The sequence below is a fragment of the Symsagittifera roscoffensis genome, chromosome 5 (genome assembly GCF_963678635.1).
Source record: "Symsagittifera roscoffensis chromosome 5, txSymRosc1.1, whole genome shotgun sequence".
Lineage (NCBI taxonomy): Eukaryota > Metazoa > Xenacoelomorpha > Acoela > Convolutidae > Symsagittifera > Symsagittifera roscoffensis.
Window position 1 is genome coordinate 28,715,682 of NC_087066.1, and position 72,089 is coordinate 28,787,770.

At 34.6% G+C, this 72,089-nt stretch overlaps 2 protein-coding genes across 3 annotated transcripts in view; both read right to left on the bottom strand.

Annotated features, from left to right (window-relative positions):
* Positions 1–17,935: 17,935 nt before the first annotated feature.
* On the bottom strand, positions 17,936–56,201 carry LOC134846687 (kinesin heavy chain-like). Its single transcript, XM_063864073.1, has 22 exons — positions 56,035–56,201; positions 42,755–42,950; positions 30,584–30,784; positions 30,171–30,287; positions 29,625–29,780; positions 29,155–29,299; positions 28,879–28,946; positions 28,505–28,657; positions 27,976–28,164; positions 27,714–27,797; positions 27,299–27,470; positions 27,012–27,017; positions 26,124–26,257; positions 23,383–23,499; positions 22,565–22,792; positions 21,884–22,162; positions 21,376–21,556; positions 20,798–21,012; positions 20,266–20,386; positions 19,445–19,917; positions 18,409–18,531; positions 17,936–18,073 (listed from the first exon to the last, which is right to left on the bottom strand). The coding sequence occupies exons 1-22, from the start codon at positions 56,199–56,201 to the stop codon at positions 17,936–17,938; spliced, it is 3,663 nt and encodes a 1,220-aa protein (XP_063720143.1).
* A 9,392-nt stretch (positions 56,202–65,593) lies between these two features.
* The window catches only part of LOC134846351 (uncharacterized), a 7,734-nt gene continuing 1,238 nt past the window's right edge, over positions 65,594–72,089 (bottom strand). The window contains exons 2-5 of one of the 2 annotated variants that reach the window (XM_063863668.1): positions 68,803–69,015; positions 67,786–67,985; positions 67,024–67,035; positions 66,489–66,586 (exon numbers count right to left, since the gene is read on the bottom strand). In XM_063863668.1, coding sequence (XP_063719738.1) covers positions 67,024–67,035; positions 67,786–67,985; positions 68,803–69,015 — 425 coding nt within the window. In that variant the 3' untranslated portion in view covers positions 66,489–66,586. Of the gene's footprint in view, positions 66,587–67,023; positions 67,036–67,785; positions 67,986–68,802; positions 69,016–72,089 lie in introns of both variants that reach the window. The other variant, XM_063863667.1, reaches the window with a different exon arrangement.

Genomic DNA, 72,089 nt, shown 5'->3' on the forward strand with positions numbered 1-72,089 from the left:
CCGTATCCTCAAAACAAACCAAACTTAATTCAAAATCAACTAATTGAAGTAAAAGTTTTGCAAAGTTTTTATTAAAATAACATAACTGAAAACTTAGTATCCCTCAAGTTTATTTAAAAGAATCAAAAATTTTCTACAATAATTCAAAATCTCATGAAGGTTTGCCTGAGATACATATTGTTTTTTTTGTCGTCGATGAATAGGTTCCTCTCTAGCAGTCCAGTGGTGTCACATTACTTTCCAATTCCATAAATACAATCCAGGACAATTTATCTTGGATTTTTAAAATGTTTCACTTTTAACAAGGTTAAGCCACGATTCTCTGGAGACAGTTAAATTTACGGTTCACTTTTACTTTCTGAAGCAATTTGTTGTCAAGCAAATGGCTTTTACTTCAAATTAACCTTCAAAGTTCTCTAAACCTCCAATCCCAAAGCACCTATGCTAATTCAGATTGAATAAGAAATTGATGTTATAGCCTAATCCCCCAAAGATAAATGTATAACATTTCGCAAGAACCAGTTCACTGTCTCAGTCTAACTCGTCTTATTCTGTACAACCCAATGACAGTTATGAAACAATCAAGCTAATATTCCACTGAATTAAGACCTACAACTTTAAATTTTAGCATCATCCTTTTGATATAACGAATTTCAGACAATCAAAGAGGACAAAAACTAGAAAAAGCTAGATAATTGTCGTTTTAGGGAAGATCATGCAGTTTAGTTTCAACAAAATTTGAAATCAAAACTATTTTTAGGATAACAGAAACGAAAACAAAAGTTGAAAGCAGAGTGCAACGATCACATTCATAAACAGCAAATTTAGAAACACCAACTGGAGTTACAGATTCTTCAACCACGTTCTGATGCAGAAACAAACAAACCGACAGAACTAAAAAAAATAGACATTTTTCTGTTTGAAATGCAGTTCAAAATCATATATGATTTACCTACCTTTTAAACATATATATTAAAAAACACTGTTGCAACAGCACCTCTAAGACCTACAACAAGAATAATTTAAAACGATTTTAACGACTTTGAGCAAAACGACTTTATTAATTTTGAAAAATTTCCAAACAAAGTTTAAAAAAGAGGAAAACTACAAATCATAGGTTGCTCACAATAAATTTTTTTTGTACCCCGAAGTCAGCCCAAAAAACAGCAGATGAAACAAAAAGACATTCATAAAACCAATACCTACTGTATTTATGTCGGTTAAAACATTCACACAGAAATATAACAGTTAAACATAACAATTTAATAAAAGAAGACATAAAAAAACAAGAGTGCTCATATGAGGGCGAAGCCCTGAATGTTCCGACTGCCTTTTAAGGTTTATGGAGCAGCAGTAATAACATTTAAATAGTGAAATGAAATTTTTTTTTCTAAAATTTGAATTTTTTTTTTGAAAACAATCCCCCCACACGCCATATAAAGTACAAAAAGATAGATTTCGTTCCTTGTAACAAATCAATTATGGCAAATAAGCTTCGTTCAACAAATATGGAACGATTTATAAGACGGAATAAATCTCCGCATAGGCGTTAATAGCGCGAATTATATCGCGCGTTAATTGTCCCAAATTGGTCAAAATGGCCAAAATGGCAATCTTTAAACCCTCATAACTTTGCGAAAAATGATCACAGGTGAAATATCTTTTCAAATTTAAGTTTAGGACAACAATACATTTTGAATGATATAAAAAAATAATTCCGTCTAAAATGGCTAGTTAAAAAGTCGAAATTTGTCTGAAGAAAAAAAACCCACCCCGAGCACAAATATTCCGTTACTTTCGTATCGAAAGTCGGAACAATAACTATAACTTTCAATTTGACGAAATAGAAAAAAAAATCGTACTTGTAACAAAGGTATACAACATTCGAATAAATTGAAACTAAACCAAAATTCACAAGTGAAATTTTTAGAATCGTTTTAAACCAAACGCAACTATTAGACTAAAAAGAAACCTAACACCTCTCTGTCTCTCCAATGGAACAATCAGTTCACAGTTCAGTACAATATAAAATACACATTTATCAGAAAAAAAATTGTACTAGAAAAATATTTCACGAAAGACAAACCAAATCCTTTGGAAAGTGTTACTGTGCTACAATATTGATTTTCTCTACAGATAATTGTTCCGACTTTCGATACGAAAGTAACGGAATATTTGTGCTCGGGGTGGGTTTTTTTTTCTTCAGACAAATTTTGACTTTTTAACTAGCCATTGTTGACGGAATTTTTTTTATATCATTCAAAAGGTCTTGTTGTCCTGAGCTTAAATTTGAAAAAAATATTTCACCTGTGATCAATTTTCGTAAAGTTATGGGGGTTTAAAGATTGCCATTTTGGCCAATTTGGGACAATAAACGCGCGATAAATTTCGCGCTATTACCGCGTAAGCGGAGATTTAAGCCGTCTTAGAAATCGTTTCAAGTTGGTTGAAAGACGCTTATTTGCCATAATTGATTTGTTACAATAGCGAAATCTATTCTTTTGTCCTTTATATGTCGTGTGGGGGGATGATTTCATAAAAAAATTTCAAATTTTATGATTTTTCTTTTTTTCATTTTATTTTATAACATTTTTTTATTAATGTTACTACTGCTCCATAAACCTTAAAAGGCAGTCGGAACATTCAGGTCTTCGCCCTGATACGAGCAGTCTTGTTTTATTTGGATGAGACAGACAATTTATCTGCACTTAGGGAATTCCATGAAAAGTGTATGACTAGCAGTTTTTCATTTATGAAAATTGTATGGCTAGCTCTTTTGGTCAATCGAAATTTTCCAGTGCAGTTATTTGATTTTCTTTTCTGACCAATTACAACAAGACTGCTCGTATCAGGGCGAAGCCCTGAATGTTCCGACTGCCTTTTAAGGTTTATGGAGCAGCAATAATAACTTAAAAAATTTAATGAAATAAAATAAAATGAAGTTTTTTTTTCAAAAATTTGAAATTTTTTATGAAATTCATCTTCCCACACGCCCAGAGCTCAAATTTGAAAAGATATTTCAACTGTGATTTTTTTAAATAAAGTTACGGGGGTTTAAAGATTGCCATTTTGGCCAATTTGGGACAATTAACGTGCGATATATTTCGCGCTATTAACGGGTAAGCGGAGAGTTAATCCGTCTTAAAAATCAGTCCAAATTGGTTAAAAGAAGCTTCATTGCCATAATTGGTTTGTTACAAGGAGCGAAATCTATCCTTTTGTACTTTATATGGCGTGTGGGGGTTGATTTTCATTAATAAAATTTCACATTTTAGAAGAAAAAAAAATTTTGTTTTTTTTTTCATTGAATTTTTAAATGTTTTTACTGCTCCATAAACCTTAAAATGCAGTCGGAACATTCAGGACTTCGCCCTGATACGAGCAGTCTTGTTTACATTTTAAGCAAGCGCAAGACTAAATTGTAGATTTTACTGTAGAGCAAAATTGTTTTCATACGAAACGGTTTTCAATTGAAACGGAAAACAGTTAAAGTTACGAACTACATTTTTTCTACAGAATTTACAATACCACTGATACACAATTCTGTACTTCAAACCCACCGAGCAACACTAATCTAATCACTAAAATATAAAAAAAACACCCGAAACCAATTGGAACAATATAGTTTAACCCACACTCTAATTTCACAACGGCAGAGCTTACAACATGAGAATCACATTTAAATAAATGCAAGAAAAGACAAGAGATTAATTTTGCCTTGTAAAATTTACACAAAATCCAAAATTCAAATTTACAAGGATAGCCGGTTACTGTGCAAGTAGCTCAAAACGTTCCGACCAGTCTCAGAAAATACAAAGGTGTTATCTCAAATTGGCATATTTTTTTTCTGCATGTTGAAAAATAAAACTTAGGCATAGTTCAAAGTCATAGTAAAAAACTATAGTCAAATGGGAAACAGTTATGAAAGAAAAATGAATAGAAAACAAAAAATGATCTTTTTTCTTAAATTTTTTTCAAAATTTTTTTTAATTTTTCAATCATTTGATTCCCAAAATGGCGCCAAAAACCTCCAAAAACTACCTTTGATTCTGTAAAACTAAGTTATTGCGGCTTAAATAAGTTTAATAAGCTATTGCTTTCACTGAGTACCTTACTAATTAGCTCGACATTATACCAAAAATCAAAATTTCAAACCGGTTTTTCTCGACACCATAAAAAATTTTTTCAAACTTTCAAAAGTCGTTCGAATCACAACTGAAAAGGTTTTAATATGATATATCACTCAATTCTGTCCGAACAAAATTTTTTAGGCATCCTCAATAAATTAATGTTCTTACAAAAATGAACTCATCAAAAGAATGCAAGGTTTTTGTTCCTTTTCCCCCACCTGCATTACGAGGCCAAACTGTGCATTCTCTGCATTTTAAGCGGAATCAGCAACAGGCCAAAATCAGATTTGTCGCCGAATTCGCAAAATTGCTACTTTTCTTTGATCTTCTATGCTGTTTTGGATTCCACAAACAAATAGCTAAATCATTGTACCGCTCAAAATCGCTCGAAAAGTAGGTGAATTTGCTTAATCCGCAATTGTATTTGAGGAATCCAGAACAGTTTGTGGAATCCATAAACAATGATAAAACATTTGTATCGTTAAATTGAGCAGTTGCGGAATCCGCAACTGTAAGTGGAATCCGCAAATTGTAAGTGGAATCCGCAAATTGTAAGTGGAATCCGCATTTTGTTTGCGGATTCCCTTTACTTATATTTTTATGTGTATTAGCCCTTAAAGTTATATCTTTTAAATACATGATTTGATTTCACCAGAATAAATTTTACTAGATTAGAATTTACCAGAATAGATCAGTGTTTGGGATTAATGGAATCCCAATTACTGACCATTATTTGGGATCGATGAAGTCCCAAATACTGAACTAATTCAACGATTTGCTATGCGGTGGGTTTCTCATCACTCTCAACCTAATGACTCCAAATAATGGATATATTCCATGTTTATTCCACATTATTACAGTTTTTGGGATTTCAATTTTGACCAGTATTTGGGATCGATGGAATCCCAAATACTGACCTAATTTGGCGATTTGCTGTGAGTTGTGTTTCCATACACTCTCAACCCAATGACAACAATTACTGCATTTAATCGGCGTTATGCTTCCAAAATCAGTATTTGGGATTGACGCAATCCCAAATACTGACCTAATTTGTCGATATGCTGTGTGTTCCGTACACTCTCAACTCAATGACTCCAAATATTGAAATTGTTCGGTGTTGTGGTTCCAAAATACTAAAAGATGACATCCACCGATTTAGGTAACCAATGTTTCAAGACTTGTTTGTGGATTCCGCTGACAATTGTTAGGTCTTTCATTTTAAATTCCGCATTGCGAGAGATAAGAATTCCAGCTCAGCTTTTAATTGTTCATATGCAAGTTGAGTATTGAACAAAATTTGGAAACCACTTACAGTTTGCGGAATCCACTTATATTTGCGGATTCCGCTTAAATTTTGCGGAATCCACTTACAGTTGCGGAATCCAGAGCAACTAGCTATATTTGATTGTTGCGGAATCCGCAACAAAACAAATGTGCCGACAAAATTTACGTTAAAGGTATTTCTATGCGGAATCCACTTATATTTTGGAACAAAAATTAAGACTTGTCTCTGGAAATCAGGAACATACAGACACAAAATTGTGCTCCTTCCAGTGCACAGTTTGGCCTCGTAATGTGCAAATTTAACATGTAAATTTGTTGACAACATTGTCCGATTGCTATGAAAATTTACATACAGACTAATAAGGCCACGACAAACATATTTAACTCAACCTCGTAAAACCACTCATTACACTAATATACTGAAGGTCGTTTGAGGTTGGGGAAAAGGAAAAAGAACCGAATGTAAAACGCACAACAAAATCCAAATGCTAAAAACGTGAAGACCAAATAAGCGACAAAACTTCTGTTTCTAACCAGATAAAACTTGTAGCTACCAAAGGAATCATACACAAAAAATTTAAAGCACTCCAATGCCTCAAATGATGACAAAATATTGCTTCAATTACCAAAAAACGCCCAAAAGTTGCATGACAATCAAAATGGAAAAAAATTTAGAAAAGAGAAAAAAAATGGATGACAATCAAAAGTTTTGAATAAAAAACGCACAATCTTTTTTAATTTGGAATATGGCGCAATGTCAACTGTTTTAAGTTCAGCAAAAAATTGAATAACATCAAAATGTTAGATAATGAAATGACTAATATTAAACAAATTCCGGAAGAAATTAAATGCAATTACCATAAAGCTTGCAGCAGCAGAAAGTTATTGGACCACAAATACAAATCATACGCACCTACCAACGATAATGGATCCATTACAAATGATCAAATTAGTGAAAAATGATATTTTAAACGCAACATTATCAACTTTTTTTCTAATTTGAATATCAAAATCTTTAAATAATTAAAAGTGGTGCAAAAATATGGTTTTAAGTTCAACCAAAAAAAAAATAAAGAAATACGCAAAAAAGTTTTATAAATTTTTTATTTGCAGACTTGTCTAACAATATAAGTTGAAAACCTCAAACGCATAGAGTTGTTTTATTGTTCAAAATATTTTGATTGTATTGGATTACAAAAACGAATTGAACTTGCATCTGTAGAAAATATACTTTATAGTCCTTTGACTTTTATGTTCAAAGCTGACAAGACTGCTCGTATCAGGGCGAAGCCCTGAATGTTCCGACTGCCTTTTAAGGTTTATGGAGCAGTAATAACCTTAAAAAGTTCAATGAAATAAAACAAAATGAATACTTTTTTTTTCAAAAATTTGAAATTTTCTTAATGAAAATCATCCCCCCACACGCCATGTAAAGTACGAAAAGATAGATTTCGCTCCCTGTAACAAACCAATTATGGCAAATAAGCTTCTTTAACCAATTTGGAACGATTTCTAAGACGGATTAACTCTCCGCTTAGGCGTTAATAGCGCGAAATATATCGCGCGTTAATTGTCCCAAATTGGCCAAAGTGGCAAACTTTAAACCCCGTAACTTTACGAAAAATGATCACAAATATCTTTTCATATTTCAGCTCAAGAAAACAAGACCTTTCGAATGATATAAAAAAAATTCCGTCAAAAAAGACTTGTTAAAAAGTCGAAATTTGTCTGAAGAAAAAAAAACCCACCCCGAGCATAAATATTCCGTTACTTTCGTATCGAAAGTCGGAACAATAACTTGGTTTTATCCAAGTTGAGATAAATTGGAAATCTCTACCTATTGCATAGTGGAGCATTTTTTATAGGCAAGTTTTGCCGCTGGTCATTCTACTTCTTAGTTCTCCTAATGTACTTTAGGAGAAAAGTGATTTATCTTTTCTTCCTTTTTTGGACCCGACAGTGCCTTTTTAGGACCCGGCAGCTGTTTTACGCAAAAATGGTTAACGTGTTGGTTGTTAACCAAGCTGTTTTGTCTAGCAAAGTCCATTGATGAGTTAAAGCTAAATAATTTTTGTTATTAACGGAGTTAACCACTTTTCATACAAAGAAGCTTCAGTGGTTTTTTGTCTATTTGATGAAAATGAACAGGATTGGGCTAAAAATTGATTCCAGAGGAAATCACTGGTTCTAATTTAAGTTAGAGTTTGTAAAGTTTTGTAACAGCAGACTGATAAAGAGTGACACTATATAAACTCAATAGTTGAACATTAAGCTTATAGTTTTATTAACATTAAGCGTTTTTTTTTCGATAGGGATGTTTTCACTTCTTCTAATAAAAGCTGTTTTTGACTATGTTTCATCTTGTTATTGAGAATGTGGAAAGTCACTACAAAACAACTAGCGCATCAAAAACATTACGTGATAAATTTTTTTTACCAGAGAACAAACAGAATTGAAATTGGTTTGTAGTTTCAAAAATTAGCAATTTTTGTATCTTTCTTGATTCATTGATCAAAGTTTAATATTTTTGTGAAATTTTTAAACAACTGGGATAAGTCTTTAATTTCAGACAGCCATCAAAAATCTATGCTAGAGAATATGGAAGTATCGTTTTTTAAAAAGAACAGTGTTGATACCATTGCAGTCTGAGCTAGCTATTATTATTATTGTTTAATAGATTTGTTGACGTGAATGCTTTTTGTTGTCAACTTTTTTAGAAACCATCATAACGATAATGGACAAGAACAGCACCAAAAAAGGCAAATTAGTCATCAACTCATTCAGCATTTCTCAGAAGAGAAAATTTTGGGATTTCTCATTTACAGTCAGATTTCATTTCTTGTTTCGAAAAAACGTTCATTCTACATTTGAACTCAAGAGTCAATTTGTTTAATAAGACTGTCGATTATTCCATCTTTTTCGGGGTTTTCAGCATATATTCTCTGATTTCCGACAGCTGTGCTTAAAATAAGTGCAGTCGAAAGTGTTTTTTTTTGTTGTAGCTGAAATTTCATCAATTGCGTTCATCAGAAACGTTTTTTGGTTTCGAAAAGAAAAATTTTGGTATTATCAGAATTTCATAACTACGTCATTTTTCCAAATTCAATAATAGCTCAATTTAATCGATTTTTTTATTGGTTCCATCTATCAGTAACTGTTTCACTTACATTTTTTTTGAACAATTATGAGAAAAACATGTTTGCTAAACTGATCAAACTTTGAAGTTTTGATAAATTCTCAGGACAATTTCAATGCAAAGTAAAACCAATCAATGAGATGTTGTTTTTGTCTCGCTTTTGACTTATATGCCAACACATACAATTCGTTTAACTCGAGTAAGAATACACTGAGGTTAGCAAGACCGAAATTGGAATTTTTTATTGTCGCAGGTTTTTAAACCAGTATATTTAACACAGATGATATGCGTAAATTGGGCTTATTGAGCTTAGTCTAAAACCAGTTTTTTGAATTGAATGGTGCAGTGATTTGATAGTTTGTCAAAAATAAAAACATTATTTAAAATTTAATTCAAAGATGTCCCTGTTAACTACATAATGTGTAATAAAAGAACTTTTGTATAGTTTCTATCAAAAATTAATCAACTCAGCTTAGCAATCTTTGTTGCATTGTGTATGGAAAACAGCATGGAAATTAGAAAACCCATCGGAACTACAAAAAAACTATTTTTTTTTTTCAATAATCTAGATATAAAAAGGTTTATTCACAATCACTTTTCTCTCAGTGAAGTGCGGACTGAACTGAATGGAAGTTTTGTAGAAAGATTGTATATACTTTCGTTCATACTTGTGAGCATGTACAGAATGAAGTAGAAACCATAGCCAACAAAACAGTAAAGTAACAATTTCAAGAGAAGCAAAAACGCAAACCATTTTTTTTCTTCACTGTTTCGTTTTCCGTTCAGCTAAACAAATAATTGTTCATTGTGACGCAAACAACAATAATCAGTTTGGATTCATCTCGCACTTCATATCTTTCACATTCCATAACAAACCAATATGCGTGGTTGCTTTCATCCGGAGTTTGCTTTCAAGACGATAGTATTAGTGCAATTTTTTTTGTTCAACATCATCAATCGTGTACAATTCCTGGACTGTTTCCACGTGCACAAACGTTGTTTATGTTCATAATCAATGCCATTTTGTTGGCTGCTGTTCTTCCAGTTTCTGCCTGTCGTCCAGAAAGCCGTTACGTAGCGTACGAGTTACGCTCGTAATTTTGTTTTCCAGATTCCTTCTAACCTTGTTAATTGCGTGTTTTTGACGAAAATAGCACACTTGCTTAAATATTGGTTATTTCGGTCTCGTGGTTTCCAAAACACTTGACGAATTTTAATTTCGCCTCGAAAAATGGGGTTTCCTTAAGATAAACTAAAAAATTTGATAGTGGAAACCAAATTGACTTGTGTTTAAAAATGATTTCCTCGATAAAAAATACTTTTTTCAAAATTGTTTTCCTGTACTCTCATCTCAACTTTTCGTCTATAAATAATAGCATAGTTTGACTTTTCGTCTTTCTATTATTTATCCCCACCTCAACAGCTCTGACTTGACAAGGCTCATTTCTCTGTTTCCCGTAATAGTATGTTGAATACCTCCTGATTCTGTGTTTCACACTCCTCCTGAACCATATTTATATCGCGGGCGTTTCTTGAATCCATAAATATGTTTTAGAAGGGCGCTAAAAAAGCTCCTGATGAATCTTTGTGGTACCTGATATTGCGTTGAACAAAAACGATTTAAACAATTTAACACAATTTCTTCTCACTTAATTTGCTTGGAACAGCATGCTTTGCCCTGAAAGTTTTGCTGAAAATAACTTTAAAAGGGCACTAAAAACGCTTCTATAAAAGGCTAAATAAAGGTTCCAAAAAAGATCAGTAAAATCAAATTCAGAAATCAAAAGTAATCCAAATTTTTTGTTTATATTTCTAAGAAAAAACAGAAAATTAATTACTTTTGATATCTGAATTTGAAAATCAGTTTAAAAACGTATCTGAGTTTTTCTTGGAATGAAAAAAGAGTTCATAAAACAATCACATTTTTGAACTACGTCGTTTCAAATAAATTGAGGTTTTTTGGAGCCCTTATTTAGTCTTTTAGCGAAGCATTTTTTAGGACCCATCAAATTTATTTTCTGCCATTTTTATTGCAAAGCATGCTGTTCCAAAAAAATTAAATGAGAAGAAACTGTGTTAAACTGTCTAAGTCGTTTTTGTTCTGCGCAATACCAGGCATCACAAAGAGTAATCAGGAATTTTTTAGCGCCCTTTTAAAATTACTTTCTGCAATTTTTTTCCGCATAGCTTACTTGGTTGTAGTTGTGGTTATGTTATGTAATACAACTTTTGATCATTTCAAAGTTCAAGGTTTTTGTTGAGATCCTCTCATCACCCAAGAAACAAAAAACTGCACAAATTCGGAAAAAAACTCTTTTATATAATTGTAGGGAATGGAAGAATTTTTTTTTGCTGTTTTTCTTCAACTTCAGCAAAACTTTGATCTGCTCTGCTTAAAACTTTTTGAAAATATTTGGAACAATTCAGTGAAACTTCAATCGATCTAATTCTAAGTTAATGTTCGTTGTTTTTTTTTTAGTTTGCCGTTAGATTTAGTGTATTTGAATTGCAAAAGAAATGGTGCATTTGGTTCGAAAAAAGTATTAGTTTTTTGTGTGTAAGCAAGGAAAATAATTGAAAGATAATTAATTTAGCCTCTAAACTAATTATCTTTACCGGTTTTTATCCTTTCAGCATTTTCTCCTCTTATACTTAAAAAAAGAAAACTGAGTCACGGTGAACTACTGACGCATCAGCGTTTTATCACCATTTTTATCATTAATAACTTGATGTATCATCAGTGATTTTTGATAGTTTTATTGATGAGAACTATTATAGAATAAAATTACTATTGACAAAATTACTATCTAACTAGAGTTTTAAGGATTTAATAGAAATAATTGAATCGAAACCGTATATCTTTTCGATTAAATTAGAAATGTGTCTCGAACATTATGAGGCCAATCTGTGCACTGGAAAGCGCACAATTTCGTGTCTGTATGTTCCTGGATTCCAGAGCCAAGATTTTAACATGTTTAAACAAGTTAAATTTGTGTCGGAACTATCAACGGAAATGAAAGAACAAAAGAAGAACAAAGGGAGCGTCCTTGTTTCGGAATCCGCTTACATTTCCCATAAAGCACAGTTTTGCCTCGTAATGAAGTTGAATGAATTTCGAATTGACACTCAACGGTTGATATCTAAGACAGAACTAAAATAACTACAAACACACAAAAAAACACAACGTTCCGCATGAACTGAAAATTTTTACATCTGTATCAGTGAATGGTAGTCAAAAAACACTCAAACTCCATTCTCTCTTCAACATGCTGACGACAAAAACTTGAGACAAAAATAATCAAATTCTAATCTGAGCACTAAAGAACACTTAGAGAAATGGTTATATGCAATTAGAGCTCAGGTTAGAAACTAGAAACTTGCAGAGTTCTAACAGTTCTTTCAAATAAATACAGAGTGTTTTTCAAAAATGATATGTTACTATTAAAAAAACTTGAAAATTGAGATAAAGCACTCTGTATTATTGAGGTAAAGCATCTTTAGATATAACATAAAATTGATTGATTTACCGACCGGTTGTAACAGAATACAATCTAAAGTAGCATCGATATAAACACAATACTGACAGTTGGATTTTAAATGAGTATCGAGGATCTGTTTAATTCTTTATTAAAGGATTCAGCCTCTGCCCTTTTTTTCTGCGTCAGTTACCGAAGATATTAGACTGAGTTGGTCTTGGTGAGTTGTTACATATATCTATAGAATGAGCCGGTTACTATCATGACAAGGCCCGGTGAGCAGTTTGGCGAGAAGCTTTGTTCTGTTGTTTCCGCTCTGAAGCATCTGTGTTGGTTGGCCTGTTTGATTAGTGTCAGTAGGTTTAAGGGAGAGCTGATAATAAATGGCGCAGATGCAATTTGTCTAGGGACCTGCTGAACTGGATCATTTGACCAACAGTCCTTCCGGTTCTTCCTCGATAATGATTATAAGTGTCTGCCGAGGTTATCTTGTCCGCAAAAGGTTACTTTTTCCTATGCGGTCTAGTTGAGTTGCCCGATAAAAGTGAAGAGTTGGTATTTTTCTAAAGTTGTTCCGGAGAGCCCTCCCCTGGTTGTCCACTCGGTATCCAAATTTGGTTACTGGTTCAAAGTCCAATGTCAACAAGTGTCTAAAAAGCCTTCAGACGTGAAAAATTGATAATCGGAGTTACCGCTTGAACCCTTTACCAATTTGTTCAGATAAAACATTTTCCTAAACTATCATTTGATCGCGGAATTTCTCTTTTTTTGTAAGATAATTTAACCTCTGGACAATTCAAATTGTGTCGGAGCCGCCGAATTCTGACATCTAGATCTGACATCTAGATCTAGTTTTCTGAAAAAGTTTCCATTTTTGAAGGTTACCGTATGATCTGAGATGTTTTCAAGCTTCCCTTGTAGAAGTCTGAACTACGGTTGTCTTTTTTTTGTTAACTGTTTTTTCAAACCAGTTATATCGTTTTGAAAAAGGGTTTGATAGCTAAGCTCTTGGTTTGTTTTTAGCCGCTTTGTCCGTTGGGTCGCTCTTGAACCATGGTCTAATCTTGAAGCTTTTGGGAATCTGTGAAAGTTACAGTAATTTACTGAAAAGTTTATAACGGATTGAGCCAAAGTTTTCTTTTAGACTTCTGCCGAAGGATTTTTTGAGAACCGATCGATACAGAGAAGTACTTGCTTCCCCGCCCCACATTTTATCCAATGGGCCGCAATGTTTTAAGAAGTTTCTTTGTTTATTCCCTTAATTTTTGGTGATTTCAGCGTAATCGATGCCCCAACGATCAATTTTTTTTAGGTATTTGCAAATTTTGATGCACTCCGAGCAATTACTGCCGTAGTGGTAGATCTCCTTGTATAGTTGTGGCCAGACCATGTTCTCTGCTAGAGCCTTCATCCGAACTTGTCACCATTCGTCTTGTGAAGAAAAGCCATAAATGAGGTTTTCAATGCTGCTGGTACCACTAGTTGGTTCTCGTTGAACAAAAGTCCGCCCTTTGTTTCAAGATCCCATTGTAACGTTTTGATATTGGCCATGAACTTTTTTTAGAGGTTTTCTTGTCTCCGCTGCGGTTTTGGTCTTTTGCAGGGTCTTTTCATCGTTTGTCATCAGATTGGTCATTTTTTCCGAGCAGCGATTTTTAATAAAAGTAAAATTAGGACTACTATTTTTTCACTATTTTTAGTATGAATAATGACACTTTGTTATCTATAAAGTGTCTTTTGAATCTTTGTTTTTCTGCGCAAATAGTTTTTTTTTCAGAGAAGGAGTTCGATTGGAGGGGGGAAATCATCTCATTCATGTCCAAAGAATTCGTATTTGGGTTTGGTTTAACTAAAAATAAAGATAAAAAAATAGATAACGCTTATCTGATAGCATCAAGTAATTGAATGCAAACTATGAGAAATCTAAGAAACCTGGAGCTGTTTGTGCAAAGTTCTGAGCGATAGTGATCAGAAACACAATTTCTAAATGTAGTTGTGACGTTTTTTAAATAACCCATAAAAATATACTTTGAGAGTGTAATAGGTGTGCAGTCTTTCCACATGACAGATGTATACTAGTAAAAGCATTGATTTAATTGCAACAATTAGCGAGCAACGAATTTACTACATTTAATTCGTTCCTTTTACACTTCTGCATTTTGGCGTTTCTAATACGTTTAATTGAAAATGGGTTTTGGAGATCTTGATAATTTTTGCAGCTACGATTTTGATTTTTGCAATTACTCAAAGTTAATAGGTTAAAAAAAAACATTCCTTTCCCTGGATAAGTCGTATTTTAAAAATTGAAGTGAAACAATCTATTCATCTACCAGGTTATTCTACTATGCATTGCTTTGCCACGTGGCTAGCGTTTAACGCGAAGAAAAGTGATTTATGATCCGTAACGATATCAAATTCTGTGCAATTAAGAAAAATTTAAATTGTTTTATTGCCCGAATAACATATAAAATTTAGCAATTGTGGTTCATTTGTCAAATTTTTCTTTCCATGAGAGTTTAAAACCTAAATAAAAAGGCTATAGTGATGCTGGATTCTTCTTCCCAGTTTTTAAGCATCAGTCTTTAATCGGCATATTTTCTTGATGTTGCAGTCGTTACTCTCTGTAATTTATACAATTTGATTTTTGAGATATTCAAATGTATTGGAGTGGGTTTCATTCCAATGGTAAAGCTGTACTTTTGTAACGGGCGTAATGAGTTTTATAAGGCAAATAGTTCGGAATAAATTTCTTAAACCGAGCCACTGAACCAAATAAAAAACGTAATTTTTATATGTTTTCACGGGTTTAGCAAATTCTTGATCAATTTTGCTTTTATAATCAATAGTATTACTACTTTTTTTTGAAATTTGAACCCCAATCTTTTGATATATAAATTTTAAAAGTGTTTTTTTTTACTTCACCGCCAGATTTTTGTTTCCAAGTGACTCTCAAACTTTCAATCAAACTGCATTGTGTTTTTTTCGATATTTTTGAGGTAATTGAAAAATCGTTCACATAACGGTTTGTGAACAAGATGTCCTTTAACAGCGAGTCCGTGATCCATTGAAACTTATTTGGCATATCGCCAAGTCCTTAAAAAACTGTTCAGGAATCAGTAAGTGCCAATGGTTTTGCCTTCCACCCACACTCACTTTGCTAAAAATGCAATTTAATTGCTTGCTTTGTCAAATAATTTCAATTGACTGTTTGCATTTCGATAAACGAGATTGATTGAGTTTTGGAGAGAAATTTTATTGATATCGGCATTTGATATTTTTTCTTATAAAACTGGTTGCTTTACTGTTTCGAGTCCAAGTCTAATTTTATAGTTTCTTCTTTTAATCTAGTTTTTAGTATTGGAATGTTTAAACCTTTCTGGTCACATACGGCCAGTCTGATGATATGTCCCTCTGTTTTCTTCCTTTTCAAATCGTTTTGCTTACACGCTTAGAATAATTTTAATGACAGTCCTCAAAATTTTTTTCTGTATCGGTTTGAAAGGGGTGTGAAAATGTGTTTTTTTTTTTTCGTCTCCGACGGGATTTTGCCGATTTTTGTCAAGATATTCAGAAAACTTTTCGACATGTAGAAAATGTAAATATGAGTTACCAAGATTCAGGAGAGCCAAGTTATTGATCAGCTGTAGACATTGCCTCTATACTTCGACCCCCAATTATGGTACAGTGTCGAACCCAGATTGCTTTGCTTGTGCCCCGACGTTATAAGCAAAAGTGTCTCCTCGCTCGTCCGTCCTTCAACCACGTTTATGTTAATGATTTTGTTGGTACTGTTTGTGTCTACTGGCAGGATTTTCAAAAAACTGCTCCTCAGTGTCAATTCGAGAGTTGCATTGGGTTTTGAAAAACTGACTGAGCTTGCCGAATCAACTGGTAAGTTCATATTTACAATTGAACTGTTTTCGAATCTAACATTTGTTAGTTTTTTTCATTTCCAGGTTTTTCTGGTCGTAGATTATTTTAATGTCTATTATGGCAAAATCGTCATTCTTCTGAGCAAGCTTTTTTTCTCCGCAATTTTTTTCCATGTGCGTCATTGGTTCCGGTGGGGTATATGGAAGTTTCTGAATATTTCCAAATTCTTTGATAGTATTTACATCCAGTTTAGCTGATTTCCCTTTAAAATGTCCTTTGTTTTAACACAAACTATATACTTTTTTCGTTGGACATATATTTAGATGACCATTGGTAAAGCCATTTCCAAAATTCGTTTAAAAATTGGGTTCTGCTATGCTCAAGCTAGTTTTTTTTCGTAGAATTAAAATTTTTTGTCTACAATTTATTTATGATACTCGAACGTGCTATGTTTGTAAGCTTTAAGTGATTAAAAAATTCATTTTTCATTTAGCTTTTCTGACAACGTATCTGTTGGAGGCTGCAGTTTTTATTTTAAAAATGAAAACTTCAAGTATCTTTTCCTGTTCAGATATTTCTTCTATTTCTAGTATTTTGGCTAGTTCCGTACTTCCAGACTTTCTCATAAGGTTTGCGATTTTGTTCACGGCTCACATTTACTTACGTTCAAAGGTGATAATCGCTGGTTTAGGTAATGCAGTTTCCGGGAATATGAAAAACTCTTTAAAGGCGATTGATAGTTTTTTTTAACCGAAGGTAGTTTTGAGAGAAGAGTCTCTTACGTTCGGCTTCCAGGGCCAGATATACGATGAATCTAAACATTTTGTTCTCCTCGCATCTTCTCATGCTTCCGAATTTTCTCTTATTCACTGTGATTCGCTTTTCTTCAGCGAGCTCGTCCGTGCCAACAATGGTCCTTTCGAACTATCGGTATTGCGAATTTTCGTTGCAATGATTACGGAGTGAGATAGGTTAATCCTGTTGTTTGGGCGGTTTTACAGTATAATTTGACCAAACAGCAGGGATTGCCCGCATATTTCAATCAGTTGACTGCGTTATTATAGAAAATAAGAATGCCACTGGAATAATTTGACTCATTAGACTTAAAGGAGTAAAACAGAACAATGATAGCCGGTTACTGTGTTACTGTGCAAGAAGCACAGAAATTTCCGACCGTAGTCTTAAAAAAAAGACGACATTTTTTTTTCTAATTAGTGTCGTTTGTTTCTGAATGTTAATTTAAAAAGATCTGAACAAAAAAGGCACATTTGAGACACATAGTAAAAATTTCAATTGGACAACAGTTTTTTTTTACGAAACTGGACTAGAAAAACGAAAATAAAGTTTTTATAAAAATTGAAAATTTAAAAATTGTTTAAAATCTTTTTGCAGAAAGTTTTTTTAATTTTTCAAGTTTTTCCAAAATTGCTCTAAAAACTCCAAAACTATTTTTAATTGAGTGAAATTAAGTTTTCATGGCTCAAATTAAGTTTAAGTAAGCTACTGTAAGTCTACACAGTCACGTTTTTAGCTCAAGACTTGACCACAAATCAAAAACTTCAAACCGGTTTTTCTCGTTACTGTGGAAAAATCTTTAATTTTTTAACCATTTGCAAAGTTTAATATGATAAATCACTTGACCCATTCGGATGAAAAGTACCTGATTTTGCATGGAAAACAAAAAATATCAAAAAAATTTTTATAAAATAAAAAACATTAGACTTCAAGATTTTTTCTGTATAAAAAAGATATTTTGACTTTTGGGGTAATGAAAACTGTCGATGTTTGCTACCCAGTGCTACCCGCGCATAAAAGGCTAATTCGCTTAAACGTTACGTTTTAAAATAGCTGGTTGCACAGCAAGTTACACTCTTGATCTTGGTAGATAACTCTGTTTTTACACAGCAAGTTACGCACTTGATCTTTGTAGATAACTCTGTTTTTTATTTAAAATTCACTTTTAACTACGGAACTAACACTAATATAGCACCTAGAAATGTTCTTGGAGTCACGAAGTATAACTTGATGCAGTAGCTCTACACCATATTATCGTCTTCCTCATCTTTGTCTTTGTCTTCATCTTCCTCGTCTGCGGATCCAGACCCCATCGAACTGCCTTTGCTTCTCTTTAGAGACTCCGCGTTCAGACTTTTCTTGATGCTACTCTTGCGAACCTATAATTACGATATCAAAAACTAGTGTGTTATTCATTCATGATATTGTTTTAGTAAATTAATTTTATAGCGTTTGAACATAAAAGCATTTTTAGATCGCTTCGAGTTCGGAAACCTACAAACAATCTGTATAAACGTACCTACTTTATCACACTAAAGTGGGGGACTAAAGTTAGCGACATTTTTTGGTAGTATGAGTTTCAATTTGTTCGAAATCATTTGAAAAAGCTAGTTGAATCACGCCTCGTGTTGGAGAACTACAGGCAATGTGTTACTTATTGAGACTACTTTTTGTGAGTGGATATACATTTTGGCTACCATGTATAAATGGCTACCATGCTCTGTGCCCTGTAGTTGTCCACTTCGTCCCTGAGATCGTCCCTCTCCTTGATGGCCTGCTCCTGGTCCTGTCTCAGGGCACTGGACATGTAACTGTGTCTCACTTCCATGTTGCCCACCTGAGAGATACCACACAGAGATCACAAGTGGAACTACAACCACATTCAGCTGAACTGAGAAAGGTTCTGTGATCATATGAGAACTTATCCATGTTAAAACTCTTAGTTGTAACTTAGAGAATCTAAGTGCGCACCGATCCACAATTGTTACAACTGAAGATGGTTAACTGGATTCATTGCCTTACCAATTTAAAAAGCAAAAGAGTTTCCATGAATAACTCGTAATTTTAGTTACGTGTTCATAAAACTCGTTTAACTTGTACAATTTCGGCGTCCAAATAGCGAAATTATGCCTTCTGGCTTCCATTGGACAGAAAACCGCCAATCATTGGTCGGCATTAATACTTCTGAACTTAACTTTTGTAAAAATTTTTTTGCTTGTTTCCATTATTGTTGTTCCCAAAATTTAAAGTGTGCAAGACTTTTGGATAGGGTGTTTTTCTACGCAAGTTCATGTAACATAGAAACCTTAGTTGAGCATTGATTAAAATATTTTGAAACCTTTTTGAAAGTTACTCTAAAGTTAACCGAAATTTCCGATAAGTTTTCTTAATATTGAATAAAAAATGATCAGAATGTTTTGGTTTTCGGAATCTCTTTAACCGTAAAATTAAATTCTTCATCAAGAGGCGAAAATTCATCTTTGTGAATTTTGGAGACGAAAATATTTTTAAAAAATTTTGCATCACTAATTGGAAAATTAAAATCGTTTCCTGAAAGAGCGAGATCAACATCGTAGCAACCGCCCTCTAAAAAATAATTTTAACAAAGAGTTTCCATTTTTAATATAGTTTTTTGAAAACCTTAATCGTTTGATTTGTTTGTCAAAATGTATTTCAAACATTAATTGGCACCGAAAGTTTATATATTAAATTTTTTATGAAATTTAATTTTTTTATGACAAGCTACTAACAGCTCCTTCCAGTTCCACCATCTTCTTCTTCAGCTGCCTGTTCTCTCTTGCCAACTCCCTCTGCTGCTTAGTCACCTCGTCCAAACTCTGCTCCAAAAACTGGATCTGCTTCTGGGCAGCCGACCCGGGTGGGTATAAATCACCAGCTCCGTCGTCATCTGGAGGTTGGATAGCCGCCGGGTCCATTGAACCCCCGCCCGCCGCAGCACTGGGTTTGGCTGCGGATCCGGACATAGCAGCACTTCCGCTCAACTTGGGTGCATCCGGGTCTTCGCCGTCGCCACCTTCGTCACCCTCGGCCCCTTCAGCTCCTTCGGCACCCTCGGCACCCTCGGCTCCGCTGCCACTCGGTTTGGCGCCACTTTCGCCTGGCGGAAGATCCTCATCACGAAGGTCTTCGGGATTGTCGACCATTGTAACTTCAGCTTGCTTTGGGTTTTCCCGCATTCGTTGGATTTCACTCTTAAACTTTGCTGAAAATGAAAACTTCGTTTGTCGCTCAAAAAATAATAGAGTTTACAAACGCATCTCGAATTTTGCTCAGGAAATAATTGAGGTATCCAATAAAATGATTTTCCTGTTCAATCACTCTTTAATGCTCTAAAAAGTCCTTGAAAACTTATTTGATCGAAACTTGACAGTTTGAATATATTTTTCAAAAGCTTTTCAGAAGAAAAAGAATGTTTAAGCTTCCGAATGCTATAAACCTAAACTTACTCAGTAACTTTCAATCAGAAAAAGATCAGAAATTTAGAGAAAAAAAATACAATACATTTTGTCTAAATGAAACCACTATCTTTTCTTAAACGTTGCACCCTTACATGTCATCTCCTTTTTGATCTGGTTCAGTCTCTCCATCTCCTGCAGGAGGTCATTGTTGATCATGTCTGCCCCCAGAGCCCCTCCCCCATGCTGTGCTATGAAGTCCGCCTCATTCTGCATCTGATAAACAGAGATTCACATACAAAATGGGTTTATTTAATTCATAACTCTACGTGCTGTACTGATGGTGTCATGAAGCCTTAAATACTCTCCTTCATATGATATAAAGATGTATACATTTTGATCGCTTTGATTGGCCATCACAGTCATAGGTTTTCTTTATTTTCTGACTGTATAAACACCATTATAAGCTTTCAATAGTATGTTCGGTTATGAAAAAAGGATCAAAACCCAGAATTGAAACAAAAAAATTTCTGAGAACTACCTGGTTTTTTTTTCTTCAAAATTTCAAAACTTCTCTACCAAATTAACCTCTTTTTCAACAAAACTCTCTCAAATTTAATGAATCCCAATTAACAAATACAACAACAAAAAATTTCAGAAAGCAATCAAAATAAAACAGAAACTAACATCCTCCTTCTCCTTTGCATGTTCTCTCTTCAGCCTCTCTAGCTCTGCCTTGAGCTTCTCGTTCTCCACCTGCAGTTCGTCCCTCTCCCTACTCGCCTCCTCCGCCTTCTCCCTCGCCTCCTGCTCTGCCGCATTCACCTTCTTCAACTGATTACGATGCTCATCTCTGATCATCAACAGGTCGGGGTCCAGGTCTTCGTCATCCATGTTCTCACCTATCAGGCAACATTTTTAGGCTCTAATGAAGTTTGCCATATCTTACAAGATTCTAGGAAATGAGAGCAAAAGCAAAACTATTATTTCTAACCTTGGAGAAAATCGCAAGAAATGATCAATCAATCTATGGCACAATTAATATAATCACTCGGTGTTTTCAGACTAGATCTTGTCCGGTAAAAACAAAAAACCAAGTGGTTTGAAATTCACACTTTCAAAAACAAAATTTCAGTATCAAATTTTTCTCTCTTTCAATTTATAACTCAAAAACAATCAGAGCTTAAAAACCAACAATTAGTAGCTGGTTTCATGAGAGTTTCAAGGGCCTGCTGGAAATAAAATTTTGGTGTTCAAGGGGGTACCTCCCCCCAACTGCGTGATCATGGCATCTCTCTTGGCTATCTTGTCCTGCATCTCCTGGTTCTGCTGTTCCAACTCCTTGTTCCTCGCATCCAACTCCTCCAACTTTTCCTTCGCCTGCTGCATCATCATCTTCAGTTCAGTCACCTGGTTGCCCTCTAATTCACTCTGACCTTTCTTGTCCTGGAGAAAGAGAGTTCGTTGAGAAAGACAATGTTTATCAAACAAGCTGCTACTATTACTATCAACATCACTTATTGTTTTCTATTGCAATTTTGTTTCAACTGCAGAGATTACCGGAAGATAATTGAAAAAACCTACAGATTAAAGCATGATTCATTTGAAAAAAAAAAATGGATTGTTAGAACCTAAAACTTATTTTGGATTCAAATGCATTGTTTTTCATTTTTCTTAAGATTCAAAATCATAAATTTGGACTATCTCTCATACTTTTTATCGCGATTGCAGAAACTGAAAAAATTTTCTCTAATTCATAGAGGCTTTTCTTACGTCTAGTTCTCGTTTCAGCTCATTTAATTTTCTCGCCACTAGAGCCGCAAAATGCTTGTTCTTAGCCAATAGAGACCGAATACAAGCATAGCACTCCTTGGGTCTCTTCGGGTCAGGCTGCCGGTACTCGAAGTGATGTTCGTTCTCTTCGCCCACCATTGTTTTACCGATTGCAGAGAGTTCCTCGCATATGATGACTAGTTTGCCTCCATTTTTCTCGTCTGCTTGAGCTAGTTGCTCTTTTGCTTCTTCTAGCGCTTCACAAACTCGCACAGCTTGCTGAAAATTATTGAGAAAAAGTTGGCTGAGAATTCAAAAAAAGCTCACAGTATTGCTCGATGAGTCACTTTGAAACTTCATTTATGAGTCACTGTGTTTTTCATTTCTATTACGACAAAGTTACGTTTGTCAGTGGTCTATTTAGAAAAAATTTGTTGACAAAAAAATACACTTGTATTCGTTTTCTGAAGTAGTTTCACAAAATGGATCAAATTTAATATCATTTAACCACCAAGGAAAGACAGAACGTAGTGAAGTCCGCCGTCATGTCCATGGGTTAAGACTTATATGCCACTTTTTAGTTTATATTTCACTTATCTGAGGGTTTGATTGTACCCAAAAACAATAAAATACCCGATCGGTCACGAGATTCATGTAGAGCGCTAGATTTGAAGTTCTTACCGTCTCTAACTGGTTCATCTTGGCCTGGTTGCCCCTCAACTCCTCCTGTCTGTTGTTCAACTCAGTCCTCGCCCTGTCTGCCTCCTCCAGGGCCTCCTTCAACTGCTGCTTCAGCTTCTCATTCCTGGCCTGGTGCTGCTGGATCAGCCCCTCCAGTTCTGTGATTCTGGCCATCGCACTCCTGTGGTCACGGGTCACTCCTTTCAACCCCTCTGCGTGCTCACCGCGCTAAATGCAAAAAATATTGTTGCTGGAAGTAAAGATGATCTGTTCAAAACTATAGCGTCAAATGTTTTCATAGCGTTATTATAATTCTATAGGATCAGGTAACAAAGTAAATTAGGTGATGGTTTTACCTCCCTGCTAAAACTGCCTTTTACGCTTCACGTGCAAAAATTTACTCAACTTAATTTTCTTCTTCAATTATGTTGCCAGGGGGCGGATCCAGGATGTTATCGAGCTGGGGGATGGGGTCAGATTTTCAAAAAAAAAAATCGAAATTTTGGTCAACCCTTTTAAACTTTTTAAGATCGAGCACATTAATTTTCTAAAATTTATGACTAAAAAATCGCGTTGTTTCGGCGCACATTCCCCCCTCAAAATTAGAATATATTGGCGCGGAAGGCGCCTTCAAAAAAAGTTCAGGGTTCAGTCAAACTAATACGAAGGGGGAACGCAGAGGGTCCAATCCCTGAAGGGCGCGTCCATACCATCCCCCCCCCCCTAAATACGTTACTAGATATTACTTCAGCAGTGGAGTGTTTACTGGCGAATTTTTTTAGCCCCCTCCCAGCATACAGGTGACTGGATGTACTGACCTCTCCCTGTATGGTGCGTATCTTCTGGGAGAGTGTGTGTATCTCGTCGTCCTTCTCGTCTATCTGCTTCTTCAGCTTCTCCCGCTCCTCCTCCAACTCAGCCGTCTTCAGCTGGATCTAAAAAATGCGGAATCGTCAGAGTTTGGACAAAATCAAAATTGCATCTGAAAAATTACTTCAAGCCAACACTATTTATTGTTCCAACTTATGAAGAAAATGACGGAATCGTTGAGCTTGCAGTGGTTCTTTCTCCAGGACAATTTCGACTTTTCACAAGCCCTTTTTAACCGGAGTTCTTTATACCATCTGAAAGCCAGTTATCTCTTAAGATCAATTAAAAAGACGTTTTTTTTCAGTGATATATTTTTTTGAAAAATAATGGGGGGTTTTAGCGCATTTGGGACAAGTAACGCGCATTAATTAACACGTAAGCGACTATTTAATCCGCTCTCAATTGGTTCCAAATTGAATTGAGGCAAGATATTTCTTGTTAGTAATATGATACTAGACACTGAGAACGTCACTTTGTACCTGGCATAGCGCGTGGGGGCGAAGGGTTTCAAAGTCGGAAAAAAGTTAAGTTTTACAATCTTTTTAAAATTTTATAAATTCTTTCAGTTTATGTTTTCAAAAACTGTATCATTGACGTTGAAGGGCAGTCGGACAATTAGGGCTGTGCCTTGATACGAGCAGTCTTATTGTTTGACTTTTAAAGAATGTGCGGAGTAATTTTTCTATACCATCGCAAAACCATTGTTGTTTGGACCTCAACAAAATATGTTTAACCAGTCATTATTTTTCACAAAACAACAATTGTTTGAATTTGGAGCTACTTTGACGGCTATAATTTAAATTGAAATAATTAACGCGCAATTTACCTCGTTTTATAAACACGTAAGTGGCAAAATAAATCCTTCTAAGATGAATTGAGGCAAGAAGTTTGATATTATTAATATGTTCAAACTCGAAAATTTTATCACTTATTACTTAAAACAGAGTTTGTGGTGGATGAACTAAAATTTTCAAGTACTCTGGAATTTCGAGGGTTTCTATAACCAGAGACCTTGTGATTGACGATAGAGGGCAGTGGGAAAATTCAAGGTTTTGCCTTGATATAAAAGCATTTTTTTTTGTTCCGACTTTCGATACGAAAGTAACGGAATATTTGTGGTCGGGGTGGATTTTTTTTCTTCAGACAAATTTCGACTTTTAACTAGCCATTTTTGACCACATTTTTTTTATCATTCGAAAGGTTTTGTTGCCGTGAGCTTCAATTTGAAAAAATGTTTTACCTGTGATCATTTTTATGTAGGGTTATTAGGGTTTAAATATTACCACTTTGGCCATTTTGACCAATTTGGGACAATTAACGCGCGATATAATTCGCGCTATTAACGCGTAAGCGGAGATTTAATCCGTCTTAGAAATTGTTCCAAATTGTTTAAATGAAGCTTATTCACAAAAATTGATTTGTTACAAGGAACGAAATCTATCCTTTTGTCATTTATATGGCGTGTGGGGGGATGATTTTCATTAAAAAAATTAAAATTTTAGAAAAAAAATTTCATTTTATTTTTTTTAAATTTTTTTCTATGTTATTACTGCTCCATAAACCTTAAAAGGCAGTCGCAGCATTCAGGGCTTCGCCCTGATACGAGCAGTCTTGTTCTCTTTATGCATCAAATTTTTGATGCGTAATATAAGGATCGGGTTCATCTGTTTTAAGATAAAACATATTTTTAAACTAAACTATACAAGCGTCCTTCTCAGAGTTTCTTATAAAACTACGTTTAAGTTTAGGTCTAGCTATCCAGCTGGTTTTACAATCGGCCAAGACTGAAAATTTTATTCATACTAAGCTGATAATTTATTATGATAATTGTGTTTCATCGCTCTGTAGGCCAAGTAGCTTGGTTGACCAGGATGTTCACCAGTAATCTCATTCAGATTATCTTATTGATAATATTAAGCTCAGTTTTCAATCAACCTTATTATCACTTATTGTTCCGACTTTCGATACGAAAGTAACGGAATATTTGTGCTCGGGGTGGGTTTTTTTTTCTTCAGACAAATTTCGACTTTTAACTAGCCATTTTTGAAAGAAATTTTTAACATAATTTGAAAGGTAATGTTGTGCTGAGCCTAATTTTGAAAACATTTTCCACCTGTGATCATTTTTTGTAAAATTATGAGGGTTTAAAGATTGCCATTTTGGCCAATTTGGGACAATTAACGCGCGATATAATTCGCGCTATTAACGCGTAAGCGGAGAATTAATCCGTCATAGAAATCGTTCCAAATTGGTTGAAAGAAGCTTATTTGCCATAATTGATTTTCTAAAAGGAGCGAAATCTATCCTTTTGTACTTTATATGGCGTGTGGGGGGAGGATTTTCATTAAAAAATTCAAATTTTTAGAGAAAAAAAAATTAATTTGATTTTATTACATTGATTTTTTTTAGGTATAATTACTGCTCTATAAATCTTAAATGGCAGTCGGAACATTCAGGGATTCGCCCTGATACGAGCAGTTTTGTTTTACATTTGCATTAACATATATTCTAGGTTTTATTGATGTATCAATTCGCTCCCTGGTAATATATCTTAACGCGTCATATGTTACCTTTACACGAACAGTTTAAACATTTCCTTCTGTCGTTGTTATCAACTATTGATCTCTTTAATCAAGTATTTCTATAAATAGCCTAAATCATTCCCAAAGCTTTCTTGTTGTAACAATACCTCAGCCTGTAGGACTGCAAGAACATCTTCTGGAATGTCGTTCTTCTCCGCTGTCTCCTTCAGCTTCTCACTCTGCTCCGCTGGCTGGGATCCATCCTCAGCCACAGTCGCCATCTGGGAACCCTTACCCATCTCTACGTCGCAAAAAAAAACAATTATTTTGCCAAGTAGGCTAATTCATAACTATTTATGAAAACATCGCGGATCGTTCGAACTTACTTTCAGTCAGAAATGTTTTTGCCATCAATTTTTTATAAAATTTTTTTCACACAATTTCTTCACACTATGGTTAGGATGGGGCAGGTTGTGTGTCCTAGCTAGTTTTTTGTTTAAAGTTCCGAGTCATAATTTGAGGAGCGGGGCGTGAAAGATTTAGTCGAGAGTTGGATGAATCATTTTGATACAATTGATAATTTTACAATTTTACAAACTCACTCGATTTAGATTGAGATGATCGTTTTGAAGACGCGAGAAGTCCTTTAGATTTAATCAAGATGCCAATTTGAACAACTTTTGCATTGAATACAAAAATGGAGAAATGTATCAAACGTAACTTACTTGAGCCGGCTTCTATTGGATGGCAACATAATTACATATAAAATAGAGTTTGAGTTAAGATTTGGGGGTTGGATGGGAAACATTCGAGTGTCACTTTCACTTGTCGGCTATTTTGGGTAACTCCCTAACTTATAAAACCTTATCAAACCTACAATAAAAATCAGTTATAACAACTGGGTTAAACATTATGCTTTTGTGTTTTCAATTAAAAGTACTGTAAATTTAATGCTTACAGTTCAATTAAAAGTAAACAAAAATGTCAGTAGTTTTTTGCACATGTGAGAAGTATCAATTGAAAAATCAGAGAAATTATTATAAGTTTATACTCACTTGACTCTGAAACAACAACAAAAAAAATACAATCAGACGAGATTTAAACAAAGTTATAGAGTTTGAATCAAAAAAGTATACCTCGAAATTTATATAATGAAAACTTCGAACGAAAGAATTAAAACACTTCAGTATTGCCCAGTTTAATACAAATGTTCTGTTTGAAAATGAGAAAAACTTAAAATTCCAAGTTAAGACTTTCTTCTCGTGACGACTGAGCTTGTTTGGTTGTTTTTCCTAGTCCAGAAAAAGATTGATTTGAAATTAAAAAAAAAACATTAGCCCACTTTTGCCCTTTTTGCCGGCCTCTACAGCTAGGGAAGTCTTGCTGAGTTTGCTCTTGAGGCGCTCCTTGTCTTTGGCCGCCTCCACCGCCTTCTCAGTCCCCACCTCCCCCGGCTCCCCATCTGTGGCACAGTCCAAGTCATTCAACAACTTCTCCAGATCCTCTATTTTGATCTACACAAAGAAGTCAGAAGTCTTCTCAAAAGAGAGATTCCTTTGCCGTCAATTTCTGTGCTAAAGGCAGTTCTGATGAATGAAGAGAAGCCAGCAAATCCATATTTGGGCTGCTTTAAAACTCATTTGTTATCATGGATCATCTCAGAACAACTAGCATATCTTGAAGCCAAGACAGCTTCTAAGAGTCTTAGACTCAGTTGAAAAGAAAGCGGATATTTAATATAAGAAATAAAACGTTACCTTTTCTTTTTTGGGATCCTTGCCTTTCCTCCAAGACTTGGTCTCCGTACACAACTTCAGCGCCAGTTCCTTGATAGTCCCCACCTAGAAAAACTCAAATTAATTCAGAATCGTCAAAATATCAATTCATGACGCAATTTTATTTCAGCTGCAATCAAAATATAAATAGTTAGTTGCCGGTATTTTTTGTTCATTTCAACGGCTTTTGATCATATAAATGAAGAACATATCTAAGCGATTATTTGAAAAAAATTATGTGTGCCTTAGCCATCTGGCTGTTATACAATCGCTTCCACTCATCTGGACTCTTCTCCACATTCGCAGTCACATTGTTCTTGATGGTCTTCACTCTAGTCCCGAACAACAGAGTAGACTGTGTCTCGCCCTCGTTCATCTTAGCCGGTGAACAGCAGATGATCATGGTCGTCTTAGAGTTACCGCCCAGAGATTGCTGAAAGATAAAGCTTTCAATGAAATTACAGTTTAAAAAAAAACAGTAATTTCTGGAATAACTTATCAACGTTTTAAGCTTACCACCAGCTTCAATGCCAAAACAGGCCAAGTCAATTGATTTGCACATTTTAACTTCGTATGGTAATTTTATTGATTTTGCGTTCATGTTTTTACTTTGATTCGGATGCGTTTTTAAAGGCAACTTCAAGTACCACAAATAATTGTCAAGTAGTGTCGGAAAGTTATTTTTTGTTTCTTTTTAGCTGTGTTTTCAACTATTAAAATCTACCCAGTCGTTTCTCAGATTATTCTCTCAATATTTATCAGAAATAACTGACTTGTAGAATCCTGGTGAGTTTGCTGTCTCGATAGGGCACGTGGCTCTTTCCCTTCTCAGTCAGAGCACTGATCACATTTCCCAGACAGGAGAGGGACTTGTTGATGTTCTTCGCCTCATCCAACGTCTGACCAGTCGCACCTGTTTTGCCCACCTAAACAAAACTCCAATCAGATTGTTCCGTTGAGTTTTTGAGGGCGTTGAATTTTGATTCATTGTCTTTAAAAATTATCAAAAAAAAATTAATTGTTAAAATTGTTAAACAGTCTTCCATTTTAATCTCGTGGTTTTGTGAGTTGGATCGATTTACAGAAACAGTGTATGAAAATGTTATGATAAAACCAAGGTATAAGGAAGAGTGCAAGTAGTTCGTACCTTCTCGCTGCCTGCGAGGTCGACCAGATATAGCTGACCAGATCTTTTTTCTCCACTATCTTTGTTTTCTAGTACAAACAGACCATAATAAAAATTTTTAAAATGAAAATAAGTTATGAAATTCAGACTATGATCCGCTCGTTGTTCGAACAGATTTTGATTTTAAAAAAATTTTTGTTAAGAAAATGCGCCGTTTTTCTTGATAGTTTTTCTGCGCACATTGTTTGCATTAAATGCTGGCCTGGATACTTGAGTGCCCTTTACTGACATACTGACCTTGACCGATGTTCATGAGGAATACGGAGTGAGACCTGGAGGAGTGTTCGTTCATGTTGGTCTGTCCGATACTCCTATTCTTCTTCCCTCTCTCTATGAAGTTCATGACCTCATTCGGCTTAGACACACTCTCGTCTGTCAAATTCTGACACCACAGAAAAACAAATTGAATTTCACCTGAACTAACTGAATTTCAAAATTTTCCTGGCAATTAGCAATGTTATTTTTTTGAGAATTTGAGAGAATTTGATATTAATATCATTATTATCTTTATAATTAGTATCTCAGATGAGAAAAAAACAGTATAAAAACAAAAAATTGCTCGTCCGTTCTTTAGACAGTTCCTATTTAAATAAGCGTATAAATAAATCAATAACAAAAAACTATTTGAAGTTGGCTTTTAGTCATGAACTTGAATAATAATCATGATAATACCATAAAACTGTATGAATAGTTTTGAACTTCCATACCTTAACATATGGCCTCTTCTTTTTATCCTCAGCAATGGGCAGATTCTCGCCTGTCTTCGGGTTGAGTAGATCTCTGATTTTCTCGTTGTAGATCTCGAAGTAGGATATCTGGATTGTGAAGTCCCAGCCTGGAGTCTTCTCAATATAGGCGAACACCTAAAAGTCACAGACGGCATTCTTCAAGTATAATTACGTAGAGAATGTTAATCAAAAGACTCTTATGTTAAATAAAAAACAATAAAGACTCTTTGTCTTCTGAAATTAAAAAAAAACTGTTTCAGATTCTTAAGAATTTTTTTTACAAAAAGCGGACAAAAAAGCAAAGAAATATATCAAGATTGAATGCAGCTTGATTTTGAATTGTTGCGGATGTTTAAACGTGTTTCAAGTTTATAGAGCACCTCCATGCAACAATTGTTTCTGGATTCAACAATCAAAACAAAATTATCGATCTTAAACTACTAAAGTTTGGGTTTTAGATTCATCCGGCGATATTCCTAACTTAGCAAGGTTCAGTTTTCAAACATATTCACCAAAACAGTTTACCTCCAGAACGAGACGGGGGATGATTCCCTGGCCCTCCTTGTCCTTCAGTGCTCCCTCCATAGTAAAAGTCTTCCCAGAAGCAGTCTGCCCGTATGCGAAGATAGTACCATTGTAACCCTACAAGCCATGTAATATTCAAGTTAACATCAGGGAAAGTGGCAGAAGTTTGTGTCGTTGAAAGTATGTTGAAGAGAACGTCTTGGATCCAAAGGTAGTCAAAGGCTGATGTATCAGAAACTGCAAAGAGCGTTTTAAAAAAGATTAATCTCCTTATAACCTTCAAGAAAAATTATAGCCTATATACCTGTATTTTAACAGACATCTATAGCAAACATAAACAGAGACTTCAAAAAATGTAGGAGAAAAAACTTTTGAGAGTGAGGAATGTGAGGAACAGCTACTGAGCTACTAACTGCCAGCACATCATCCAGCACATGTCTAGCCGAGACATCGTACACCTGTGCTTGAGTGGCGTTTGGTCCGATGACCGCGTCGAAGTTGTACTTCTTGTCGGCCTTGGCAGCCATGCTGACCTGGTTTCCATTCACATTCACCGCCTCCTTCTCCCCCTTACTCAATTCGTTCTTGTTCAGGGGACGCACGCGACAGATCACCTGTCAAGTTAAAAAAAAGTTCGACTGTTTTTTCTTTAAATAGAAATCATCAAAACGCGCAAGAAATTCTCCAAAATTACGAGAGCAAGATACTAGAGCAAGTTTCCTTGATGAATTGGAAATTTGGTCTCGGATAAAAACACTCGCATTTTCATGTGCTAGCAGTAAATGCTCACTTAAAAACACTTGAACACTTTGAGAGTGTATGATGGCAAGCAGTAGCGGATTTAGGGGAGGAGGACAGAAGGGGTCGCTCAGCTAAAATGGATGTCTTAAAAAAGTAGTATAAAGGAGAGCATTAAGTGGTCAGGGGGTGGAATCTCTGAAGGAGTAAGTTTTACCTCAGTAATCTTTGCCTTAAAAATCTAAAAATTTCTAAATCAGTGTTCTGAATACGTTATTCGAGTGGTTTTTTTGTTATTTGTCTCACCGATCTGATAAATTTAGACTTTATGTATTTATGTTGACTGCTTTTTTAATTTAAATTTTAGACTTTATGTATTTCTTATACCCTTGTGAATGTCTTTGCTTTTTGAGCTCAAATTTAGGAAATAATATCATCTGCGACTGATTTTGATAAAGGTTTTGGAAGCTTAATTGTTCAATATTTTGTATAAAGTGTCTTACATTTATGCTTGGGGTGTTTTCTACTCATTCAATTCGCGACTTTTTAACTAAGCGTTTTTGACGGAATTTGCTTGTGCCACATATTGATGTCTTGAGTTCAAATAAAAAAAAGCTTTTCCTACGATCGTTTTTTGGTGAAGTTCCGGGGCTTTGAAAATTGCTATTTGGCCAGTTTGAGATCAATCTGTGCGCGATATATTGCGTTCTTATAACACACTTAAGCGGCAAATTAAATGTGTTCAAAATTGAACTGAAGTCATCAATTTAGTTTTAACAAAACAAAACGAGACCCATAAATTTTCCGACTTTCGTAACGAAAGTAACGGAATATTTGTGCTCGGGTTGGTTTTTTTCAGACAAATTTCGTTTTTTTAACTATTCATTTTTGATGGGATTTTTTTAAATTTCATTCGAAAAGTATTGTTGTCCTGAGCTCAAATTTGAAAAGATATTTTACCTGTGATAATTTTTTGTAAAGTTATGGGGGTTTAAAGATTGCTATTTTGGTCAATGTGGCCATTTTGGGACAATTAACGCGACTTATATATTTCGCGCTATTAACACGTAAGCGGAGAGTTAGTCCGTCTTAAAATTGTTCCAAATTGGTTGAAAGAAGCTTATTTGCCAGGCTCTTTTCTAGTTCCCCCGTCCCTTTCAAAATACCGAGTTTAATTTTTTTTCGTGTTATTACGGCTAAATGCGTGATGTTACGCTGTAAAGTATGAAGAACAAATCTGTTCAGAATTGTCGATTTGTTCATCACGCCTTTGCATTATGACAACGTTAAATAGACTTGTCAGTATTAAATTTGAAAGGGGGGAACTGGAAAAGAGCCATTTGCCATAATTGATTTGTTGCAAGGAGCGGAATTTATCCTTTTGTACTTTATATGGTGTGTGGGGGGATGATTTTCATTAAAAGAATCTCAAATTTTAGAGAAAAAAATTCATTTTTTTATTACTTTGAAATTTTTAAGGTTATTACTGCTCTATAAATCTTAAATGGCAGTCGGAACATCCAGGGCGTCGCCCTGATACGAGCAGCCTTGTATAGTCTTTGTATTTTACAACTGGGGAATGAAGCAAAGAAAATATGACATACGCTTTTTTTTGTTTTTATTTCAATTTTTTGCCATATATTGAAACAAATTTTTTTTTAGTAAGCCTCTAAGTGCAGACCGACATTCAGTGCTTTGCCCTGATGTACGAGCAGTCTTCTTATGTATGTGACTGATTTGTCGATTTGACGAAAGTTGCTCCAAACTCAAATAAGGCAAGGTAAAGGTATTAAGAATTCCCTAAACGACTTTGTTCGAACTTTCAAAGAAAGTGACAGAGCGTTTGTGCCCGAGGTTTTTTTGTTTTGCAGAAAATTTTGTTTCCTAACAGACCATTTTAAACATAAGAGCAATGTGTTTCTTCTTAATATTTGATATTGGCAGTCCAAAACGTATAGTTGTCTTCAGCTTTCGCCGAGAAATTTTTTGTGGCCAGCTAATGGGCTAGAGCGTTCAACGCGTTTCCTTGATGTACAAACATAATGGTTATCATTTTAAGATGTTTGAAAAGCTTTTGCATTTCACTTAGCATTTTTGAAGAAAAAACTTGTCAGCTCAGGTTTAGCGCATAGGTTTGACATAGTTTTCAATTGTATCTACGTGAAAACGATATACAAAACCTTTTAAGCTAATTGAATCTATTGATAAAGAATATGACATAAGAAACTAATTTTATAACGCTAAAACTAAAAGATTTGTTTCGGAGTGACTGAAAATATCGACAATCATGATGACTGGAAATTGTGCACATAAAAATTTTAGTAATTAATTGACCCAAATTTCTTCTCACATTTCAACTAAGAAGCCTTTGTGACTTAAGTCAAATTGGGTCTCCATAATGATTTTCTGGCTGCCAGGATAATAGCTTGCGAGATTGGTAACAAGACAAAATCACTCTTAATAGATCCCGCATAAAAAACTCATCAAATGCCTCGCAAGATAAAAACCATCCTAATAAACTAGGGCCTAATTGCAATACAGAGTGACAGTGCATATGAGTAGTTTCTAGAATAGATAGATAGTTAAATATGAAACAAAAAAGCCAAAATAAATTTCTGTATTATTAGGTCTTTCCCATGATAATCCACCTCAGTAAAATACCCTACCCCTATACATTTTTTGTTTCTCGTCTGGGGGCTATAATTGGTTAAGGCTTGTCAAATTCATGCAAATTTCTTTGATGTGACGTAACTTTCGACTGGCCTTTTTGCATTGTATATTTACGACTTGCTTTTATAATTACGACCGGCTTATTCAAACATTCGCAGGTGGAGGGGATTAGAAAAGTCCATTCACTAAATCTTATTCGTCTCCAAAAGAGTTTAATATGACATGGTATGACAACAATGTTTATCATACAATTTGGCTCTTTTTCCTTCCCCCCCTCCCCCCACCTCAGACGAGCTTCAATTTTTTAGTGTAACGAGTGGTTTTACGAGGCAGGTGGGGGGGGGGGGGGGGAGGTGGGGGGGTGGGGGAAGGTACAGGAAAATTTGCAGGTGGGGGGGGGGGGGGGAGGAAAAAGAGCCTACAATTTCAAACAATTAAAGAAGGCTTATCATGAATTTTTACAGACCGAAAGAAATTGTATGAAAAAATATTGTTTCAAAATTTTGCGTGTTAACCAAAAACACAATAACTAAGGGTTTCTATCATTAGAAAACCCTGAGTGTAAGTTGCAGTTACCACGCATATAAATTGCATTTGGTGATACTAGCGATGTACGTTAATGTTAACAATCAAATTTTTTATTCCACTTTTCCACTTTCTACCCCACATTTAAAATGTTCTCTCTTTTTGGTCGTGTTACGAGTTATTATGGCTGAGTTTAAGATGTAATGTATGAAAAACAAATTAGCTTACAATAGTTAGGTTGTTCCCAATTCAAAACTTGGCTCTTTTCCAGTTTCCCTACTTTCAAAATCAATTTTGAAAAGCTTATATAACATTGTCATATTGCAATGAAATTTGGCGTGGTGAACAAATCGACAATTGTGAACAAATTTGTTCATCATACTGTACAGCGTAACATCACGCATTTAGCCGTGATAACACGTAAATAAACATAAAACTCGGTATTTTGAAAGGGGGGAAACTGGAAAAGAGCCCAAAACTTCATTCCATATTGACAACGTGAAAAAAAATATTTGCAAAACTGAAATTCAAATGTAGGGGAGGGGAGTGGAAAAGATCCCAATATAACTTCGACTACCTTTTAGACACAAAGCAAAAATTATTCTTAAAAAGTTAGTTGGAGCGCAGAAACGAGTTTGCTATCAAAATTGGAATAAACAAAGTTTAACCTCAAAATTGTTTTCTTTTCTACGAAAAAATGCAAATCATACAATTTTTATTGTGAAAATGTATGATGAACGTATTTTTTTTTCAAAAAGTTTTGCTTTTAGGACAAAGTTGCTTTCATGTAAGAAAAATTATCAATAATTTGAGCTCTCTCCCCCCCCACCTCACACGAACAAGGTTTTTATGGTGTAACGAGTGGTTTTACAAGGTTTTTTTATGAAGACCAAATATGTTTGTTATAAACTAATTAGTCTGTATTTTCATAACAATCGAACAATGTGAAAAAAATTTTTTACTTGGAAAATTTTGCAGTTGGGGGGGGGGGGAGAAAAAGAGCCCTAATTTGTATTGATTGTGTTTCAAACCAATTTAAGATATATTCAGAAAAAAAATTAACTGAAAAAATGCTTGTCTTGTAATTTTCTTCTATGAAAACTGTATGATAAGAATTTTGCCCATAAGCTCCATATACGAAATTGTATGTCAAGCATTTTTCTTGTATAAACATCAACTTGGGGACTTTTGTTTGATCATACCCATTATAGACCCACCCGCCCGCCTAGTTAGAAAAATCATGGCCCCTCAATGTGATTTAACTCTTATGGGGTAGGGAGAAGAGGGAAGGATATAACTGCTAGAGTGCTAAGCTGAGAAATACCCTTTATTTTCACCAAAAAATCATATTTGTTTTATATAATCGATAAGTTGGCTCTTTTCTAGTCCCCCGTTGATTTTTTTGATTTTTGGCAAGGTCGTATGAGGATCAAATTTGTATTTAGTAGCCCAATTACTCTATATGCCAGTTTTTCGATAATCTAGCAATGTAAGCATACGTTTTTTATTCCAAATTACCAATGGGGGGGGGGAGATCGCAAACTGATTCTACCTTGATGCTGTCGCTCGAAGCTTTTGGCATGTTCTGGGCTCTCTACAGCTTCAGATATCTATTATTAGTTAGTTAATATAGTTCAGCAATCTGCACGTGCATAGTATTGTGTCTTTCTTGTTAGTTATCGGCATCTCAAAGATAGTTTACGAACGCGGTTATTACTTGATGAAAATGAGGCATTTAATCAGGCACCGTTGTATCACCCGATAACGAAATCGGCTCTTTTCTTTTTTCCTCCCACTTTTCAATTTTTCTTATTTAATAGTTGTTATTATGGCTAAATATTACCTAGTTAGTATAAAAACAAACCTGTTCAAATTGTTGGTTTGTTCATTATGCCAAGTTTTGTTGCACTGACGATTTTGAGTTTTTCAAACTCAAAGGTGGGGGAAAGTGGAAAAGAGCAACGAAATCAGCCAAAAACAGAGTAGAGATCCGAAAGTTTGTAAAAAGTAGAGCCAACATTCTATCTTGATTCAAATAAATACTGGCTGTAATACCGTGTATTGTCCTTCATAGCCCTCCAGCCTGGTAAAAAAATATATCCCCGCCATTGTCTTTAACACTATCAAGTGTTTTGAAAGTCCTTAAAGAGAACCAAAAATAAGTGCTACATAATAGCTTATCAAATAACTCAGAAAGGTCATTATCTTCGACTTGCGTAAATTTAATGATCCGACGGCTCTTTTTCCTCGCCCCCCCCCCGGCTCTTTTTCCTTCCCCCCCCCCCCCCCTCACTCAGACATGAGCTTTATGGACTAACGAGTGGTTTTACGAGGTTTATTATGGAGACCAAATATGTTTATCATGGCCTAATTAGTCTGCATGTCAATTTTCATGACAATCGGACAAAGTGAACAGTAACTTCATATATAAAAATTTGCAGGTGGGGGGAAAAGGAAAAAGAGCACCCCCCCCCCCACCTCACGCAAGTTTCAAGTTATTAGTGTAACGAGTGGTTTTACGAGGTTGAGTATGAAGTCTAAATTTGTTTGTCGTGGCCTTATTAGTCTGTATGTAAATTTTCATAACAATCGGACAATGTGGTCAACAAATTTTTATGTAAAAACTTGCAGGTGGGGGGAAAAGGAAAAAGAGCCGACCCGACTTTTCGTAAATATTTGTGTGAAAACTTTGTTTACCCAAAACACTCCAATTAGTTTTTTTCAGATTTAATTTTTTTTCTTTTATATATACTTTTTTACAGTTCACACCTGCGTTATTTTAAACTAAGTTGTCCATTCTCTTCGTTTGGTCAGTTGGAAAATGTGAGACTGCTAGTAAGACTATTATTATCCAAAAAACTTCTATTGTGCAATTGCCAACTTTTGTCACAATTGCAGCCTTTATCGCAAAAATTATGGAAAAAATCAAACCAAAAAAGAAAATGGAAAAGTCGGTCCAATTTTTGGGCTCTTTTTCCTTTCCCCCCACCTTAAGATCATTTATCCACGAGGGATAGGACCAACATACGAGCTGTACAGCTCATCACGACGAACCGCTGTTGTGCCCCTGCTTAAAAACTGCATGCAATTTTTTTGGTTATTTTTCTGGGCTGGGTAATGTTGCCTCACCCTCAAGCAACGAGCACGGATCATGGTGGGCCTCGAACATCCGACCTTTCAATTGAGAGGCCGAGACGCAACCACTTCACCACTGCTCCCCACATAAGGATCGATTTTATGATGTAACGCGTGGTTTTACAGGGTTGATTATGAAGACCAAATATGTTTGTCTTGTCCTCATCAGTCTGTATGCCAAATTTTGTAGCAGTCCGACAATTTGAACCGAAAATTACTCTAAAAATTTTGCAGTTGGGGGAAAAGGAAAAAGAGCCAATTTTTGTTATGTTTCTTTTTCAATTTTTTTTCTGTTTTTTTTTAATTTTCTTAATATTTTCTTATTATACTAAAGCTCTGGGAAAGATTTAAGACTTTTAAATAGCAAAAAATACAATGAATTATTTGAAATTGGAAGGTTGCTTTAACAGATTATCTAAATTCGTCTGAAAAACATATCCTGGTCTTTTTTCCTGCCACATTGGGAAAAAAAAACTTTTTAAATCTGAAGTTTTTTTCTATAACCCAAACTCTGGCTAAAAATTTTTAACGCATCATCGCATTTGATCAGCTGATAGCACTGTTTGCGGCACCTAAAAACCCGACCTGTAACCAAAATTTTACCAGAAGTAGTCCTAAAACTGAAATGTGGGCAACCGAGTGTTCTCGGAAAGCAAATGTAATAATGTTTCTTGCAACGAATCTTCCAAGAAAAACAAACATTCTTCTTGCTTTTCTTCTTGCAAAATTCTCTAATTTTTTGCATTCATTTTGCAAGATTCTAGCAAAATTTGCATTTGATATGCCAGAAATAACCTAGATCTTGTTTTATACTCCAAAAAAACAATGTTTTTTTTTGCTATTTTTACGTCTGCTAAGCTAGCATAATTTTGCAAAAATCTAACAGAGGGGTATTATTGTTTCAATTTTTCAATGAGGCAAAGGAAAAACAAGAAATTTAATCTAATGATTTCGAAAACAGTGTTCTAAGAGATAAGTACATTTTCGAAAAAAAATTTTCAAAGGTGGCAAATTATAATATTTTTAACTTCTTAAAATAGGTAGGCTGCAGCAAAATTTGAAAAATTTAATTTTGCAAGTGATGAGAACTTTGTAAAAAAAAACATGTAAGCAATAAACTATACGCAAAAACTATTGCAGCTTCAGATGTTTACTCAGTTTCAAGTTATTAGTGTAACGGGTGGTTTTACGAGGTTGAGTATGAAGTCCAAATTTGTTTGTCGTGGCCTTATTAGTCTGTATGTAAATTTTCATAACAATCGGACAATGTGGTCAACAAATTTTTATGTAAAAACTTGCAGGTGGGGGGAAAAGGAAAAAGAGCCGACCCGACTTTTCGTAAATATTTGTGTGAAAACTTTGTTTACCCAAAACACTACAATTAGTTTTTTTCAGATTTAATTTTTTTTCTTTTATATATACTTTTTACAGTTCACACCTGCGTTATTTTAAACTAAGTTGTCCATTCTCTTCGTTTGGTCAGTTGGAAAATGTGAGACTGCTAGTAAGACTATTATTATCCAAAAAACTTCTATTGTGCAATTGCCAACTTTTGTCACAATTGCAGCCTTTATCGCAAAAATTATGGAAAAAATCAAACCAAAAAAGAAAATGGAAAAGTCGGTCCAATTTTTGGGCTCTTTTTCCTTTCCCCCCACCTTAAGATCATTTATCCACGAGGGATAGGACCAACATACGAGCTGTACAGCTCATCACGACGAACCGCTGTTGTGCCCCTGCTTAAAAACTGCATGCAATTTTTTTGGTTATTTTTCTGGGCTGGGTAATGTTGCCTCACCCTCAAGCAACGAGCACGGATCATGGTGGGCCTCGAACATCCGACCTTTCAATTGAGAGGCCGAGACGCAACCACTTCACCACTGCTCCCCACATAAGGATCGATTTTATGATGTAAAGCGTGGTTTTACAGGGTTGATTATGAAGACCAAATATGTTTGTCTTGTCCTCATCATTATGTATGCCAAATTTTGTAGCAGTCCGACAATTTGAACCGAAAATTACTCTAAAAATTTTGCAGGTGGGGGAAAAGGAAAAAGAGCCAATTTTTGTTATGTTTCTTTTTTAATTTTTTTTCTGTTTTTTTTTTAATTTTCTTAATATTTTCTTATTATACTAAAGCTCTGGGAAAGATTTAAGACTTTTAAATAGCAAAAAATACAATGAATTATTTGAAATTGGAAGGTTGCTTTAACAGATTATCTAAATTCGTCTGAAAAACATATCCTGGTCTTTTTTCCTGCCACATTGGGAAAAAAAAACTTAATAAATCTGAAGTTTTTTTCTATAACCCAAACTCTGGCTAAAAATTTTTAACGCATCATCGCATTTGATCAGCTGATAGCACTGTTTGCGGCACCTAAAAACCCGACCTGTAACCAAAATTTTACCAGAAGTAGTCCTAAAAACTGAAATGTGGGCAACCGAGTGTTCTCGGAAAGCAAATGTAATAATGTTTCTTGCAACGAATCTTCCAAGAAAAACAAACATTCTTCTTGCTTTTCTTCTTGCAAAATTCTCTAATTTTTTGCATTCATTTTGCAAGATTCTAGCAAAATGTGCATTTGATATGCCGGAAATAACCTAGATCTTGTTTTATACTCCAAAAAAACAATGTTTTTTTTGCTATTTTTACGTCTGCTAAGCTAGCATAATTTTGCAAAAATCTAACAGAGGGGTATTATTGTTTCAATTTTTCAATGAGGCAAAGGAAAAACAAGAAATTTAATCTAATGATTTCGAAAACAGTGTTCTAAAAGATAAGTACATTTTCGAAAAAAAATTTTCAAAGGTGGCAAATTATAATATTTTTAACTTCTTAAAATAGGTAGGCTGCAGCAAAATTTGAAAAATTTAATTTTGCAAGTGATGAGAACTTTGTAAAAAAAAACATGTAAGCAATAAACTATACGCAAAAAACTATTGCAGCTTCAGATGTTTGCTCAGTTTCAAGTTATTAGTGTAACGGGTGGTTTTACGAGGTTGAGTATGAAGTCCAAATTTGTTTGTCGTGACCTTATTAGTCTGTATGTAAATTTTCATAACAATCGGACAATGTGGTCAACAAATTTTTATGTAAAAACTTGCAGGTGGGGGAAAAAGGAAAATGAGCCGATCCGATTTTTCGTAAATAATTGTGTGAAAACTTTGTTTACCCAAAACACTCGAATTAGTCTTTTTCAGATTTAATTTTTTTTCTTTTATATATACTTTTTTACAGTTCACACCTGCGTTATTTTAAACTAAGTTGTCCATTTTCTTCGTTTGGTCAGTTAGAAAATGTGAGACTGCTAGTAAGACTATTATTATCCAAAAAACTTCTATTGTGCAATTGGCAACTTTTGTCACAATTGCAGCCTTTATTGCAAAAATTATGGAAAAAAATCAAACCAAAAAAGAAAATGGAAAAGTCGGTCCAATTTTTGGGCTCTTTTTCCTTTTCCCCCCACCTTAAGATCATTTATCCACGAGGGATAGGACCAACATACGAGCTGTACAGCTCATCACGGCGAACCGCTGTTGTGCCCCTGCTTAAAAACTACATGCAATTTTTTTGGTTATTTTTCTGGGCTGGATTTTATGGTGTAACGCGTGGTTTTACAAGGTTGATTATGAAGACCAAATATATTTGTCATGTCCTAATCAGTCCGTATGCCAAATTTTGTAGCAGTCCGACAATTTGAACAGAAAATGACTCTAAAAATTTTGCAGGTGGGGGAAAAGGAAAAAGAGCCAATTTTTGTTATGTTTCTTTTTCAATTTTTTTCTGTTTTTTTTTTATAGTTTTCTTAATATTTTCTTTTTATACTAAAGCTCTGGGAAAGATATAAGACTTTTAAATAGCAAAAAATACAATGAATTATTTGGAGTTGGAAAGTTGCTTTAATAGATTATCTAAATTCGTCTGAAAAACATATCCTGGTCTTTTTTCCTGCCACATTGGGAAAAAAACTTAATAAATCTGAAGTTTTTTTCTATAACCCAAACTCTGGCTAAAAATTTTTAACACATCACCGCACTTGATCAGCTGATAGCACTGTTTGCGGCACCTAAAAACCCGACCTGTAACCAAAATTTTACCGGAAGTAGTCCTAAAAACTGAAATGTGGGCAACCGAGTGTTCTCGGAAAGCAAATGTAATAATGTTTCTTGCAACGAATCTTCCAAGAAAAACAAACATTCTTCTGGCTTTTCCTCAGCAAAATTCTTTAACTTTTTGCAGTCATTTTGCAAGATTCTAGCAAAATTTGCATTCGATATGCCAGAAATAAGCTAGATCTTGTTTTATACTCCAAAAAACTATGTTTTTTTAAGCTATTTTTACGTCTGCTAAGCTAGCATATTTCTGCAAAAATCTAACAGAGGGGTATTATTGTTTCAATTTTCAATGAGGCAAAGGAAAAACAAGAAATTTGCTTTAATGATTTCGAAAACAGTGTTCTAAAAGATAAGTACATTTTCGAAAAAAAATTTCAAAGTTGGCAAATTATAATATTTTTAACTTCTTAAAATAGGTAGGTTGCAGCAAAATTTGAAAAATTTAATTTTGCAAGTGATGAGAACTTTGTAAAAAAATCCTGTTAATAATAAACTATACGCAAAAAAATATTGCAGCTTCAGATGTTTGCTCAAAATAAACATGTTTTAAATTGTCAGTGATTTTCCCTAATGGCACATGTTATGAACTATTAGTTAAAACCTTTTAAAATAGAATAAATCGATTTTGCAAAATTTTTCAAAAAAAGGTAGGGTAGATCAAGTTCGAAAAACCTTTCATAATAGGTAGATCAAAGTCATAATATGATGTTGTACCGGTAATCAGATTTTCTTAACCGCTAATTATTTTTCATACAAAAGATTATACGCAAAAAAGAGAACTTGCAAAAACAGACGTTTGCGCGAAAAGCATAACGTGTAAATCACCAGACAAAACTTTACGTGGTTAACGGAATGCAAATGTAAGAACTTTGCAAGAGCCTTTCAAGATTTACATTCTCAACACGACCAATGCGAAAAAGTAAGAGTCTCAGTCCATAGAGGTTCCAGTTGATAAGTTTTTGTTTTATGTAGAGAAAACTTTCTACACCTGAGAAAATTTCTTATTCAAGTCAAATTTCGATTTTCAGTCCAAGTGAGCTAGGGAAGTATTCTAGGATTTAAAAAGTTCTTGATGCCAGCAAATTTTTTTGTATTCAGAATTCAATCGCTCATAGATTCGATTAAAAAATAGCTCCAAGCCTACCAGCAGAGTTACAAGTTATGCTGGCTCCCAGGGCCTCAAAATTTTCAAAACTTGCACAATTTTTGTATCTAAAAGTGCAAGTGATTTTGTAAATCTAGTTTTAGCAAACAATAATTTTTATTATTTGACTCATTTAAATATAGTATGTAATAATTTCATCCTCAGAAAAAATTTTTCTTGTCATTTCATCGAATTTCTCTTCATATCCATCCGGGAACTCTTTTTTCCACCTTTCAATCTCTCCTTTGTTGATTACTCCTAGGCCTTTAAAATTTCTCTCATTTTCTAATCTATCAAACATGGCTTCCACTGATGTGAGCAACTTCAGTTTTTCAATTTCATGTCTGGCCAATGCTTCTCGGCCAACGAATGAGGCAAGCCTCTGGACTTCCTCTTCGAAGTTTTGATGCAGCTCTTCGTAATGGATTAGAAGGTTGTTCTCCGGCAACTTTCTAAAACCAAAAAAAATTTCATATGAAAAAAGTCGAATCATCGAAAATGAGACGGTTGTGACACGATCCCAAGGATTTTTCTTTAGAAAGCATAAAATTTTGAGAAAATTTAGCTCAACGACAAAACTCCAAAGATTTGTCATCGGGCGTTTTTTTCTCAAAAATTCGAGCAATATAAAGAAACCGTCTGGTGATTGAGGTAGGTAACATATTAGAGACAACTTCGGTGCGATTCCAGATGCAAAGAAAAAGTTGTTCCAAGTTCAAGAAAAACTCGATTTGAATTTGTTGTTTCTTACTATAATAGAATGAAGGCATGAAAACGCATGAAAATGAGTTACGGCGAATTTCATGCCTTTCTCAGAGAGATAAAAATTCCAAATGTTTTCAATGAAGCTACCTGCAATGTTTAAGCCAGTGCCTTGTCCAATTCCACCAGCTTCCATAATTGACCTCGCCTGTTAGAAACCGATCCAAGAAGTCGCTGAGCTTTGATGACTTCAAATACGGCGTCAACGCCGGATTATTCTGGTAAAAGTTGAAGTAACTCAAAGCGGTCGCTTTTGGGTTCCGAGTCACAATTATATTTTTTCTCCTATGGGTGAAAATTTCCTGGGGAGCCAAATGAATAGGCAAATGGTTTTTCATCATTCGAGGGTTCCTCGAAATTTGATTGGCCAATTTCAAACCGCCGACAACTTCTAGTTCCAAATAAGGAAACTCTTTGTAAAGTGTAAAGTTTTCATCTTGAAGAGTCTCAGTTCCGTATAACATTGCAATAAGTAAATTTTGAGTCCAAGTTGTGCCCGATCTAGGGTAAGTTGTTAGATAGATGTCACCCTGACGGCCTTGCAAATTTTTCGTTTCGAAGATCAATTTTTCAGTGTAGCCCCCTTGTAGAAGTATGCCTTCAACAACGATCAAATCTTGATGCAGAGTACTCATAGTTAAAGAGTTTGTAGCTTAGATGAATTTTTACTGTGATGGAATTCAGACAGTTTGGATGTTTAGTTGAATTAAATGCTGATCAGGGGCCCGATATTTTACCAGACCGACTTTTTACCAGGCCACAATGCAATAACTCAATTAAGATACAATTAAATTTGTGGAACACTGGAAAAAAAGCGGTTAACAAAACTGAAAAACCGTGAATTTATTGTCTTTTACCAGACTAAACGGCGTCATTACATCTGAAAATCAAATTGGTAAATCGAATCTTGTATGTTATAACTTTTCTTGTAAAAGGTCGGTCTGGTAAAAGGCCGGTCCCCAGCTGATCATGTTTTATCTCCACAATTAACATAGACTTTAACATAAGCGAACTATTTATCAAAGCTTTAGCTATTGATTTTGTAGTTAATGCCAAATAGTTGACAATATCTTTTCGTGCAACGAACCTGAACTAAAATACTTCACCTAAAACTGCTCATTTTCATCGGTTTTCATCTTATTACTAATTTTCACAGGTAAAATTTTTTACGAAAAACTAATCGACCTAAAATGCAAAAGTTTTGTTTGACTAAATTGCTCAAGGTTACCAGTTTTAGCAACAATTTAGTAACTATTACTAACTATTAGTAACTACTAAAAACAACGGGGCAGTACAACAGTGCCGAAGTACAACAGTGCCGAAAATGAAAACTTTGTTCAGCAGTGCCGAAAAAGAAAATTTTGTTCAACAGTGCCGAAAATTTGAATAAATTTTAACATATTAAATGCGGCAATCAAAAATTAAACAGCGATCGTTTACAATCTTAAGTAAAATTTTAAGATTTTGAGCAAGAAAATTTGCAATTTAGACGTTTTGGACGCCAAAATAGTTAGTTAATTTGCAGTTGCAGACATATTGGTGCCAAAATTGGAGTGATTTTCTTTGATAATTAGCGTCAGTAATTTCCCGCTCTTTAGAAAATGCGTGTAAATTATTTTGAAATTTCCCCGCCTTTTTCGGCACTGTTGTACTTCGGCACTGTTGAACGCCCGAAAACAACCAATTTCACGGTTTCAAGGTCAGAATAGTTTCAGAAATTTGGGACGTTTTCCGATAAATTTGTAATAGTTAGTGCCAAACTGTTGGCAATATCGGTGACTTTGACCAATTTCATCGATCAAAAACTACAACTTTTAGGTTAATTAGTTTTTTGGAATAAGAGCTATAATCATCGTGATCCGAATTAAGAGTACAGTGTGTATACAGTGATGATTTAAATTATCCGGACACAACGAAAAACATTCGAAATTTCAAACGTCTTTTTCTTCAAATTGGGTTAAGATTAGACAAGTAATGAAGAGAACGAAAATTGCTTAGAACTTCACCAGAATTAAGAATGTTCATTTTTTTCTCCAAAGTTCACAACTAAAACTTTACCGCAATAATGGGTCACTCGGGCTATTTTTATTGTTTAATATATACAAAAATTACACTGAAACTACAACCTAACAAAGTTTTGATAAGTAAATTTTCAAAAATTTGCGACAGCGTTTGAAATTTGTATTTAGGCAAATATTTTGATTTTTATGTAATAAAAATGATGTTTTTTAAGTATTAACCAAATTTATATTCTCTTATGATACAGCTTTTTGGAAATTAACCCTTCTAGAACTTTGTTAGACTGTGTAAGAGGCTTCTTTTGATATAAGTCTGTCATCAGTTAACTTGCTAGTTTCAGCGTAGTGCTTGGTTAATTAAAGAAATCCAAAGTCACCCACTTTTGGGGTAAAATTTTGGTTGAGAACTTAGGAGAAAAAAAACCATATGAATTTTGTTGAAATTCTAAGTAACTTTTGTTTTGGTTTAGTTCATTTTTTGTCTAGTCTTAACCCAATTTGAAAAAACCTGTTTAAATTTCAAGTTTCATTAGTTTTGTCCGGATAATTCAAATCAGTGCTGTAGCTTTTGCCATATTGTGAGCAATATCGGTGACCTTGGGCAATTTATTGGTCAAAAACTGAAGCATTTCTGGTTAATTAAACTTTTTGGACACATTCTTAAGCGTGGAAAGCAGTGAAAAAATAATTGTCAAAAGGAGCAAACTAAGGTTAATTATTTCGCTCAGATTCGTTGACCGGGATCTACTTAACCACCGCCCTCCCATTGGTATCTACTAAAGAACTGCCACCTCTAATAAATTAGCACTAAAGCGTTGTTTTTAAATGCCGAATTTGGCTGCAATATGATTGATCGAAAGTAATCTACAATGATTAAGTACATCCGTTGACCGAAAAGATATTGCCGATAATTCAGCGTTAACTATGGAAAAATTTTCGACCATTTTCGACAAAAAGGGACGTAATCGGCTGCATTTGAACAAAAACACACTAAGCCGCTATTCGGTGAAAAAATTTTTGGTCTGCAATAATTGGTCTCAATTTAGCTAACCTAGTTCATGCGAGAGAAGATGTGACCCAAAACTTAGTCTTATGCTAGGGTTATTTTGACGCTACACCACTTTTTTTGACTGATTAATTCTTTTGAACTTATGAATTTACGAAAATAGAAGCTATAAGTTATAAGTTATAGCAATGAATAGTGGTGAAAATTTAATCGGCTGTTCATGGCTGCTCTTGAAAAAACACTTATCATTAAATTCCTTGTATAGAAAAATGTTATTCATAAGATTGGATTGATAGAAAGAATAATAGATCGTTTAATGGCCAAATGCTAGTCATGCTATTTTTACAATTTTTTAACTTATTTTCAATTGTCTGGAGTAGTTGTATGTCATGACGGGAAAGTGATGACATTGAGATTTACGATCAGGGCTTCTTGTCAAAGGTATTTTATTCCTAAATGTCTAAAAAAGGGCAACTTGAGAAGCCATTTGAAAAAGTTGACCTCGCGTGGATACTTGAGTACTTCACACCACGAGGTGATCGTCACTAGGTCAAGTGCCAGGGTAGTAGCGCGCATGAGCTCAAAACGGCCTCAAGTACATTAACGAGACCAGTAGCGAACCTTGCACTCCTATCTCTAAAAAAGTTGAAGTGAGGCTAGCCTCAATGATCATATTAAAGCATGGTTCTCGTCCCCCCTATTTGAAACTAAAATTTGGGGTGCCCAAAAGATTATGATGATCACCATTTTCTGCCACCATATCTAATATGATTCTGATCTAAAAATCGTAAATTTTTTACCCGAATTATTTGATATGCGTTATCGCTCCGGCAATTTGAAAAATGAGGTAGAACGTTTCGATCTTTTTTTTTGTTTTCCACGACAAATCAGGTACCATAAACAAGTCGTGATTCGATTAAACTTGAAAAATTTGCGAGAAAAACTGGTTTCAAAATTTCTATTTTTTGTTTTAAATCGAGCAAAGTAAGCAAGCGAGATTCCTTTCAATAGCCTAATTATGCCTAACTCATGCCTCAAATACTTAGTTTTAAGCAAAAAAAAACTGATTTTTTAATTTTTTAACTCTCATATTGTGAGCTGAAAATAAAATATTATTTCTTCGTTCAATTATTTGCTTTTCTAGTCCATTTTCTACAAAAACTTTATCCAATTTCCCTAAATCAATATGACTGTCGAATATGACTAAACTATAGTTTTACGCCAGGTCTTTTCATCAGACGACGCTTAAAAAACTACAACAATTTGAACAAAAAAAAGAAACTTTTTTAATTGTAATTTTCGAAAGATTATGGTCGGAACATTCTATGCTTCTTGCCCAGTAACCGGGCGGCTATCCTTGTTGACTTATAATTTCGACTCAACCAGACTAAATTGGTAATCAAAGCTCTAAAATCTGACCTCTTGGCATATTGGTCGATCCAACATCATTTTTTGAGTGCCCTTCATTGGTATTTGGTCTGATGTGTTTTTTGGAAAATATGATGTACTTTCTCCAAATTTGATGTTTTAAAGAAGCCTGATGTTGTTTTTGGCAAAAAGATTGATACCAATTTTTAATTTTCCGTTTTGCATGCTAAATTGAAAAAATACAGTTTGTTATACAACTCCATAAACTAAGTGTATGAAAAAACAAAAGTCATTTAAATTTCATACATTTTGCTAAATTGGTTTCATCGAATTTTCAAAGAATTTTTTCTTGTTATGGCATAAAAGTCGGTGTATTGTATTAAATAAAAAAGAAAAAAAAATGTCAAAAAAACCTAATCATACAACTTCCATATCTGGAAATTGTATGAGTAGCATTTTTTGATGGCGGCTACAAAGTTGAAATTGCCCGCAAACATTTTTTTTCAACCACAAATCAAAACTTGTACTCAAATAAAACTTTTCCAAAAAAGAGAAAATTGGCATGCATAGTATAATTTTTTGGCATAACATAGTCCTGGATGCACTGAGGTTATTTGTTTTTCCATTTCGCTTATAAATTTTTTTCAAAAAAACTAAAAAATCCTATTTTTATGGCATGTTTATATTTGCCTTGGTCAATGTCTGATGATTTAAAAATTCAAAATAATCCTCATTGAAAAACTTTGCCAAAATTTAAAATTTTGTCATTTTCGTTATACCATTGTGTAGGACAGCTCTAGGACAATTCAGGCCGTTTTCGATGCAATGAAAATGTAGGCCGTCCAACCTCTGGTGACTCCAGCTTTAAAGAAATCATCCCAAATAGTTTGTGATCGAGTAAACCCGATCACGAACATATCCCAAAAATTTTGAGATAACAAATTTAAAAAATAAAAATTTTTTTGTTGGTTTATCGGAAAATGGTAGTCATACATGAAAATAGATGAAAAATTACTGGTCATAGACCTTTCATGCAATTTTTTGTACTTATGGTAAAGTGTATGATTGAAAATTTTTCCATAAATGAAAATTGTATGATTAGCATTTTTGGTCGACCCGGGGTTGTGTGAACCGTGAAATCTATTGAGTTCATTAAAGATAGTTCATTTTGAAGTTAGGTACATTGTCACTAAATATATGCATGTCAATCCTGCCTTTTAGGGTACATTCCACCTTTGACTTCTTCTTTTTGGCGTTCACTGCTATTTTGAAGTTAACAGGGAAACCCCACACACCAGTATTTTGGTGCATTACGAATACTTTTACGAGAATTACGAATACCTTTACGAAAATTTCTAAATAGCCCTTCGAATACTGGCCGACTTTCCAAAGTCCGAAACCTGACTGATTCTAAAATCGAGGAGTTGAAATCTCTCGTAACAGTGGACGCAGTGAGGGAGAGACTTGAAATGAGAGGAACTACAAAAGAATGGGAGTGGTTAACAAAGGGGAAATCAACAGGTGGAGAAGAGAGTTCCCGGTGGGATACGAAGATAAATTTGATCAGAAGACGAAGGAATACTTTGGCGACAATGAGAAATAGTCAAAATATATCTAGAGTGGTGTTGTATTGTTCCCACTTTGATTATAAAGCACCAAAGCTGAAAATGTTGACCTAAATTTAAGCTTTTTAATGCTTGAGATGAACATTTATTCGAACTCATAAAGCGTCATTGAAAAAATGACCTGATTGAAGTCTCATATTTTTCAAACGTACCAGGTTGTTGTACATACCCTAATCTACTCCAACTATCGACTCTTTTTTTTCCCGACCTGCAAGTTTTACTAATCAATAAATTATTCAAATTGTCCAATTGGTTATGAAACTTAATGCGCGGACTTATGTTAGCTCATTTAACTTCATGCTAAAATTTTTAAAACCACTCGTTACATCATAAAACTGATGCTCGTGAGACATGCATTGTGGGAAAGGAAACAAGACTGCTCGTATCAGGGCGAAGCCCTGAATGTTTCGACTGCCGTTTGAGGTTTCATGAGCAGTAATAACAAAAAAAAATTAAAGATAATAAAATAAAATGAAATATTTTTTCTAAAAATTGAAATTTTTTATGAAAATCATCCCCCCACACGCCATATAAAGTACAAAAAGATAGATTTCGCTCCTATTATTATATCAATTATGGCATATAAGTTTTCTTAAACCATTTTGGAACGATTTCTAAGTCGGATTAAATCTCCGCTTACGCGTTAATAGCGCGAAATATATCGCGCGTTAATTGTTCCAAATTGGCCAAAATGGCAATATTTAAACCCCCATAATTTTGCGAAAAATGGTCACAGGTGAAATATTTTTTCAAATTTAAGCTCAGGACAGCAATAGCTTTCGAATGATGTTAAAAAATCCGTCAAAAATGGCTAGTTAAAAAGTCGAAATTTGTCTGAAGAAAAAAAACCCGAGCGCAAATATTCCGTTACCTGATCCAATTTACATCCATTGCTGTCACTTCAGCTTTGCCAATCAATTTCAGAATTTATATAGGGATTGTAATCCATTATATTCAATTATAATGGATTGAACTGGATTATATTTCGTTATAGTGGATCTTTATGTAGATTGCGAATCATTATCTAGAATTTTATTGGATTGCTTTTATAGTAATTGGTTATAATGACAACATAATCAATTCCATAATCTAAACTTGTAACAATAATGGATTATAATGTACAAACATTTAGAGAACATTTTCCCATTATAATCGAATTTTATCCATGAAACTCTGGTGCGAGTGACCTTCTTCAATCATCATGAACATTGCTTGCAAGTAACTGTCTGCCTGAGAATTTTCATAATTTAGATTTTCTATATGTCATTTTTGGAGATCGTGTTGAATTGACAGTTGATGAAAAAGCTTGATGCCTATAGCAGGGTCTTTGTAAAGGGCAGGTCAAAAATTAATTGTCATCCCGGGTTGACCTCCATAGACCAACCATACAATTCCATAAACTAAGTCTTTGAAACCAACCATACAATTCCATAAACTATAAGTCTAGTCGTACAAAGTTCATAAATTTTGCTAAAATGGTGTAACCGAATATTCGAAGAACTTATCTCTTGTTTTGGCATAAAATTCGGTGTATCGTACTAAATAAAAAAACAAGTTTTTTTTTTTAAAAAAATGGTAATCATACAATTTCCATATATGGTAAGTGTATGACTAGCATTTTTTGATAGCAACAACAAAGAGTTTTCAAAGTATTTTTGAAATTAATCCAAAATTTTTTTTTCAACCGCAAACTGATTTTTTTAAACTCAAACAAACATTTTTTGAAAAAAACTTTTGCATGCAAAATTTAATTTTTTTTGTGTGTATAACGTAATCCTGGATAACCAATATTGGATTTTTTGCCTTTTCTCTTAATAAAATTGATGAGATAGTTGAAAAAATTGATACTTTCGTTATATTTTTTGGGTGAGACAAAATTAAGACGTTTCAGGCCGTTTCCAAGGCATTTTTAATGCGAGACGGTCAACCTTTCAGTTACTACGTTTGATTAACCAAGATTTTTTTCATTCGTGTTCGGTTTCGTGAAAAGTTTTAAGAAAATAAAATGTAAGAAATCAATATTTTTGTTTTATGACAAAATGCTAGTATACAACTTCCATATATGAAAAATCACTAATCATATACCTTTCATGCAATTTTCTGTACATATGGAATTGCATGAAAAGTGTATGACTAGCATTTTTTCATATATGAAAATTGTATGGCTAGCTTTTTTTGGTCAAAACGGGATTGCAACTAATTGCAATTATCGGAAATTTTTCTGTGCAATTAATTGATTTTCATTTCTGACCAATTACAATAAATTGATTGCACTCTACCAAGCAATTGCAATTAATTTTATCAAACGCATTTGTTAGAAACAACCGCACATTTCTCTGAAAATAAATATTTTTCCAATTCATGAGACAGAAGTTTTGCTTAAAATATTTTCAGTACTGCAGAATATGCAATATTCTGATCTTCGACAATTTTCGCTGCAGCGAAACCTGGAAAGGCAGTTATTTCGGAAAATCAACAAAAAGTACAGAAAGCGAACTCGTGTCAAAATTGTTCAGACAAACGTGATGCTTTGTGCTTGCAGTTAATTTTTCAATTAAATGCGTTTTAAATTTTGGTTTTTCCAATTAATTGGTAATTGATTTTTAACAATCAAATTAATTGCAATTTAATTTTCAGTTTTCCGATTAGTTTTTGACATGCCCTGCTTCTGTACTTATATCACTTTCAGGGATGGGTTGATCTTTTTTAAAATCATGTACAACAGGTGGTTGTTCTAATGATGGAGGAACCACGAAGATTAACAAAAAACTCCCTCCCAATAGCCTAGCAGAATGTGCGATACGCCAGCATTAGCGCTGGGCGCCATAATAAACAGGCATTTTCATAAACAGCTCGTGTCATGGTTATGGCAAGCTGAATAGGCGCAACAGTCCAAAGGAATTTTTGTATGCTGATTTGGTATTGGGCCATTGTTAATTTGGGGCCCTTTGGTATATTGGACAGAATTAATTGCTGATAAATATTTGTTGTTCAAACAAAGCAGTACAGGAAAAATCTTAACTTTCAGCAGAATTTTTTTGTTGCCGTTTGCAAGAAAGAATTTTGCACCGACGTTCGATAAAGTTGACGCGATGTTTATTCTCGATTTTTTTTTGGTTCAAGCACAAATTGATTATTTACTCAGCCTAAAAATTGACAGATTTTTATACCGTCTGAGAAGTAGTGATATCTCCATATCAAAAAAGAAACCTTATGATAAGATAGTTTCGGGTTTTGATTGTTTTCAAATTAGCTTGCTGGAATTATCTTGGGAAAACAGAAACATACTACTTTTTTGGCTGAGATATTTGCAATTTTGAACTTTTAATTCTGATTGGATCTGCATCATTTGCCCTTTTCATTGCACAGGGGCTCCAATGGTTCATCATCTTTTTATAGCTTCGCCCTCACTACTAAACAAATTTTAGAAAAAAAATAACTAGAACAAATTTTACACAGACTAAAACGTCTTCGACTGAGAGCAAAAGAATGCAAGGCCGTCCTTTTCAAAACAAAGCTCTATTAGCAAGAGACTGACAGAACTGAAATTCAAGCGTTGATAAATATTTCTAGCAAAATATATTATTCTACATAAAACCAACATCAATAATTATTAATTACAAATGGATTATAATAGTACTTTCGTGTTTTCGTGTATAGCAAATTTTTCAAATAGTTTTTTGATTGAATTAATCAGTTTCATTATTATCATAACCAAATAGCCCGGGATGACCAAAAATACTAGTCATACAATTTCCATATATGGAAAAATGCTAGTCATACACTTTTCATGCAATTCCATACGCACAGAAAATTGCATGAAAGGTCTATGATTAGTATTTTTTTCATATATGGAAATTGTATGACTAGCATTTTTCCATAAACCAAAGTATTGATTTTTTACATTTTAATTTCTCAAAATTTTGTGGTTGTGTTCGTAACCGAACACAAATGACATAAACCTTGATTACTCAAACGTAGTAACCAACGGTTTGGCCTTCTCGCATTGAAAATGCATTGGAAACAGCCTGATATGTGTTACTTCTGTCTCAGACAAACAATATAACGAAAGTATTGAACTTTTAAATTTTGGCAATAATTTTCAAAGATGATTTTTTCTAAAATTTGAATTTTTAAATTACCAAACATTGATCAAGGAATTCAAAAACATGTCATACAAAAGAACGAGGAGTTTTAAGCGTTTTTGAAAAAAGTTATGAAGAGAAAAGGAAAAAAAATCTAATATTAGTATATCCAGGACTACGTTATACACACAAAAAATTAAATTTTGCATGCAAAATTTTTAATTCAAAAAATGTTTGTTTGAATACGAAAATCAATTTGCGGTTGAAAAAAAAAACATGAAAAAATTTTTGTGGGCAATTTCAAAAATACTTAGAAAAATTTTTGTCGTCGCCATCAAAAAATGCTAGTCATACAATTTCCATATATGGAAATTGTATGACTAGTGTTTTTTTTCAGAAAACAAAAATAAAAAAAGTCAAAGTTTTCAGTCGTAGCAGCCCAAAAAAACGCTTAAATGCGTTGCCAGCAGTTGAATTGATTGTTCAAAGCTTTTTTTTTCACAAAAAAATTAAAAAAAAAAATTCTAATCATACAATTTCCATATATGGAAATTGTATGGTTAGCATTTTTTTTTCATACCATTTTTTTCTTTGATTTATGAAGAGACACCAATTTCGATACCAAAACAACTATAAAATACCTTTAAAATTCGATTAAACTCATTTTGCAAAAATGCATGAAATTTGTATGACTAGCATTTTTCCATAGACTAAGTGTATGAAATTGTATGATTAGCATTTTCGGTCTATGGAGGTCAACCCGGGAGAAGTTATGACGATTAATTATGGCAAATTTTCATTGAACTATCATTCAATATTGAATACGTTTTGATTGTAGTTAATTATTGTTAAGTTTTACTGTGTTTTTGTTCTAAAAAAATGTCTTTTCTAGGTAGTCAACATAAAAATTCAAACTTATAGAGAAACAAATGATACTTACTTTTTTTATTGAGTTTGAACATTTTGACCAGTTGTAGAAAAATCAAACGAAATAAAAACAAGTTTAGTGTGTTTTTGTTCAGAATTATGGTATAATAAAAAGAAAACACTTAAAATTTTTTGTAACGATGCTTTTTGATTAGACAGGCCGTTTTTTCGAACTGTATTTGTGGAATCCGGAATAGTTTGCGGAATCCACAATTAAATAACAGAATATATGTATGCTAATATTGAGCTGTTGCGTATTCTTCAACTGTGTGAGCAGAATCCGCAATAGTTTAGTATAGTTGTATAGTATATTTATAGCACAACTGAGATTTTGTTAAACTCACAACTGTAAGCGAAATCTGCAAATTGTAAGCGGAAACCTTTTCTTGTTTGCAGGTTCCAGTAGCATAAATAACGTAAGATAGTTACATCTTGAAATTGAATTTTAAAATTAAGTTTATATTTTTGGGTCATCAGCAAGACTACAACACAAAACTCAATATCAGCAATATTAAAGAATAATCAGACTAAGTGTTGCAGTTCGTTTTTACTTGGCTCACGCTAATTTATCATATCCTTTTCTTTTCAACCTTCTATCAATTTTTTAATTAAATGGAGAAATTTTGGTCACTTTTTCTCATTACTTTGGGCTTTTTCAGTTGTTTGAACAATGTATTTCGATAAAAAAAACCTTTAAAGAAAAATGACTTATTTTTGTTTTCAATAGAACTAGGGCAATGAAAGTTGAACATATATGCCATATGTTTTCCAAAAACCGAAATAACTTTATTTTAAAAAAATTTTCTAAACGCACAATCAACATTTTTTCCTTTTCTCGTCAAAAGGATCAAAACATCGAAGTTTTCAAGTATTAGATTCCGTGAAATGAGTACAAAAATTTTCTTATCACTTATGGATGTGATAAAATGATTTTTGTTTTTAGATGTAATTAACTGAAATTTTTTCTTTCATAACATGGTGGAACATATTTTTTTTCACATTTTCAGCTATAAGGACTTTTTTTGATCATTCTTGAGTAAACTTAACTTTGAAAGATAAAAACAACCAATATTTTTCTCTTAACAAAATATTTTAGTTTTTCATCAATAAAATTTAAAAATTTGATCTGAAAACCGTTTTTGGTTTTAGTTTATTCAGAAAGACTACAAGAAGATATATATTAGTTAAAGAACTATGATACGCTGAGATGACTTAAGTTGCAGAAGATTTAGTTCTGAACAATTAAAAAGAGTCTCTGATGTTTTTTCAGGTAATTTATTTTTTCCTGATGATTTTTTCTGCGCACATGAAAGTTTTTTTTTGGCATTTTTGAGTAAAACTTTTCATTTGTTCATTTTTAATAAAACAAAAATTTTAGTTACAGGAACTCCGGTCGCTTTTTATTTGTTTCAAATCGAACTCGTTTTCAATCAATTTTTCCCAAAGTTTTCCAGTACTAAATACTACCTTGCAATTCGTATATATAAATCTACATATTGGCCAAAAGTGAGATTGCTCCAGTTATAAATTTACGAAATTAGTTCTAAATAAATACTTTGCAATTTTAAATAACGTTCGAGATCATATTTTTCGACGTTTTCTTTTATTGGACTGGGCTCATCATCTTTGTCACTTTTCAAGTCTCGAATGATAATCACGGGTTTAGCATCAGCTCATTTCAAGAACAATGCTTGAAATCTGCTCTAAATTTCTTTCCGAAAAGGAAATACAAGTAAAAGTTGCACCCATTTGTCAGCGATGACAAAATCGAATTGACTTTGTCGCGCAGGTCGAACACAGCTTGGTCGTAATCGGTCTCGACTTCTGAAGAAAAATTCAGTCTGTATAGGGCTACACCTGTTATTCTCAAAGCACAGAATAGCACACAAACTGCTATCATTTGTCTAGTCATCTCGGTTTCAAGTTTAGTCCTCGGAGAAGTTTTTTTGGTTCTGCTGATTTGGGGCACGCTTTTTTCTCTTTTTTGCATCGAATCGAAGCTTGATTGCTGTAATTGTTGTGCACATCATTACGGTTAAAATTGGCACAATTATAACCAGTACTATAGAGACGGGCAACCGGATTTTGAAGTATAGAAACTTGTTTATGATTTCGAAGTTTGACACGCGGCATACATTTTTTGTTTCATCCAAGTCGAATACAAACAAAACAGGTGACAGCACCAATGCGAGGAAAGCATACACAGAAAGTGTTGCGATCAAGCAAACTTTGGGTTTTCCGCACTCTCGATATTTGAAGGGAAAGGTAACACTTATGCATTTGTCGACACAAAACAAAGCGGTCAAGTAAAAAGAAGACACTGTGGTCAGATTGGATATAAAAGTATAAACTGCACAAACTCTGCCACTTAACAATTTAAGGTTTAACTGCAGACTAGGAAGCAACTCGTCAATGACTCCGTCAAAAAAGCTACTCTGGAAGTCTGCCAGCGCTAAACTGAACATGAATGCAGCGCCAGATGAGAGATTTTTCCATTTTGATATTATCAGCATCACAAAAAAATTCCCAAGGCAGCTCAGAAACGACAAAATTATGTTCACAACTTCCATCGAGAAGACAAAATGAGCTGTTATTGGGTAAAACAATTTCCAAGAATGATCTTGCGCTTGGTCCTCAGTGTAGTCATCAGAAGATGTCTAAAGCACAAAACGGTTTTTAATTATAATTTATAAATCCCAATTATAAACTTTCGAGTTGTTGTTTGAGCTAAAATTGAAGCATTGAGTTTGTAAATGGACAAACTGAGGATTTTCTGCTGTAGACATATTCATGGAGAATTTTTAAAATGTCGATGAATTTAAATTAAATTTGAAAAACATGTAAAATAGCTTTATACAGGGGCGTGTTTAGGGGGGGGGGGGCTTCCCCTTTCAGGAGGTCGACCCCATGCCGACCCGAAGTACTATTTTGAGATATTCATTTTTGGCTGACGGACCCCAAAATTTTTCTAATGGCGAATTTTGGGAGGATGGGGTTTCTAGGCCAAATTTTCCAAAAAGTGCCTAGAAACGCTATGGCCTGCTTTTTCAAAACTTTGCCTGCCTCTCAAAAGTTTTTGCCCATTCAGGGTCTTTTCAGTGCTTTGGATGAGCTCTCATTTTGGTCTACCCAAAAAAACAGTAGACATAATTTTCGCCCCCTCGAGGAAATCCTAGATCCACCACTGGCTATAAAGGAGTTGTTAATATTTCAAAATTTCGAGGAAACTCAAAAAAAATTGTGCTCTGAGCAGAGGCGGATTTAGGGGGGAGGTGGGTGGAGGCTTTTTTTGCCCTTCAGGGAGTCGACCCCCTGCCAACCCAAAGGGTCCCCCCTTTAGTATTTTTCGAAAAATCCATTTTTGGCCGACCGACTCTAAAATTTTCCTAAAGGCGCCTTTGGCGCCAATATATAATAACTTTGAGGGGGAGCGCGCGCCAGAAAAAAACGCAATTTTTTTGTCAAAATTTTCCAAAAAGTGCATAAAAACGGCTTTTTTGACCTGTTTTTTCAGAAATTTGCCTTCGGCGCGAAAAATTTGGCCAAAACAGCGTCTTTTTAGTGCTTTAGGAGAGCTCGAAAAATCAATTTGGTCGACCTAAAAAAAGGTCGTCAAAATTTTTGAAAACATTTTTAAAATCCGACCCACCCCCTCGAGAAAATCCTTGATCCGCCCCTGGCTCTGAGTGATCGGTGTGTTTTTTTAAGCAAAATTTGTTTTTTTTTAATCAGGCTTTTTCACGGTTTTTTGATTTTTTTTGAAAAGCATTGATTATCTAAGCTGAACAAAAAGCCTAAAGTTCACTAGTGACAAATTGAAAAAAAAAATTGAGAGGCTTCAATGTTTTAATTTTGGCCAACTTGAGATTTTTCATTTTTATTTTTGTTTACGGAATGTTTTCGCTCGGTGTGGTTTTTTATTCAGTCAATTTTCGCCGATCGAATTAATTGTTTTCGAAAAAACAATTTTTTATGCCCCATTGAAGATATCAACTTCCTGAATTCAAAATAAAAAGATATTTTACCTTTGAATATTTTACCTTTGAATAAAACTTTACTGAGATGCGGGTAGTGCATTCAACTAATTCTGCGCCAAATATTATCAAGTGCTCTTATATTTTCATTTTATTGATCAATAAATATATTGATTTTTTGAGCTCACTTTTTTATGTCATTGAATTTCAGTAACTGGATGTTTACGGACAATGCGTCAAAACTTGTCAGTTCTGGAAAAACTAAAAGAGTTTGATTCAATAAATAATGCGCGTTTTTGGGCAAAAAAAGGATTTTCTTTTTTGGACGGTATCAGCAGAATATTTGTACTTACCAAGTTTAGGATGTCCATTACCACTACTTTGTGTCTTTTTTGCCGTTTGGACTTTTATTACAGGATTTTGATGTTTATCACGGATGGAAGAGAACAAAAAGTGTTTACTAGAGAAACTAATCCAAGGCTACTGGAAATCAACAAATTTTAGGCAAAAATGATGTGACCTAGCCTTGTGGTTATGTTTTTATTAGTTTTTTCTAATTAAGATTTAAAAATATCCCTCTTTATGGAGCTGACTAATAGCAAATCGATCAAATAGTACGGCTCAGATGACAATAAATAAGAGATTTTGATTGTTACTAAAACTTGAGTTTTATTGACAACTTGAATTGGCTTTTGAAAAAAATAATTGTTGAATCAAATAATTTTTAAATACGGAATCAAACTTTTTTTCTTAAAATAATCTACCATAGAGTGCAAATGATAACAAAATGAAGATGTGTCAATAAAAGTTTAGTATTATTGACAAAATAAATAGATCTGATTCAACCTGACCCAATAACTTCCGATATCACTTAGATAGCATGACTTTTTTTCCTAAACTCCAAACATTTGTTTCAATTTTATTAAGGTAAGTACTTCAGAGTACAAATGATAACAAACTGAAGATGCTTGTCAGAAAACATCAAATTTTTGACAATTCAAATTGACTTTTCGAGGTGACTAATGCTAACTTTAATAACTTGTGAGTTCACTTAGGTAAGTATTGTGATTAAAATGATAACAAACAGAAAATGTTTGTCAAAAAACTTCAGAGTTACTGATATTTTAAATTGACATTGCAAATGACTAATGCTGACTCATATAATTTGTGAGCGCACTTAAATAGCCACATTTTTTTCATAAGCTACACGCTTTTGCTTCAAACAGTTAAACAGCATTGACTTCAAAGTCAAATTTTCCGAAGACGATGATTTTCATCTGATTTTATCCAATCTCTATTCCGTTTTCGCTCGCATCTTCTTTCTGTGAGAACTTTATTGCACCAATGGCCCTTTTCGAAAAAAATGTTTGCTGGGTCAAAACTTGAAAAAGATGTTTGCTGGTTCAAAGTAACTGATACAATGGCAAAATGTTCGCACCAGCAAAAATTCGGAAAAAAATGTGCAAACTGTGTACATATCGCTTTCATTTAAGCTTAGCTGCCCAGCTTAGCTGTTTCTCAAGCAATAAATTTTCCGTGCAATCGGATCATCATAACTTCGAAATTGTCCCGAGTTCGACATAACCATTTTACATGTTTTTCTGCCAAAGCATTCAGAATATAGTCAAGCATTAGTCGGATGAATCAAATACTGACACTACAGAAACGTTTTAGTCCATTATACCAAAACCCCTATGAACACAACTGAAACTCTCCTGAGTGAGTTTATGTCCGGGGTGGCTCACTCGTACAGTAATTTCAGATAAGGTACACCGTCTCTTATATCTCCTAGTCTCAATATATCTAGTGTATTCTGTTATTTGCGAGATAAGATATCAAGAACTGTTCTGAAGGAAAACGACTGCTTGCTAAATTATATTTTTTCTGTTCTGTCGCTGAAACTATTAATAGTTTCGGCTTTACAATTTACAGTACTTGTTAGTTATGGATCATGATTGGTTAGTTAGAAATATTTTATAGAGATTGTTTTGTCAATCATATAACTGGATATAAATACTAGTTTTAAACTGGTTCCATTAATCCGGGGCTAAAAGAGCTTTTAAAATTTCAATGTCTATGGTAGTGAAGGATGGATTGCGAGGTTATTTGGTTGTTAGAGTAGATTTCCGTTGACGCAAGGACTGCGTGAATGAAGAAAACGAAACAGTTGCTCGTGTTGTGGAGTAGTTGTCTTCATGGAGAGAAGGGATACAGTCGCTCATTTTTCAGAAGTGGGTCTCGTGTATTTGGATCGTGTTGATTGATCCTGTTAGCGTTTCAGATTTATGCAATGATGTGTTAATTTCTTCAAGTTAGAGCGACATTGCGTGCTTTTTCAACTGTTCATCAAAAAGCGGGAAGGGGTTTGACTTCGCCGTAAAAAACGCCTAATGACCAGAACCGGGTCGCCAATGTTCTTTTTCAATGGGTAGCTTTCCTACGATGTTGGGTCCAAACTATAAATCCTGTGAGGGTTAAGATTTCGGCAACAAACCAATTGATTTGCCCTTCTACAGTCGGAGTGTCATCAATTTTTCATCTACTTTCGCTGTTCGTTTCTTTTTCTCTTAGAAATACTTTTACTTTGCATATTTATAGTCACATTTTGTTAGTGGTATCAGTTTCAGTCATGATTTTTTTATACGGTTTGGCAAAAGCGTTTTGTTCAGTTTCAGTTATTTTGAACATTTGCGCGGGCGATGAGGTTGGCTATAGAGCATGCTCAGGCTGTCCTTGACTGGTGAAATAGGTCAGCTGTGGGAGTATGATTTTACCGTCTCTTTGAGCAGTCTCTTTTTGTGTTCTAATTTTTGTTCTTTTTGGCAGCTGTTAATCTTTTTTGTCTTTTGGTTGTGTCCTATTATCAAAAACAGATTTTTGTGTTTGATGTTTTTCTGTTGTGTTTCAATTGGTTTTCATAAAACTTGAAAGTGGGTTTTCAAAGATTATTTTATCCAGTTTTAATCTGAGTTTAATCTGGTTTGGGAACCGAGGGACTTTTTCGGGAACCGGGACTGAGTTACGGGATTAGGAACTGTGTATGAGAGGCAGTTGGATGACTTAGTTATATGTATACGTGTGAGTTAGTTTCGTTTTCAAGATAACTTCATGCGAGCAGTGAAAATCTCGTTGGTTTGGTGTGAGAAAATTAAATGATGGTGAAAACTGATTGAAGTTGTCAAAAAATGTTCATAAATAAGCTTTAGTGTTTGTGCATGATCTCTGATGAGGCTGAAGTTTTTATTTATGCTGTCAAGATGAAAATCATCAACTGATTTGATGAAGGAAATGTCAGTTAGTTGTATGATGATGTCAGGGTCATCTTCATATGAGTAATTTTCCTTATATCTAATTATAGTGTGGTAATAGTGGTTAATAGAAAATCTGTTAGCTTTTTGGGCAATAAATCCGTTTAGTGTTTCATTTAAGCCTATGGTGGTGAGTTGATTATGGTGGTGAGTTGACATTAAGCTAGAGTGCAGTAGTTACTTGTTGAACGAGAGAGTCCAAAAGTTCCTGATCAGTGTGGTTGTTCATTAAGGGTTTTCTTACTAGGTTATGGTGGTGAGTTGACATTAAGCTGGAGTGCAGTAGTTATTTGTTGAATGAGAAAGTCCAAAAGTTCCTGATCAGTGTGGTTGTTCATTAAGGGTTTTCTTACTAGGTTAGAGAAGTTATAATAGCAAGACCATGATAGTGTTGGGAGAAGTGAATATTCATCGACCTATTGTGCGCGTTTGGCTTAATTTTTTCTATTCTAATAGGTGTATTTAACGAGGAATGGTAGAATTTTTATTAGGAATCCTGGTGTGTTAGTATGATGTGGGTAGTGGAAATAACGTTGAAATGATTGTGGCTGCGCAATGAGAAACTGTGTTGTGACGTTAGGGTGTTTTCGTTTCAAAAAAATTTTGTGTGCAAGTGAATATGCAAAATGGACAGAATGAATTAGAAGACTCTTAGGTGGAGGCTAAATTGGTTACTTAATGAAATGTTAATTGATTTTTTGTGTCATGATTTTGTTGTTGTTGGTTCATAAATTCATCTAAATTATGCTCGAGTTGATCGTCAGTGATAGGGCTTGTAACATTGGCGTCCCTACAGGAAAGAGGCGATAGAATAAGGGTAGCGTCAAGGTGCGAAGAAGGTTTAAGAGAGGGCTCAACAGGGGTAGGGGGAGTTATGAGTTGAAAAGGTGGATGGGAAAAATTAGTGGGTCTGGGTTCAGAGTCGAGGAATTCAGAGGGGCTTTCAAAATCGGAACTATTAATTTGGAGATGGTAATCAAAAGTGTTTGAGTTGAGTTATCTGCGTCCATGCGAGTTGACTTTTAATAAAAACTGGGAGGGGGAAGAGGCGAGGTCTGAAAATGAGTTGAGGGAATTGTGGCAATGGAGATTGATTGGATAGTAGAGGGAAGGATTGAGGGATCCAACTTGTCGGCTCAATTTGTGCTAAAAAGGTAATTGTTTTGAGAAGGAAAGCTTAAGCTGTGTGGTTGGTCTACAATTTGTTCAAATGTATCGTCTTCAGTTAGTTGTTGCAGTGCTATATGAGAAATAGGGCTACGTTTCAAGTTATTAGTATGTATTGGTCGCTCGGAGGTCGAAAGTTTTTTCTATAGCTTTGTTGTACAAATAATGAAGCATGGTCATTTTGTAAACTGTTGTCTTGTGGAGTATCATAAGCGTTTGCTTTTTTAGATATTTTTTTATTGTTTTCACTGATTTCTACGTCAAGACGGTCTTTATCAATTGAGGTGGAAAATTGTCCGAAAAGTCCCACAATTAAAATGAGTGCTACGCTACGTTGTCTATTTTTTGTATGTGTTGCGCTTGTTTTATAAATTCAATTTCATAGTGAAAAAAAACAATCGTTTAAAAATAATCAAAGCGTAAAATGTATATTCAATCTTTCTAAGATATAGTATGCCCATCCAAGAAACGCTAGGAGTTTGTTTTTGATGTGTAAAAAACTAAAAATTTTGATAGAAAAAATATCTTGTGGACGATATTTTTCTCCATTTAGATTTATGTAGTTTTTAAGGTCTTTAAAATATCCGCTGTTTTGATCATTTGATTTTCTCTGGGTTGTATCCATTTTAGTGAGAAGTTTTTGAAATTGTTGCGTTCTATCGTGATGATGCAAATCTGATTTTGAATACATGCCTGATGATTGTAGGTCTATGTTTGGGTTAGGAGCAATTGACGTTAGGCTGTACTAAACTGTGGCTATTTTGGGATGGCACAGTCTGTATTCATCTGTATCCTAAAAATGTGTTCGAGTTGATAGGGTACCTACAAATTGTACTTTAACCTTACGAAATATTGGTATGCATTGGTAGCATCTATGTCTCCAAAAACGTAGAGTGATGAGAGTTTTTATTGCAGGTGAAATAGCAAAGAATATTTCCAACAAAGACTATGAAGTTAGAGCGCTTGCCTGACAAAAGATATCCTGCATAACGTATTTTGAGTGCTGCTAATGCGAGAGATTGTAATGTTTATATCGGTTCTAAATGACATAGGCGATGGAATGTTTCTTATTCGGAAATTGACATTTATTGAAAAACTCTTTTCATTGTGTAATCTATTTTCATATCGAGGTGAATATCATAGTGAATTGCACTAAAGTGTATATTATTCATGGCTGAAAGCTCTTGTAATCCTGTATTGTCTTTGTTTTCTGGGCGAACTTTTCCTTCAATGTTTCCGTTATTTTTTATAAAGTGTTATTGTGATGAGAGACTTTTTGTCTTCTCTACTTTGATTTGATTCGTGCATGTCAAGAATTAGTTTGCCTCTTTTGATGTCGAAATAATTTTTGTGTTCGACAAGAACTTTTGAGCATTGTGCTCGGAAAAGGGGTTTGGGGTATTTGCATGCTATTTCAGTTTCAGGGAAGATCGGAAAACAGGTTAATTAATTTTCTTTGCTTTGTATGTTCTCATATTTATTTGGATATGATTTTGTTTGTTCAGGGTTTAACTTATTAGGGGGTATGGATTCAATAAATTGTTTTGTGAAGTTTTTAAAATTTTTTAAAAGTTTTTTGAGAAACCTTATGATTCCTGCGTGAATTTTAGCTATTTGGATTATGGTTTATGTGTCTCCAGGGAACCAAACTATGGTTTCCTGTGTTTGCGTAGTGTGATCGCAATATCCTTGATCCTTTTTTACAAAGTGAGCGAATGCCTTGTTATAATTTTAGGTCGTTTTTTAAATCTGGTATTAATTGTACTTTTTCTAGTTGAATTTTACAATCGAAAAACTTGATTTCTTGGTAGCCTGATTTTTTTTTGTTTCTGCTTTAAAATTTGACGGATTTTTGATTCCAATATGAAGTTTCCAATTTTTGTCGTGTAAGTCATAAGTTAAACGTCCGTGAGCGCCATGATACGGAAATTTATCGCATAGTTGCACATGACCTTGATAGAGTTCAAGTTGTGCTTGATTGGCAGAGTTTGGAAAAACTTGATAATTTACTAGTTTACGATTTTCGTTTTTGTTTGTATTTGTTTTCAAATGTTTGAGTTCATTTTTACAATCTTCAGGGTCAAGGTGTAATAGTCTTTCTAACTTACTTTGGTAAAAAGATTCATGGTTGAGTCTGTTTTTGTTTCCACATAGAAGAAATAAGACTATAATTTGCGGTGTGTTTTGCAATTGCGGCTAGATATGAAGTTCAGACGTTCATAGAGCTGGTATTCTTCGCAAACATGCCACCTCAGAAAACATGCCTTCCCGGGATAATATAAGAAACCAAAGTTTTGAGCCGTTTAAGCTGCTTTTAATATGGCTTGAGAGGTTTGGGCGGTTTTTTCAATTTCAGCAGTTTTTCAGGGGTTGGGCGTAATAGGCTTAAAAATACTCGACGTTTTTTCATGTAATCTGGAGTGATTATAATCAGGAGCGGGTATGGGAGGGGGTGGGGGTGCCGACGTTTCTTTTCAGGAATTCGATCCCCTGCCGACCCAAAGGTTCCCACCTTTGTACTTTTTTGAGATACCCATTTTTGGTGACGGACCCTAAGATTTGTCTGAAGACGCTTGCGGCACCAATAGGTACTAGTTTTGAGGGGGGAGTAGGTGCCAAAAAAAAACGCATTTTTTTGGTCAAAGTTTTCTAAAAAATGCCTAAAAATGCCTTTTTTGAACTGTTTTTTCGACATTTCGCCTGCGGCGCATAAATTTTTGTCAAAATGGTGTCTTTACATTGATTTACGAGAGCTCAGATAAATCAATTAAGTGGACCTAAAAAAAAGATCTCGAGAAAATCCTTTTTATAGTATAATCTCGACCCGAAAGCAATTTTTGCTCAAGTCAAATTAATTTCTTGCCAAAATATTTAATTACACTTTAACTTTTCTATTAAAAAAAAAACATGATACTCATTCCTGAAAAATTTGGACAAATTCAAACATTTTTCTGACTGACGATTCTAGGAATCTGAGTTTTATTTGCAGTATTATTAATCGGCTTATAGCTCAAGGGCTTCAAATTACTTTTCGGACTCGGCGTTTTGATTGGCTCTGGAGTTTTTATCGATGATGATGACAACCGTGAACTTGGTAGCGGAAGTTTCGATTCCGAGTGAAGTTTCAGATCCGTGTCATTAGTATTCGAACTCTTTCGGGACGGAATTTTACTTTTAGGCACCGGTGATTCGGAGATCTTTTGATCAGAAATTAGTTCATAAGAAGAATAAATGTTTGTAGCGAGTGATAACTTAGGAGGTGTTTCGGATCCAGATCCGAACGCACGTGGGATCCGAGAGCCTTTCGGCGACTGTGACTCTGGTGATGCTTTTGTTATTGGTGTTGGTTTCTTGTCTTGTGCATTTCCGATTCCCGATGAAATGGAAGTTGATGTTTTGAGTTTGGGTATTTTGCTTTGCGGCTTTTCCGATAACGGCAATTGTTGCTCTGTATTCGCTGTCAATAAAGTAACTGGTCGCTGTTTGTTTTTAGGATTGGTAGTCGAATTTGCATTTAAGTCGCTCTGTTCTGATATATTATTTTCATTGTTCTTTGAAAATTCTGATGGTTTAATTTGATTTTGATTCTCTTCAGTGTTGTGGTGATGTATGTTTACTGGGACGTCGTTTTCTGCTGGTGATAATGTAGGTATTTCGTCTTGAATTACACAATCAAAGTCTTTCTTTTCGGATTTTTCGGTTGCATCAATTTGATCTGATTTGATTTGTTGCAGTTCGCAGTTTTTCTCAATCGATGATTCATTGTTTTCTAAGATGCAGTTGGGTTGTTGTTTGTCGGAGTCAGGGGTTAGACTTGCAGATGATAATGAATCGCATGAATCTACCACCTGGAACAAAAAACGAACGTTTAAGTTAAAAGAAAATAGAATTATAAGCCAGGTTAATTGAGATCAGTAACATGGTTTTCAAGTGAACATTTTCTCAAGGGAATCAAAACCGTTTTGGGGTAAAAAAAATGAAAATCGAAATTGGAGTTGTTTTTAGGCTAAATTTGATGAGCGGGGTACATTTGAGGTCTGAGAACTACTTAGGTCATGGCAAAAAGAGGTTCAAAATAAAAACAAAAAAATTTGCATCAAACTAAACCAAATTGTGAAATCATGGCTTATATATCTCACACAATGTCAAGAGAAGATAGTTTCCATAAACATAAAGCATCATTCAAACTTGATATTAATTATTTTTGGTCAATGATTCAGCTGCCTATTTGTGGTATTAAATAGTTGCAATTAGCGGATGACGGGCATTCAATCTAGCTACTCACTTAGTTATTGTTCTGAAATGCAAAACACCAGGTGATTAACTAATCAATGTTAACCAGTAATCAATAGTGCAGGTCATGAAACGAAGCTAAAGAAACGGAAGATAAAAAAAGAGAAGATGGCTTTAAACAAACGCGGATCTAATGTATTCTTGAAGAGAAATTTAGCAAAATCTACCTTTTTTTTAGATCGCCCACACATTGGTTTTCCGTTTTACCAGCTCTCCCAAAACGCTATAAAAATCCTTTTTATAGAAAATTTTGGCAAATTAAAAAAAAACTGTTCAAAAACCACGTTTTTATTCAATTTTTAGAAAGTTTTGACCAAATAATCGTATTTTATTGGCGTGCCAGACCCCCTTAAATTTATTGTATATTGGCGTCAAATTTTTTGGGTCAGTCAGCTAAAATGAAAGTCGTAACTTTGGATGGTCAATGGGTCGAACCCTGGAAGAAAGGCGTCCCACACCATCCCCCTCCCTTAAACTGCAAATGGCTTTATTATGTAAAATAACATGCAATAGATATCTTGACAACAAGTAAAACAAGTATTATTGCACGTGTAAACAAAAATATATTGATTGAACGTTTTACTGAGACTGAAATCTGATTAGCCATCTTCCCACTTAGGGGGTTGAGCGTCAAACCTTTTTTTGGAACATGATGAGGAAATTGCTTTCTAACAATTCGATAAAAAGTAAAACGGCAAATTTTTGTCGATAGAAGATAACATCACTGAAAAAAGAAATTAGAAAGTTTTCTTACATCTTGTGGACTGGGCGGAGTCTGGGGTTCGATCTCGCTTCTTCTGGTCCGTGAAGGTGACCTTGGAGCGTGTTTGTGTTTGGGAGCTACAGCTAGCTTTGACTTGGCAGCCGCGTGGTCCAATTTGGCCCCAGAAGAAGGCGTGGTGGCTATATCCAGGGGTTCCAGGTCAACTGGGTCATCGGTTTGATTGACCTCCACTGTAAATCAATTGTAATTTAGTGCTATTTATAAATCACAGTTTTATTACACGTATTCTCTAAACTATTGTAGCTAGTATGTTTTTCCAATTGCCGGGTAGATTATATTAAAAAAAAACAATTCAGTTTATTTTGAAATATATTATAAAATAATTGGCACTGTAAAAAGAAAAATCAAACGCATTGTACTAACGCATATTGCGGAAAAGCTACTTGACCTGTTTATTCTATGTCGTATCAGATGGCCAAAACGAACACTCAAAAGATAAAATATTGACTAAAAAAGCAACATAGTTAAACTTACTGGCGCCGCGACAACTGAGAACACGTTACAAGTGGGGACAAGTAACAACTAGGAAAAAAGCATCGAATACTTAGTCCGAATCGCTCTGACGCGCTTATTTTCGACACAAGTGCTAAGCTATTGTGCATAAATTTATTGGTACTGCGACAACTGGCAAGAAAAGACAACTCGCAAAGTTTAAGAAAAGCGACAACTCGCAAGTTTCTGAAGCTAATTGGAAATTTTATATTCTCGGCTTAAGCTCACCGGCTCTAAACTTCGTATAAAGTCCTACCCTCTGTTGGCAAGCTCTCAACACGTTAGCGCGGTGAGTATATTGTGCGTTGTCTTTTAATGCGAGTTGTCTTTTCTTGTGAGTTGTCGCATTACGAAATTTATTGTTCAATACCATTGAAAAAATGGTTTTTAAAATGCTCATAACTTATCCCAATTTGAAAAAATTCTCATTTTTCTTTTAGCCCTGAGATATAAATGGGGCTGTTAGTTTTACATTATTCGAGTTCTTTTTCTTACCTGTTGGTGAATGTTGATTTGAATTGCCTTTGACATCTTTCTTTTCTTTGCTCTTCTCTCTCTTGTCCTTTTTCTTTTCTTTTTTGTTTGCCTTTGTCTGGGAGTTGTTAGGCTCTTCTGCTGTCGCTGTGGCGTCTTCCTTAGTCTCGCCTGATGGTTTGTCAGCATGGAAAACTGCAGTCTTGAATCGGGAGAAGAGACCCTTCTTCTTTTCTACAACAAAAGAACTCATAAAAATTGCTGATTTCTGACACTTATGTAACCTCCATCAAGTTTATCTATTACGCAAGGGGAAGTCGGAAATTTCCTTTTTTGCTCTGATGCGAAAATTGTTCCGACTTTTGAAAACGAAGATGGAATGCTCGGTGTGGTTTTTGTTTGAGCCGATTTTTTTTTCGAATTTTTTTCAATCTGAAAAATATCGACACGACATCTTGATCTCGAATTCTAAAAAGATTTCAGCTTCAGTCATTTTTGTGAAGTTGTGGAGTTTTTAAAATGGCCAACTTGACAAACTTAGGACAATTCACGCTCGATATATATCGTGTTTAATAATCCAATTTATTGCGGCACTTCAATTGTTTTTTTTTTCAACTTCTCAGCCGGGTGTAAAAAAAGTTCCACGGACATAAGAGGGTAGTAAACAATTCCAAGGCCTCATCCTGATAGGAACAGTCTCAGGGGCGGATTTAGGGGGGGGGGGCGGGGGGGGGGGCGGACGCTTCTCTTCCTCAGGGATTCGACATCCTGCCGACCCAAAGGGTCCCCGTTTTGGTACTTTTTAAGAAATCCACTTTTGGCCGACCGACCCTAAAACTTTTCTAAAGGCGCCTTTGGCGCCAATATTTACTAATTTTGAGAGGGGAGCGCGCGCCGAAAAAACGCAATTTTTTGGTCAAAATTTTCCAAAAAGTGCCTAAAAACGCCTTTTTTGAGGTTTTTTTTAAAAATGTGCCTGCGGCGCAGAAAATTTTGCCAAAATAGGGGCAAAACAGTGCTTTGGGAGGGCTAAAAAAATCAATTTGGTCGACTTAAAAAAAATGTCGTCAAAATTTTCGATTTCTTTTTGAAAATCCGCCCCCCCTCGAGAAAATCCTAGATCCGCCCCTGAACAGTCTTATCGTTTTTGAGATCATGCGCACACGTTATTGTACAGTTGCGTTGCGGCTTTTGACAAAGCTGTCAATGTAATTTTAACTAAAAATTATGTAGCGAAACTGAATATAAAGTACAGTAAAATCTGAAGCACATAGCTCCGAACTAAACTCAATTATGAAAGTGCAGTAGGGAACCCTTAAAATGAGTTCAATTCTTAGTTTTGAAAACGTGGTTATTTGCCAATATGCTCAACCAGACGATCTACAAGGCTCCCACTGCAAAAAAAAAGATTTACTCAAACTATCAACTTTAAAACATATTCATATGTAAACAATCTATCTGATTTTTCCAATTTTTTAAAACCATTTGAGAGCCTACAATGAAAAAAGTTTAGCAAAATCCTTAAGAACTAGTTATCCTGGGTTAAAAAGTCACTGCCCTGTTCAACTCTTTGTGGAGAAATGAATTCACGAATCGAATGAGCCCAGGTCGAGATTGTTGTCTTATGATCAGACCGTTGCGACCAAATTTTGGTGTTTCCAGACTGCCGCGACCGAAAATGGACTTTTTCAGACCGTCGCATCCAAAATTGGAATTTCCAGACTTTGCGGACTAAGGCAATGTGTCCGCGACCGGCGCAATCGGAGGAAAGTTAACCGCGACCGGCGCGACCAAAGAAATGTTAACGCGACCGGCGCAGCCGAAGGAAAGTTATGCGGCGGTCAAAAAAATAGTCGCGGCGGTCAAAAAATTAGTCGCGGCGGGCAACATATTAGTCGAGGCGGTCAAAAAAACTAGTCGTAGCAGTCGGAAGTTGAGTCCCGGCCTGGTCAAAAAATTTGTCGATGTGGTCTACAAATTAGTCGCTGCGGTCGAAAATTAGCCCCGGCATGGTTAGAAAATTGGTCGCGGCGGTCAAAAATTACTTGCGGCATGATAAGAAAATGGTCCTAACCGGCGCGATCAAAAAAAATAACCGCGATCGGTCAAAAATATATATGGGCATGTTGCGGAAAAAGCTAATTGACCTGTTTATTCTTTGTCGTATCAGATGGCCAAAACGATAAAATATTGGCAAAAAGAAACAGTTATACTTACTATCAGCGCCACGACGGTCGAATTAAAGTAAATGTTTTCCATTCTCAAATTTTGTTTCACAATTTTCTACACTGAAACTTTCTGATTACAAAATATTTTTATCTAGTGTTCTACAGAGACCGCTTGCCGTTCATCGGCATTTTGGCCCTACAAGCGCCAGGCGGTGGCATCTTTCACGATGGAGGGGCCGAATGCTTCTAATTTCATTCACTTTTTTTCAACCAATCAGAAGTGAGCATATAAAAATTTCAAAGAAATCGTGATAATCAAAGAGAGAGAGCAAAAAAATACAGGCCATTAAAATTGATAATAACCACTTAACAAATAGTCAGATAAATGAAATTTCAAATATCGCGAAGTTGTAGTCGGGTACAACGAAAAACCTACAACCAACTTTTGAAAAATAAAACTAAAATATATATTTTTTATATCTGCAGGACTTGTACATATGAGAAAACAGGAAGAAATTTGTTTGCCCCTAATTTTTATCATAACAAAATTTCAATAACTAGGACGTTTGGTGCCGCCTGCACCTCTTAGGAATGCATGCAAACAATGGACAGCATGTCCTGATACAATGGGATGACCAAATTAATTTCCCGAGCACTCCCAGAACACTATAAAGACCACTTTTTGATCAAAAATTTTGCGCCGCAGGCAAGTATTGAAAAAAAACAGGTAAAAAACATCTTTGCGCATTTGTTGGAAACTTTTGACCAAAAAATTGCGTTTTTTCATCACGCGCACTCCTTCAAAGTTAGTATATAATGGCGCCAAAGCACCGTAAGAAAAAAATTAGGGTTGGTCGGCCTGAAATGGATGTCATTTGACCCTATCAACAAGCAAAGTGTCCCCCTTTGGTATTATTTTATGACATCCATTTTAGACCGAACAGTCCTAAATTTTTAGTAAGGCGCCTTAGGCGCCAATATATACTAATTTTGAAGACGAGCGCAATTTTTTGGTCCAAATTTTTCAAAAAGTGCCAAAAACCGTTTTTTTACCCGTTTTTTTTAAATATGCCTGCGGCTCTAAAAATTGTTTGGGTCAAAATAAGGTCTTTATAGAGTTCTGGGAATGGTCTGGAAATT

Coding starts and splice junctions, on each gene's coding strand:
- LOC134846687 (XM_063864073.1), bottom strand. CDS start 56,201: ATGACTAGACAAATGATAGCAGTTTGTGTGCTATTCTGTGCTTTGAGA. Junction 30,288..30,583: donor TGCTGGATGATGTGCTGGCA/GTTAGTAGCTCA, acceptor CATGGCTTGTAG/GGTTACAATGGTACTATCTT. Junction 21,013..21,375: donor GATCACGCAGTTGGGGGGAG/GTACCCCCTTGA, acceptor GTTGCCTGATAG/GTGAGAACATGGATGACGAA.